At 34.2% G+C, this 72,089-nt stretch overlaps 5 protein-coding genes across 17 annotated transcripts in view; all 5 read left to right on the forward strand.

The window, feature by feature from the left end:
* The window catches only part of LOC128874826 (mucin-4), a 180,014-nt gene extending 177,944 nt beyond the window's left edge, over positions 1-2,070 (forward strand). For both annotated transcript variants that reach the window (XM_054119920.1, XM_054119921.1), the window contains one exon: positions 1-2,070. This exon is cut by the window's left edge and continues 972 nt beyond it. The gene's annotated coding sequence lies outside the window, so the exon portion shown is untranslated.
* A 3,012-nt stretch (positions 2,071-5,082) lies between these two features.
* On the forward strand, positions 5,083-18,428 carry LOC128875277 (aminopeptidase N-like). Its single transcript, XM_054120721.1, has 10 exons — positions 5,083-6,131; positions 6,208-6,366; positions 7,404-8,047; positions 10,241-10,322; positions 10,682-11,354; positions 14,019-14,206; positions 16,263-16,433; positions 16,506-16,652; positions 16,740-16,815; positions 18,163-18,428. The coding sequence occupies exons 1-10, from the start codon at positions 5,617-5,619 to the stop codon at positions 18,298-18,300; spliced, it is 2,793 nt and encodes a 930-aa protein (XP_053976696.1). The 5' UTR covers positions 5,083-5,616; the 3' UTR covers positions 18,301-18,428.
* A 3,723-nt stretch (positions 18,429-22,151) lies between these two features.
* Positions 22,152-35,940, forward strand: LOC128875278 (aminopeptidase N-like). Its single transcript, XM_054120722.1, has 12 exons — positions 22,152-22,310; positions 22,730-23,217; positions 23,318-23,782; positions 24,577-24,760; positions 27,610-27,769; positions 28,951-29,032; positions 30,164-30,540; positions 31,746-32,023; positions 32,761-32,945; positions 34,160-34,474; positions 34,557-34,635; positions 35,416-35,940. Exons 2-12 carry the CDS (start codon positions 22,757-22,759, stop codon positions 35,608-35,610), a joined length of 2,781 nt encoding a protein of 926 aa, XP_053976697.1. The 5' UTR covers positions 22,152-22,310; positions 22,730-22,756; the 3' UTR covers positions 35,611-35,940.
* A 719-nt stretch (positions 35,941-36,659) lies between these two features.
* Positions 36,660-55,368, forward strand: LOC128875280 (thyrotropin-releasing hormone-degrading ectoenzyme-like). Of its 9 annotated transcripts, none has more exons than XM_054120730.1 (12): positions 36,660-36,794; positions 40,976-41,461; positions 42,195-42,650; positions 43,563-43,746; positions 43,810-43,966; positions 45,189-45,270; positions 46,935-47,341; positions 49,223-49,497; positions 51,923-52,113; positions 53,671-53,970; positions 54,983-55,052; positions 55,135-55,368. In XM_054120730.1, exons 2-12 carry the CDS (start codon positions 40,977-40,979, stop codon positions 55,258-55,260), a joined length of 2,733 nt encoding a protein of 910 aa, XP_053976705.1. In that variant the 5' UTR covers positions 36,660-36,794; position 40,976; the 3' UTR covers positions 55,261-55,368. The 9 variants fall into 9 exon arrangements, with proteins under 9 accessions (XP_053976705.1, XP_053976706.1, XP_053976704.1 ...); XM_054120731.1 differs by lacking the exon at positions 36,660-36,794 and adding an exon at positions 38,139-38,236; XM_054120729.1 differs by lacking the exon at positions 36,660-36,794 and adding an exon at positions 38,143-38,283.
* Positions 55,369-62,138: 6,770 nt separating this feature from the next.
* Positions 62,139-72,089, forward strand: part of LOC128875279 (aminopeptidase N-like) — an 11,974-nt gene continuing 2,023 nt past the window's right edge. For 3 of the 4 annotated variants that reach the window (XM_054120726.1, XM_054120723.1, XM_054120725.1), the window contains exons 1-10: positions 62,139-62,329; positions 64,777-65,319; positions 66,698-67,150; positions 67,803-67,986; positions 68,073-68,223; positions 68,287-68,368; positions 68,835-69,211; positions 69,447-69,721; positions 70,178-70,368; positions 71,712-72,026. In XM_054120726.1, the coding sequence (XP_053976701.1) occupies positions 64,823-65,319; positions 66,698-67,150; positions 67,803-67,986; positions 68,073-68,223; positions 68,287-68,368; positions 68,835-69,211; positions 69,447-69,721; positions 70,178-70,368; positions 71,712-72,026 (2,525 nt within the window). In that variant the 5' untranslated portion in view covers positions 62,139-62,329; positions 64,777-64,822. Of the gene's footprint in view, positions 62,330-64,530; positions 64,680-64,776; positions 65,320-66,697; positions 67,151-67,802; positions 67,987-68,072; positions 68,224-68,286; positions 68,369-68,834; positions 69,212-69,446; positions 69,722-70,177; positions 70,369-71,711; positions 72,027-72,089 lie in introns of those variants that run through there. The other variant, XM_054120724.1, reaches the window with a different exon arrangement.

Raw genomic sequence — 72,089 nt, forward strand, 5'->3', positions numbered from 1 at the left:
ATGGCTGAATGGATTTACTGAAATTGTATTGTTTGCAAGGATGTCGAGCATTGTAATATCGCTATCGATGTACTTCCAAGGCATCTGACTAGTTTGGAACCCCAAAAAAATTAATCGACATAGACAATCTTAGTTTAGAATTCTAATGGATGCAACTAATTAGAACTTTAACAAGAATTTTGTTCAATATAAATGACTGATTCTATTGAAATAATTCCTGGTGTGGTTTAAGTTATGATTATTATGGAGCATTGGAATGTCGGTTTTAATTCATCCTAAGGCCTCTGATTAATCTAGAACTTCAAAATCTATCTTATAGAAAAGAATTGAAGCGAGTACTATTCTACGTAAATACAACTATTAATAAAATTTAAAAAAAAGAAAACATAAAAATGTTTGAAAATCGATAGAATTACAACATCCCATACACTAAATGCAATATTTCCAATAAAATTTTGTAGCTTTTTGGGGTTGAAATAGAATCTTTTGCAGATGTCGAGATTATTTTGGCTGGGATAATAAAATGGCATATACTGTATTCGTTTGTCCCATATCAAGCGAATCAGTCATAAAACTTGAAAAATGTCGTTTCGAAGAAAATTTTCGAATTTCGTTACAATTCTTGCAGAAAATTGTTTTTAAGATTTGAATCTTTAAGAAAACCTTCAAACTGGTCAGGCCCGGTGATTATGTTACTAATATTGTTATGGTAATCTTATTTTTATATGAAGTGTCGTTCTTCCGGTTCTTAATACCTCATATTCAACGATGAAAGTAATTTTGCAGCAGGTACATTCGAAGAAAATGATTAAAAAGCGTAAAAATCGTTGAATACGCGTGAATTTAATAATCTGAGTTGTTTTAGTCCAAATTCTATCGCCGAATCAACGACGATTTGACGAATTACAAGAGGACAATAATCTGTTAAATCATGCGATCACATGATAACGAAGAAATTAGTATTACGCAGTATTGGATTACTTTTTCGACGTGAAAGTAATAAAGCAAAGCAAAGTAGGTCGAATAGTTGCGCGGAATCGAGAGTAACAATACAATTGATTTGTGTCGTTGGAATTTATTTAAAATTACCATGTATTGTATAGCTCAAACCGAAGATTTACATTACTTCTTTGAATTAATCGAATAATATATACAATGCAAATTCGCTAAAAGCAATAATGTTTACATTATATAATGCAGGCAATCTCTTTCTGAGTTTAAAGAGAAGTATAAATATATATTTTATGCTTTTGAGATTGAATGCAAAGAAAAACCAAGGGGAAATTGCTAAATTATGACGCAACATATTGTCCAGTGTGAGCATTTGAACCTGAATGAATCAATATTTAGAAAATAATGATATTCATTCATGACATTCATACGCTTTAACATTATAACGTATCGACAAGTGTCGTTGATATGTTTAACGAACGACATGTACCAAGAGTCATATTGTTTTTTCAAGGAAAGTGACGGTAAAGCTTCACAATTACTGGTTCCTCGATGAAATTTATTCTTAAGACGCTCATTTGGCCTCCGTATATTATTAAAAATAAAAAAAAAAAAAACACACACACACACACACACACACACACACACACACACACACATAATCAGACTTCTAAAAGCATATACAGCAGAACTCTGTAAATAGCACACGATGTAATTACGAATGCATTCTGCTTAAAATTCAATCGCTTGCTTGTCTAGTCGGGGTAGATTAATATCCACAGTTTCGAATTTCTTCAAACAAAGTCCATTACTCGGAATTACGCGATAAGCGCGTAATTTGTATTATTACGAGTCAGCGTATAATAAAACTTAAGCTTTACGATTATTGGGTGGTGAATAGTAATATATTCGAAAAAGACTAATGCGTAGAGTAATAACAGAGTTGCCTTAATTAAATTATTTTAAGTTATGCCGCGATGACCGGTCGTGTATTCGTAAATTGACTGCGCACTCGAGTATGCGCAGATGTAACGAGAAACTTACGGATGATAATATTAGAATTTTAAGTGAAAATGTTTTGTACTTTAATCAAAATAAAAAGAAACATATTTCATTGAAGCATGATTTTTTGCATAATTTAACCATTTATCGCGATCCTGCTGTCGAAACAATATCCTAGCTGTTGGAGTACACGGATGTCCTTTGTATGCTTCTAACAACGAGAAATGATTCTGGGATGTTAGTCTAGGAAATCAGATCCTTATCACGAAATGGTAAAACATCAGATTCTTTAGGAACATTATTGCAGGTAGATAACATAACTATGCTTTCTGAAATTTTACACACGATTTTGAGAAAGGTTATTTGAATATTTCACGCCGTGTCCTTCATAGTTAATTACTAATCGAGGTTTACCCTCGGAAACCTCAAGGGATCGTTCTAATTTACTGGCCAAGAAAAACAATGCTTTTTTGGTAATTTTTTTCGAAATTGATATTACAAAACGATTTATTTTAAACTTTATGCGTATATTTATTATGTTTTTATAATTATATTAGAATTTTGTCAAGAAGAAATATGAATATTACATTAAACTATCTTTAATTAAACATTAATCTATTTTAAAAACACTGCTCCCCTGCATATGTGATATTAGACGATTCTGAAATCTGAAACACATAAAATCAACAATTTCTTAATCTGCATAAGTTTTTATCTCGTATGTACTAGGATATTTGTGATCTGTTCATTAGTTTCTTTGTTATTAACAAATAATCAACAATATTTTTGCTGAAAATCGATATTTTCCTTCAAAGGATCGCCATTTTGTCATTTTTTATTTGTTTGGAAATATCCTAGTATATACCAGATAAAAACTTATGCAGATAAGTTTCACTTGACGCGTTTCACTTGTGACGCGAGCGAGTGTGCATCGGTGTGTCTTTTTCGCACATTCAGCTGACAAGGATTTAAACAGCCCGCGCCGGAAGTCCACCTGTACGTTTCAACTGCTTATATCTTAACAACGAAGCCGGGGCAGCCCCGGTCCCCTTTCGTTCGTCGACACTCGGCAACTTAACGTGGTGTAGTATGCATCGTTTTTCAATATTGTTGCGAGCACCCTTTGGATGGATCCAAGGCCTGCTGGTGCTCGCGACCGGAACATGAAGACAGCGAGAAGAAGGCGATCGGATCGATCGCCTGTCAAGCTGTCAGATTCGAGCAAGACGCTATTGAGAGCAGACGTTCCGAAGCTACATTTAATTGCATTCCTATTGTACACATTTCTATTGTAAAGGTGGTTGTTATTTATTAAAGTTCTTGTTAACTCGTTATGCCGAAACTCAACAATATTATGAAAATCTCTGGCATCCAATGTATGAAGCGATCCATTCGACTTGGAGCGTCATTCGTGTATCTTATTAAATTTGTTTTATACAGCAAGAATGGTAAAAGTTATCGAATGCAGTACATTTGATCAAATTTCCCGTTGCTTTGGCACAGATAGATAAGCATGAGCTACTTACGAATTGATAAAAGCAACATAGTAAGAATCCCTACAAGTACATCGATAAATGATGTTATACTGCTAACAGGTAACGGTAATGAGTCATTGTAGATACGTCAAATACAACGAGTAAGTATCGTAAGATACGCATTTTTCTTTCTTTGCGTACAAGATAAATGAATGGAAATTTTTCTCTTGGAATAGTTTCAACGTTATCGCTTCTTATTAAACAGAATATGTAACACCTTCTTGTCGTGCATTACGCGAAAGTACTTTGCATGCATTATTTACGAGCTTTTTGCAATGAATTAGAAAAGTGCTCCTTAAACAGTTATCGTTCGATGTTATCTATAGAATATCGCGTTGACCATGATATCGCAGTCGCTGTACTTCAGTGAAAACCTGAAATAATAACGTTATCGCATAAGTTATCAAAGTTATATATTTGTTACGTTCACGAATGACATTTATTTTTTAATTTACTTATCGGCAGGGCAGAATTTAGGTGTAGACAGAAGGAGGACCAATCTGGGGTGCCAAGATTTAAGAGGGGTTTTTATATTCATTATCAATGCATGGACTCATTATGGATACCATTGCTCACTATCAAAGCATGGACACCTATTGTGGAGAAGGCAGGGCCAGTTATAATATACATATATTTTATATGAATAGATAGCAAATAAAATGTAACTAAATTATGATATAATAAAGGGTTTCATCGATTTCATCGAATTCAGACCGAACATACGTGAAATAGTACAATTTTGCGATGAAAAGTACAATAAAGTGGTAAAAAATGGAAGAAGGTCAAATATATTTTTAAACTTTTAAGAAGCAACGAAGCCCTACCAGATGCAAGAAGATTCAATCCGATTGGTCAAATCGTTTCGGAATAAGAAGCAATACAAAATTTTTCGGTTTTTTGCAAAAAAAAAAACGGGTAAAAATGAGAAATCCTCAAATTTTTTGATAATGGAACCACCTCGGAGACATGCTCTACAAGACGCAACTGGTTTTATTCCGATTGGTCAAGCCGTCTCGACGTAATCGAGTAATATACATAAAAAAAAAGTAAATAAAAAAAAAATATATACATGTCAAATTGAGTAACCTCCTCCTTTTCGAAGTCGGTTAAAAAATGAAACTACTTTTAACTTCTAATCAAATACATACAATCAATAATTATTCATACTCGTAATTCAGAAAGTAAAACGATTGAAAAGTATCTTTCTAACTTAGACAATGGGCTACTTTTTTTAAATCGTTGTAATGATTTATTTGTTTGTACTGCCACACAAGAAACCAAATAAAGATATTAAAATAAACACAATGCCTTAATATTCATTTGCATCAATGACCACCGTACATGCACAAAGTTTGTTTATTATTTTCTAACGTAGAATACTTCAAAATAAATATATATTTACCGCAAAACGAACAATTTAATTCAATATTACATAGATTCTACTTTCACGTTGATTTATCATAAATAACGGGTTAAAATATGATTAGATGTCCGATACGAGCATCTGCCAATCTTGAACGTTAACAACGGTAACGCAAGATAAAAGAATGTATCGAACGATAAAAATAACTGGTGGTCGCTTGCATCTCAGTGATTCCGATTGATAGTTTCGAGGAATAGAACAAGGCCGATCTAGGACCTTCCTCGAGTAACGTTCGCGTTTTCTTCTGGCTTCTTGAAGACTTCTACTTCTTCTTGAAGAATCGTTCTTAACTAAAGTCGGAGTTCTTCGATGTAGAGAGGGCATGCCTGAAAAGAGAGGGGATATAGAGCTGGTACCGATCATCACGCAAGTATGATTCATCTCAGATCCGCCAGAGGAACCATCGTCTACCTGAAGTCAACTACCTGACGGACTCTATCTCAGAAACGGTAAAGACAAGAGGAGTTTAGTTGAAACTTTTATTTTAGAAGTTCATCGAACTATTGTGAAAGAATTTCAAAGAATATCGAGGACATCACGACACCTACTGACGAGTTTTCGAACGATCTAAGACACAACGTACACCAAACCGCATGCATGATTGACACATGTCATCGATCTTGGATCGTTCCAATACAATTTCCAAGAAAGTAACATAGAGAAGTGATCGTTTAATTGGAAATTGTGACATAAAATCGTTACATCATGGGATGGACATTCTATTTCTGGGTGGTATTTTTGATAACTGTATTCGAACCAGTCGCACCATTTACTGTAAGTCCTGAACAAACGTTAAGTGTAAATGAATTGAAAAATGACAGTGACTATTCGTCGTATCGACTACCGAAAGAAATCGTACCAATTTCATATGATCTTTGGATATACACTCGATTGGGCTTGAACGACTTCGCGTATCAAGGTTGTGTGAATATAACTTTGAAAATCCTCGAAGCGACCGACACCATTGTGGTCCACAACGATGGCCTAATAATACACGAAGGGGAAACATCTCTACGCCAACGAAGAGAGGAGACGTTGGATTCGATTAATTTCCCAGTAGGCGATCAAAGTCACGATAGTCAGAGGCAATTCCATATTCTGAACTTTCAAACAAAATTGGAGCCTGGTGTATACGTTTTGGGACTTCACTTCGAGGGTGAAGTGCGAAACGACGTATTTGGCTTTTACAGGAGCTCTTACGTTGAGAATGGAGAAACGAAGTAACTTAGTTGTCATATTACACCTGTTATTGACCTTTCTGAGACGAGGAAAAGTTTGAAAGCGACAAATTTCTAGGTGGATGGGAGTAACTCAGTTTTCACCGACGTATGCACGCCGAGCATTTCCCTGCATGGATGAGCCTCACTTGAAAGCGTTCTTCACTCTCCATGTTGGCCATGTTGGAAATCAAATGGTAACCAGTAACACTGCGATCGAGACTACAACGAAGGACTCGTAAGTTTTTTGCTTTGCAAATGCAAGTGTTAACTCTATATATATTCGTTTTTGTTATCCTCTCTTCCTTTATTTTACTCTATTCAATTAAAAAAAAACAAATAATAATTTAGACTTCTTATGTAACGATTACAGAAATATCAATTTTATTTTTATAAATTTAAAATAGATTCTATATAATAAATGATTTGTAAAAAGAAGTGAGATCCGATAAGAAACTTCAAAAAAGTAAAAAAATTACGCCAAGTACATGAAAAATTGGAGGACTCAAGGAGTTATCATTGAAAAATAGAAGATCCCCATAAAAAAGTACAAGAAAGTAGAAAAATATGTGAAATCGAAACGAGCTGTCAGATGATTTGCCTAGATTTCCGCGGCCTGGAAGTCAAATGCTTGGGGTGGCCAGGCAAGGTCAAAGTGTCGATGAATAAGAATTATTTTAAAAAGCAAAATAATAAAAGTGTACTCATATTGTCAGAGTTTTAAACTGACAAATTATCTGAAAGCGAGAGTAAAGGTATTGGCGTCGATGAATGACCTTAGAAATATTTTAAATCCCGATACAATGAAAGTGTACTCAAAATATTGTCAGAGTTTTAAATTGACAAATTACCTGAAAGTCTGTAAGAGAGAAAGTATGGGTATTGATGATTTAAGAATGTCTTGCTTGGCCACGCCAAGCATTTGACTTCCAAGCCGCAAAAATCTAGGCAAATCATCTGACAGCTCATTTCGATTTCACATATTTTTCTACTTTCTTGTAGGTTTTTATGGGGATCTTCTATTTTTCAATGATAACTCCTTGAGTCCTCCGCTTTTTCATGTTTTCACTGTTACGCCAATACATTCCAATTGTCACTCGATCTCGTCACTCTTATATTTCTCTTCGACTTTCTTCTTCCACAGGAAATCGAACCCCAAAGAAATCAACGAGTCACTGTACCCAGTACATAAAAATAAACTTTCCACTATCTTTACCTAACGAATGTTCACCTATTTGCCTACTGTTTTACTAATTTAAGCGTGTCGAGTTTCAGGCATCAAACGAATTATTACGTCACGACGTTCCTAACTACGCCCAGGATGTCCACGTACCTAGTCGGATGGGCTGTCCACGATTTTGCCGTGGAGACATCTGTTTCCTCGAAGAATTTCAAAATGTGGACAAGGGGATCCATGAATCGACGCGGGTCGATCGCTTTGAATCAAGGTGTCTCGATATATTCGTTTCTGAATGGCTGGTTCGGGATCGATAATCCAATTCCGAAAATGGACCAGATCGCCGTTGCTGATTTTAATTTCCACGCGATGGAGAATTGGGGCATGATCACCTATAGAGAGACGGTGGTGTTATTCGAGGACGGCGTTACACCTACCAAGTACATGTTCGACGGATTCACCACGATGGCTCACGAATATGCCCACACCTGGTTTGGAAATCTCGTGACACCGATGTTCTGGAACGTCGCCTGGCTCAAGGAGGGCTTCGCGTCTTATTTCCAGTACTTTGCTGTATCTTCGGTGCAACCCAGTTGGAAGGTGATGGACAAATTTGCAGTAGACATCCTACAACCGACGCTTGTTTTGGACTCAACGAATCACACTAGAGTCATGAACGGACGGAACGTGGGAAGTCCTAGTAGCATCATGGATGTGCTGGATTTCGTTTCGTACAAAAAAGGTGCGTTTCAATTCGTACTAAAGTGGTTCATCGTTGTCCAACTAACATTGATACATTTTTATGTATCAGATACTTGAGAATTAATTAACAATTAAATAAACTACGTGTAACGTATATAACAGGGGTAGACAATCTTTAGCATATCATGCGCCATTTTTTTTCACAAACGAGTTCAGATGCGCCGCACAATTTAACTCTTTATTTACTTACGAGACTTAATAAATCCCGTCAATTTTCTCGTGGTACTAATATATTAATTAAACGCTTTGAAACCTATTGTGACTTTCAAGTCCACTTTTATGAAGTTTGTTTTTAATTGTTGGGTAGCAGCACAAGCTTTTTTTTGGAAGCTTGTTAAAGAAAACTCTATAAGATGATATAAGATCAAGATGGACGCCTAGGTTTTAAAAACTTTTGAGAAATTCAGTAAATAAAGGGTTAATATTTTAGGTTGATGGTGCTGCTAACCGTCATGAATATTGTCATTGGTTATCAGTAGACTGCGGATCTTTATGCATTTATAGAAAATTTGAATGTGCAAGAAACTACAAAATGCAAACAATATGCAAGAATATAAAAGAGATTGAAAAGTAAAGTTCATATTATAATGTTTGCAGAATAAAAGAAATTTCTATTTAGTTTCAATTTTTGTAGGCACGTTTGCCAAGATTTTATTTTGCATAAAGATCCGCAGTCTAATTATCAGAGACATTATATAATTAAAACGTTTTCGTCAACTTGTAAAAAAAACTAAACTTATTTGATAAAATATTGATATATTAGCACGTGACCTGAAAGTTTCACGAGCCCATAGGGGGTTAAGTTGTATTTTGTCGTATAGTTTGGTGTTCTTGAGGAATTTTATCGTGTTTTCGACGTGGTCCTTTGATGTGACCGTTGCAATTTCTTCTATGCCGTTTCTTCGTCTATGTTGATCAAACTTGGATGGCAGCACAAGCTTCTTTTCTTTTGGAAGCTTGTTAAAGACAACTCAATAGAATGATATAAGGCCAAGATGGATGCCTAGATTTTAAAAACTTCCGAGAAATTCAGTAAATAAATTAAGCTCCTTTTCTACCTTCTTACGTTCATGGATGAAGATCGGAGAATAAGGATAGAAGCAATATCTTCATCGCTTAGGGATAGAAAAGGAATAACTCAATCATGCAACTAAATTAATTAATTTACGCCAGTCCAAAAGATACATGGTTATTGGAGCACCAATCTAAAATAGTCAGAAATTATATCGAATAATATGTTATACGAGAGGGTGATCGTTGTTGTGGACCTCGCAGATTGTGCTGAAATTATAAACTGTTAACAAAAAATACTTCAAAAGAATAAGTAAACCCAAGAATGCAATGGGCCACTTGCAATTATCCAATACGCCATGTTTGGTGCATGCAGCTCGGGTAGGCCACCCTTGGTATACAAGAAGCATGTACCTTATATGCATCTAAATTATGTGTGTAATATATGTATTTATATGCATAGTTTTACATCTTATTACATGTACCGAAGTAGTGTATCTACTATGTCTATATACATACATATATTCGTATATTTTCTATTGATAGTCATTTCCATTTTCAAGCAGCTTCATGATATTGACACTTTGTAAATATTAGTTGATTATTCTTTTATATTTCGTTATATTCATGAACATATCAATTAATAAGTATTGTATACAGTATACAATATTATATTTAATATCCAATTAAACAAATCTAATTTAAAATAAATATATAAAATTGATTAATTTAACATCTTTAATATCCATTATAGTAATTACTCTATTAAGTATCTTAATTTTAAACTCTCATCTGTGGATAGTATTAAACAAAATCGTTATAAAAATACTCCCTTTGAATATGGATTTGATCACGATTGCCTTTATCAATTTAAATTAATTAGTTTTCGTGTTTCATACTGTACTAACTTGTATTACATTAATTCTAGTTTTAACTTTATGTTTATAATTAGAATGATTCTTAAAATTATGTGTATATACTTTTTTGATTAGAGTAAAATTAATAACACTAATTTGCAGTCTTAATTAGAAGATTACCTCGCTGAAAATTGAAATCGTTTATTTTAACACGTATCCAATTGAATGAGAATATATTGCTCGTATTGCTACTGTTCTTGGAAGTAATCATTGTTTCTTGATGCAAATTTTTCGTTTTGCTTTAGGCGCATCAGTGATCCGTATGGTCTCCCACGTGATTGGAGAGCCAGCTTTTAAGAACGGCCTACAAAGTTATCTCAGAAACATGTAAGCATAGAAAACCAGGTATTCAAAGAGTATACAAAAATTTGTTAATCAATTTCTTTAATCTTCAAATATATGTATAAGTACAACTGTACCGAAATGCCTTTGCCGATTAAAACTGATAAATGCGATAATAAACTAGAGAAGTACAAGATATTATCTCAAGCGTATCTACAGGGTGTATCCTAACGTACGAAGCTCGTTTCAGTGGTATGCGAAACATCCATAAAATCCAAAAGTTATGTTGATTTCAAAAATATCTAATATGTTGTTTTTGTTTACAATTTGCATGCGTGTTGAATATCGAAAAATATTTCACACATATTTCTTTATATACACTTTTCTATTTCGTTTGTGCGTAGGTCATACCAAGCAGCCTCGCCATTAGATTTGTACGAATATCTGCAACGTTCCTCGGACAAGTTAGGCCAATTACGGAACGACATAGTTATTAAAGATATGATGGAATCCTGGACAGATCAACCAGGATTCCCTTTAGTGACGGTGACGCGGAATTACAAACAGCAAATACTCAACGTGTCTCAGGAACGATTCTTCCAAAATCGCAGCGAATGTATAAAAGATCACAAAACTCCAAGGTGGTGGATACCATTGAATTTCGTTACAAAATCGTCGCTCGCCGATTTTTCGCACACAGCTACGAAAGAATGGCTGAGACCAGAAGATAAAATTTTGGTTCTCAACATCAGTCTTTCATCCGAAGACTGGGTGATTTTTAACGTTCAGCAAATTGGATATTATCGAGTGAACTACGACGAGAGAAATTGGCGAATGCTTATTGATTACCTGAGATCCGGAGATTTCATAAAGATACACAAAGGAAACAGAGCCGCGCTGTTAGACGACGCGTTCAATCTGGCTAGAGCAGGATACATAGACTATTCGATTCCATTCAATCTTTCTAGCTATCTAGTTCAGGAATTTGACTATGAACCCTGGGTCAGTGCTGTAAATAATTTCAAATTTTTGAACAAAATGCTGAGCAGCGTACCGGACGTACAACGCGATTTTCAAGTAAGTGTTGCATCGTATCTATGAAGTTTTTTTTGGAAAAGATATCATACAAAACATTGTTTGGTTCGAAGGGAAAATGTCCTGATGAACAAACAAGTTCTTTCAAGATCATATTATTCGAAATTTCAAGGTCATTGGCGTACTTTAAAATGGAACTATATATATTCATCGTCACGACATGATAAGCGAAGCCAAGACGAATTCAACGTTTTACAGGGTGTTCCACCTAACTCTTAAATCTTAAACATCTCGCGTGTCTTTTGTGATAGGAAAAAAATGTCAGTGAAGAACATTGTTTGGTTTGGAGGGGGACACAAAAAAGACAAAAAAAAAATGATCTCAAGGTCATATTTTCCCAGATTTCAAGGTGATTGGCCTCTTTTTAAAGGTATGAGCGTTTTCGTTATTGTAATCTTGTAGCTGATAAAAAAACAAATTGAAACATGTATAATATGTCGACTTTCAAATGACCTTGTGAGGAGTTATTCTTATAAAATCAATGAGATTTGTAGCTAAAATGTGTACGTCATTCTAAGGCCGGGACCACACTATGCGTTTTCGCCGCTGCGGCGAAAGCGGACGCGATTTAACCGGAAGGCTACTACATGATACATTGCTGCGATTTTAACGCAGTCTCGTCTGAACTATCAAAACGATAACATGAATACGAATAAATTTTTAAAAATTACGTGTGCTATGGAAGCAGAAGGGTTCTTGCGTGAACCGATACGAGGTGATTATTGGGTTCATCCATTTTTTTCAGAGCGAGAATCTAAAAATAGATTTCAAAATTTTTTTGCTAACATCCGCAACTTTAAGGATAAGTTTTTCAGTTACTACCGAATGTCGATAAATTCATTCGATGAATTACTAGAAATTTTAAGACCACATATTTCGAAACAGAATACAAACACACATCGATAAAAATAGATAAGAACGATGCGGCAAAACCGTGTAGAGTGAACAGGGACCATATGAATACACGTGTTTTGACATGTCTCCGGCGCGATGCAGCGGTCCGGTGCGTTCAGCGTGCCGCAGTCTGCTGTAGGGATGGCATGAATAATCACTAACAATGATTTTTCACGGTGATCACACAATCACGATCGCAGTCGTGATTAAACTTCGATCACGACCGTGATCCGAAAGATGGCTTTTCAGAAGCGGTTTATGTTAATTATTATCGTTAGTGTATCACTGTCTCCCCTTAGCGGAAATTCAAGAAACTACAAATGAGTTAAATTTAAATTGTATTAAAATTATATTAACATTGCTTTTAGACCATATTATAATACATATATAACCTAAGAACAACATAATTCGTGAAAAGTGAAAACAATGTTCTGTACCAATCAGAAGGGATCACGAAGAATCACGAATCACTGTGAAAAATCATCGTGATTGAGAATGAACGTGATTGAATCACGAGTGATTCAAAAGTAGCAGTTCACGCCATCTCTAGTCTGCAGCGGTGGCGTTCGACGGATGCGGCAGCGCCGCACTAGTGTAGCACCTCTCATTTGAATCTACGCAACGTCACAAACCGGATGACCGCATGAAACGCACAGTGTGGCCCCAGCCTAATAATACAAAGATGTGTCTCAAGAGGAAGGCCAATCGCACACGGGCGCAACCGATCAGTTTCAAACCACTCTGAAACTAGTTGCATGCGACCGTGGATCTAGGTAAAACAAAGATAGTGGAGTAGGTAAAACAAAGAGCGCAAACGGTTTGCAACACTAATTTTAAATCGGTTGCGCCGTGTGCGATCGGCCGAAGATGTTTAGTTTGAAAGGGCGAATGTCGCCGTAAGAAAAAAATTTGTTTCAAGAACATATTCGACAAAAATTTCAATTTTTATTATTTGCATTAAATTGCCCAAATTTTATGAATTATCTCGTGCTCAAGGTCACAACGAGGTCATAGCGTTAAAGGTCGTTGAATTTGTCTCGATCTCGGCAATTACCGTATATCGCGGTGATAAAAATACGTAGTCTTATTTGAAAAAACTTCAACAACCTTGAAATTTTGACGAGTATGACCCTGAAACAAATTTTTCTTCCTACCGCGATATTCGCCCTTTCAAGCTAAACATCTTACTCTTGAGACATATCTTTGTACCATTGAAAGTAACATACACATTTTAGCTAAAAATCTCATTGATTTTTTAAGAATAACTCCTCACAAGGTCATTTGAAGGACGACACATTATATCTGTTTGGATTTGTTTTTTTATCAACTACAAAATTACGATAATAAGAAAGCCCACACCATTTAAAGAAAAGGTCAATGACCTTGAAATCTCGGAAAATATGACCTTGAGATCATTATTTTGTCTATCATAGTATGCCCCACTCCAAACCAAACAATGGTTTCCACTGACATTTTTTCCTATCACAAAAAACACACGAGATATTTATGATTTAAGAGTTAGGTGAGACACTGTGTAATATGACCTTCGCGTGACATTGAATGTCAATGACCTTCACATTTAAAAAAATTTAACCTTGACAAAAAGTTTTGGCTCCTATTTGTCTCTCTGAAGAAAAACAATGTTTTCCGGTGACATTTTTTAATAAAAAGTATACGAGCTATTTAAGATGGAAAAGTTGTGTTGGGACACCCTGTATAAATTCCATTGATATATGAATATTGTGATTACAGAGGTATGTGCGTCGTTTGCTGGAACCAATCTACAAAAGATTAAGCTTTAATCAATCTCCGCACGATGACCTTGTGGCTAAATTACATCGAGAGATAATTCTATCGACTTCCTGCTCGATGCGCAACCCCGATTGTCTGAGGAAGTCTGCAACTCTATTTCAGAAATGGATTCTAGCGCCCGACGAACCGTATGAAACATTTTACATTATATCACAGCCGAACAATTACAACCGTTAATCGTGTTCAACACTAGGTTCACATAGCACGGCCATTTTGACCAATTCCAAATTTTACAAGGATATTTACAGAAACCATTTAAATATTTTATCTACCACTTATGCTGATTTTTATCTATATAAAGTGTCAAGCATATATTCAAATTCATTTTCATTTATATTTTCTAATCAATTCCAGTAAATCGATTTCACTCGTAAAAACAATAATTCGACAATAGAGATCTGATAAAAAATCTCCGTAAACCTATTGTTAACGTAAACCCACTCGACGTAAACATTCAATTACTTCTAAACTGTTCTTACTGCGAAGAAATTGCTTAATCACCAGTTGCATCTTATCAAGAATGGAGATACAGTGTATCCTACGAACTCTTATCGCCTGAATATCTTCGTTACTTCAAACAATGTACGAAATGTTTCGAACAGGAGCTGCAAGGTTTTGAACAGGTGCGGAGGCAATGAGAAAATTACATTCGATGTGAACAAAATATACATAGATGCAACTTATAGTTCAATGGGAACAATTATGTGAATTAAGTTATTCCCTAGTTAATATTTAATGTAACCAGTTTCTGGTTTTAGAACTGTCGTGTCATATCTAGGTGTACTAACTAATCTCTGATAACGCTATTTTGTAGTATCGTCTTTAAATTCACCCATTGCGTTTGGACGCAGTTTCGCAATATGTCGTGATTTGTATCGTTCAACTATTTAATAACAATATATTAGGGGAACCAGAAAGTAATGTCGTTTCTGCGAATGTCCATACTTGTTTATCATTTGTCAGCTTATTGTGTATCAATTGGTTTTCATCAATCTGGCACTGAAAATTTGCACACCAGATAGCAAAAGGCTGTTGGTAACGAGGACGATTACATAATTGATTAAAAATAAAAATTTGTTACAAATTTATTTATTTGAATTCAATGTAAAAGAAACGACATTACTTTCTGGTTCCGGTTGACCAATTTATGTCTTACAAACATTCACAGAAAATTTTCTTTCATAGAAAACTATTCAAGTTTGTTTTGAATGAAGCAATCGATATTGTTTATAATCTGGATAGCGATTGTTTCGTTCTACGTTATCATTGAACTTGGCCAAATATTGGAATTCGTACTTCTTTGCAAGATCACAAATTTGTATAGACATAAATGGGTTAATGATTGTTGGTATAGCGTAGATCAATGTTACCTTCTCTGTACGTAATCCACTTTTTTTACGGCTGTTACCATTTGCTTTAAACTAAGATTAATTCTGTGTCATTGAAGTAAAGAAATGATTTTTTTCAAAACGAAATCAAACAACTCTTGTTCGACACTTTTTCTTTTATCGGTAAAAGTAAGCGGAATTATTCAGGTGGCCTGTTTTAAATGCCTCACCCTGTATACAGGGTGTCCCAAAAGTCGGGGAGGAGCCGGAAATGGGGGGTAGCTGAGACGATTCTGAACAACAATTTCCTTTGCAAAAATGTCGGATGCGGCTTCGTTAAGGAGATATTAAGCGAAAACCCCGACCAATCAGAGCGCGCGTAGACCGTTGGAGCGGCCGCGGTAGCGAAGGCTACGCGCGCTCTGATTGGTCGGGGTTTTCGCTTAATATCTCCTTAACGAAGCCCCATCCGACATTTTTGCAAAGGAAATTGTTGTTCAGAATCGTCTCAGCTACCCCCCATTTCCGGCTCCTCCCCGACTTTTGGGACACTCTGTATATTATACGAACACTGTCATGGTCACCAGATTAAAATGTAAGTTATGCAATATACAAATTCATTGCAATGGAGATTAGGTGGAGAACTTAGAATGTTTGTACTTTAACTTATCAAAGTGACGAGTAAATATTTTCATTTAAACTAAATATATAAATGATTGAGCATGAAAACACAGAAGTAATTTCTACGTCAAATATTCATGAAAATTGTTATAAGACTAAAAAGTAATTGTGAGACAATTGAAAATGACATGATCTAACATTTGTTAATCTCTTCACAAATTTTCGCGTTGCATAGGATATTGCAAGATGTGAAAAGTTTCGTTTACTGCGAGGGAATACGTAACGTAGACGAAAAGGACTGGTATAGAACGTTGGGTAGATGGCTACTGTTTACCGATTTACTCACCGAGCAAGAACTACTGCTGCAAGCTCTCGCGTGTACACGAAAAGCAAATTTGATTAATAAGTATGTTTTCCGTTAACGTTCGAGCTATCTTTCGTCGATACGGCATGGATCTTTAAATTTCGTTCACATCAGGTACCTCATGCTATCTATATCGGATGAGGAAAACATACGGAAACAATATAGGATCGCTATCGTTAACTCTGTTTTGGAAGCAAGTGCGACGAACGTCAAATACGTCTTGGAATTCACTCGACACAATTTCCAGAAAATTATTGACTCGTGCGTAAATTTTACGAACACTTCGCGTCTTTCTTATCTACTATCGCGAGCTATTTCGCGATAAGTGTGATTTTCGTTTTTTTGCAGTAGAGGATATGACTTCCTAAGTAAAGTGATTAGCGCAATTGGGAGCGCGGTGACTGAAGAGGAACAAATAGAACAGGTATTACTCAGCATTATTTGTGAGCATATTGTCGTTAAGAGGATATTCTATTATAGATCGTTAATTTTCAGGCATTTTTTCTTTTTATTTTCCTTTCTTCAATCCATAAGGAATTTTTTGATCGTGCATTGCACACATACTTATTCATACTTCAAAAATATGCATCATTTAGTTTTAATGAAAATAATAATAATTAATAGAATACGTAATAGAAGTGATTTTGTACATTCCTTTTTTAGAAAGTCAAATTTCAACCGTTCTGTTTATCGGAAATGAAAATATCAAGAAACATATTCATTATTGTCAGTGGAAATTTAAAAAACTGGAAAAATTAAGAACCTTAAATATGATTTTTTTTTACGTTTTCTCGTCTTTAACGAACTGAAAAAAGGTAAAGGAAAATCTGATTTTGAAAATCGGCGTTCGGATAATAAAGGCACATGTGCTGAAGCTTTACTTCAAACTTCAAATCATTCGGTTAATTAGATCTGGAGATATCGTGGCAACCCTCTGGAAAAATATGGTTACGAAAAAATCGCGTTTTGAAGTTTTTCATGTCAGATACATAGTCGCCAAGAAATTTCAATTTGAAATATAGGAAAAAAAACAAGGTCACAATGATTTTTTTTAATGGAACCATATATTATGTGCTTAATAGTTTTGTAGTCGATATGAAGACGAATTCGACGACCTGATATAATATGACCTTGGTATGACGTTGATTTATAAAATCGTCGTGGATCAGATTCCACGACATTTGAAGTTTAGACTATTTCGAATGTGAATACTCATTTAAGACTTATTAATTTACTGTGTGAAAGTATCCGAGTCATTAGGATTATTTAATTCGATTATTTAATTCAACGCCATATCAACGTCATTTTGTATCAGGTCGTCGAATTCGTTTTGATATCGTGTACAGAACTATCGAGATCAAAATATATAGTTCCGTTTGAAAAATCATGGCGACCTTGTTTATTACTATTTTTCAAATTGCAATTTCTTGGGAATTAAATGATGATTAACTTGAATTTGTTCGAAACATTTTTTTGTTTAGTTATCAAAACTGGCTAGATAATCGTTGGGGTTGATCTATGTTACTGATTAATGTTATATTACTATATACCGTTCTCGTTATACGTCCTAAACTTCCTTAATTTTCCAAATTCGACAAAATCATTTGGCAGACATACATTCAAAGATCAACACTTTGAGAAAATGCCAAAAATATAATAGATTTTCATAATGTTCTAGACTATAATACCCCATTAAGTCTAATAACTCACGAGCTTCCGTTTGCGCGTACTTGAAGATTATTATAAAATATAAGCACTCTTGATGTTGCAGCTGCGTTCATTTGTCGACGAAAAGTTCGAAGATCTTGGTGCAGCGTTGAGCGCTGCAAAGAAGGCAATTATCGTGTCTACGGCAAATATGGAATGGGTTAAGAAGTACTCGTCCAGTATCGCTAGATGTTTTCGTTAATTGTAAATTGGTTGTAATTCAGTAATTTTCTATTATATTTTGATAAGTAACGAGTCTGAACATCTGATGTGTTAATAGATATTGTTAAAAATAAAGATTAAATCTGTTACCAATGATCACAAACATTATTTTAACGTTGTTACCTTTAATATATTATAAGTGATTACAATATATTCTTAAAAGAATGATTAGAGTCCAACAAGGGTAGTGAAGTCATCAATGATTACTTCATACGATACGATATACAGTACAATAAAACAAAGAATTCTATACCTTTTCGAATAATCATGTATATTATGCAAATACATTTTATTATTTATTCATTTATCATTTCAAATCATTAATTACGATTCCCACATCATCGATAATTTGATTACAATTTTCATTTAATATATATTTATTAAATTAGTTTTTTATATTTATATCTTGTATTTATAGTGGTGAAATGCTTGCGCTAAATTTTTTTAGAAAACTATAATATCAAGCTAGCTTAAAATAGAATTAATACAGCATCATTCTTTCTTTCATTTTTCTGCGATAACCGAAGGTAATTCCCAATGTATTAGTTTGATATGAAATTGATAATCGTATCTGTTCGTATCTAATAATGGCATTAATTGAGTATACATGTACATATACATGTATGTATGTATAGCCATTTCAGTAGTGCAAATTATATAGAAAGAAATGTAATATCATTTGTAAGTTGAAATGTAATAAGTTTGTAGAAGAACTTTAATAAAGACAAAATATATGGATATAAAGTTTTGATTTTACTAAAAATGTCTTCGAAGCATTAATAGTGATAAAAAAAAAATGAGATAGATGGTTTCTGGCATGAAAAGAACTGAAAGTTTTTTTTATTATTACTTTATTTTTGTTTTTCCTTTTGAATGTTATATATTTTCATTGCATTTAAACAAAAAACGAATAAATGTACTTACATTATAAACACATTATGAAAAAAGGTGTTCAATTATTGGAAAGTTTACCCAAGTCTATGTATTTACTTTAATACGATACTTTAATTTCTAAACTCAGAAACCAGGTATGGGAATAAAAATAGAGGCAATAGAGTCATAGAAAATATCGTTGGTATTATTAATTTCATTAATGTTCCTGTTGCTGAATAAAATCCTGAACCTTATCGAATAAACTTGTAGGCATGTCTGATATTGCGCAAGTTTTAAATAATTTCGACATGACCGTTTACGAGGTATCTAGATTGAATGAATCATTCTTGGAATTTTTGTCTGGGTTTTTGTGTGTTACGGGTTAATCTACTGTACCGATTTTGATTCAATCGTCGTTATTCTGTTCCGTATACATCAAGGAATGCGTCATTCAATTATTGCACCTCAGAACAAATAGGTCGAGTACCAAGCAATTGTATATCAATTTCAGTGATGTTTCTTTTTTTTTACGACTAGAGGAGTTACAAACACGTTTAAAAGGTATTCGCAAAGTAAAATAACTTAAAATGTAAGCCATTAAATATCGCAAAATTTCAGCTGAAAGGAAGGGGGAGAATTGTTGTGAACGTCAGCGATAAAGTGTACGATATCTCATTTACATCAGATTTTACAGAAAATTCATTTTACCATCAAACTTATTGGAAATTGAATTTAGTGTCCCTCTTGTTGCATAAAACACAGATAAAATTCTAGCCCATCGTACTGTTATTGCACAAGGGTAAATAGGAGCAGAGCCCTGTTTATTTGTGATTCAACCATCGAATCGACGAACACTGTATTGTATAACAAAAATTGTCAACAAATTTTTTGCTTTCGATTAATATTTCTTATGTCGAATAATGCGAGTGATTTGTTACTTCCTCTTCGACAAAAACTTAAAAGAAAGCGAGTAACGACTAGTCAGTAAATACCTTTCTTTTGGAAAAGGCAACAAATCGAACGTTATATTGTTTCTCTGATTGTGTATTTGAAAAAAATTAAATTTATGTGTTGCTTAATGCCATTAATGCTGTATTATATCGAAACGAAACAAATTTTTATTCTTTAATTCGTCATGTCAGAGAGTGTTTGAATCGAATTCTGTAGTATTCTGATACACTGGGCAAGCGTTTTATAAACAATGTTTAATATTCACGGTGGAATCTACGCTCTAATGTTTTCTTTTATGAAATTTGAAAGACATCGTTTGAAATTTTCACTAAAAAACTGCTTTCTAAATTCAATTATTTTTCTTCGATTGACGTTTTTACTTTTTCTATATAATCATTGTAAAATGCATTTAACGCCATCTTCCACCTTTCGTCTTCTTCTGGATCTGAAAAATATATGAATAGGTACAAATTGGTTTTATATATGTATAATTTTTGAATTTCTGAAAAATCCTTTGAGATTCGTTCAAATATTATTGAAGACAGGAATATACTCAAATTTGCACAAAATCTAAGATGCTGCTCCGTTTACTGTCCGATTTCGCGTGGAATACTATTCTTTTTCGCGTAGGTGCAGTAATTACTGCAGTGTTTATGTAAGTATACAGTTTATAGTGTGAACTAGGCCTGTAACAAAATTTGTATTTGTCAGGGACCCCTTTTGTTATTTAGTTTATCATACTAGCTGCGCCCCGCAGTTTCGCTCGCGTGGAATACTATTCTTATTCTACGTGTATATCACGTTCGTGATTGCATTGTTCACTCACGTAGGTACAATGATTATTGTAGTGTTTATGCAAGTATGTAGTTAGGTACTTCGTAACAGCTGAACGCATTTAACAGGGTGTAGGATAGATTTTTAAATGTAAATGTTAATGATGAATTCGGTCGTGTAATGAATGACCTTCAATTCATTTCTCTGTGAATTATTTTCATTTTTCATTGTCTTCTAAAATATGCGACCAAACAACATGCTGCAAAGGGCAAATTTGATCTTCATGATATTTCCCAGATGATAAAATGATTCTTTTTTATAAAGATTAATATATTATACCTAATAAGTACCCTTAAAATCCACTTGATATAAAAGCTAGGTATATCGTGTCGCTGACTTTTTTTCTAAATAATAATAATTTTTTTTATGGATAAGCAATATTTTTGTATTACATTATTTTCACGTATATTTATAATTTTTGAATTTCGAAAACGTATTTTTATCAAAATAAAACACAGCTTATATTACTCAGGGATAGTGTAGCTTTCTATTACTGAAAATAATTTTTTAAATCGGTTCGGTAGTTCCGGATATTATCCCCTACAAACAAACAAACAAACTTTACCTCTTTATAGTATTAGTATATTAGTATACACGTACGTTGTAATGGTCATTAGGTTGAGACTTGGGTTATACAATTTACAAATTCATTGTAATGGAGAACAGGTGTGGAACTTACAAGGTTGGTACTTTAACACTACAAAATGACGAGAAAAATATGTCTACTTAACCATCAGTTATAAATGATTGAATATAAAGGCAGAGAATTAATTTCTACGTCATAAAAAATAAAATAGAAATATGGAAATGAGAAAGGCAGTACTTCTTATAAGTGTTTGTAGTTATATGAATTCGAAAGCAAAGGCGTCGAAAGGCATCTTTTAGTTGAAATTGGTATACGTGAAAGCGCGGTAGAAATAATGTTAAATCAAGTTATGCGATCACTTAACGCGGTACAGTACTATTCAAGCGATACCGGTGATAAAAAAAAAAAGAAACGAACTGTTGTTCATTGGTGGAATCGCGCTATCCTTCGATTATCGTATTATCAATAAATCCGACAATTCAAAAGCAGAGGTGAACGTGTTTCATGGAAATTTCAGGAATAATAGCTCATTTAACGGTCACTATCCGACGATATAATAATTCCGATCGTGACAACAAGACGGTTGATAAGATTAGAGAAGCCACAGGCGTATTTTCGATAATAGTCCTAATGTGAGTGCCTTATAAAGCACGAATATTTGTACGTGTAGTCTTTCGATAGGTGATCGTCGACGTACAATTCAGTTGTCGGCACTTGCAGCCGACCAGCATTCGTTTATTTAAGAGGTATGTTATCGATATTATTACCATAAATCGAACGTAAATTCAATTAACCTTGGTATTAGGCATTATCTAGTGAATAAGTTTTAGTGATTTTCGAGAATTGTTTTAAGGTCGATTAAGAAACGCGATTAGAAAATAGAAATAGAATGATGGGTCTTTGTGGATTCCTTATTGGAAAGAAACAATTGGAAGTCAAGTTTTTTGTTACACCATGAAAACGCATTTCACTTTTACAAACAATTTAAATTGAATATACTTGAAGTACTATGTTGAACTGAAGTAATGGAATATTTGCAACAAGTGAATCGACCTGCGATATAGATCTAGTCTCACGTTTAATAAATTTTTGTATTTAAGAAGACCTTAGTCTACGATAAATCCATTGGCATTGCGTCTAATACATTTTGTGTTTTGTTAAGCAGAAGTAGCCCAGGTGGATTGACCGTTGAATGGGTTTTGGTCAATCCATGATGTCAGGTTTAGTGTTGCTGCCGTTGCTGTTGCTCTCTGCCATTAGCGTTCAGGCGACTACCCACTATTACAGATTGCCGAATTATGCCAATCCTTCGAAATATAGCATTACATTGGAACCAGATTTAGTCCACTATAAATTTAACGGCACAGCTGTGATTACATTTACCGTTAAGGAAAATGATACATCTGAATTGTTTATAAACCAAAAAAATCTTACAATAAACAATGTCACTCTAAATTCAAACAATACTAAGAATTTGTACAAAGTGACGAGTAAAAATATAGATGACGAAAGAGAGTTTGTCACTTTGCATTTCAATCGTAGTCTCGTCACTAATGAAATGTACACGCTTACGATAACTTACGATGGCATATTAAACGACCAAAAGAGAGGATTTTACAGAAGCAGATATCTGAACGGAAAAAATGAAACACAGTAAGAACGCATTTTTAATTAGCCACTATCGGCGACAGTCGTTGATTAATTCAATTATAACGTACAGATCGTTCAATAAAAGACCGCTTCCGTATTACAGATATATCGCGACAACCCATTTCGAGCCAACAGGTGCACGAATGGCATTTCCATGTTGGGATGAACCCGAGTATAAAGCACAGTTTACGATTACGTTGATACATCCATCCAATTATACAACTGTACTCTCTAATATGCCTCAAGTACAAAAAAGTGCATCAACTCTAGACGGTGATAAACAGAAGACTGTTTTTCGAGAAAGTCCGAATATGTCCAGCTACCTCGTAGCGTTTGTGGTCTCAGACTACGCTAGGCAACAAAATGACGACAAAACGTTCGGAGTTTTCACCAAACCAAACGCCGTGAATCAAACAACGTATGCGTTGGAATTTGGTCAAAAAGTGATCCAGGAATTAGACAAATATACTAGTAGTAAGTATTCGAAAATGATGCCGAAGATGGACCAGATTTCCATCAAGGATTTCTCGGCAGGCGCTATGGAGAATTGGGGTCTCGTGACCTACAGGTAATTATCGTTACGTGCAATCACGTCCTGATCACGTTGATTCGAAAGATTAAAGTCCAACCGTGAATGACTCATTAACTCTAAAACTTGTTGAGAACTCTTCGAGTATCCGTTTTATCTCAACCTTTTCAAGTAAGATTTATGCTTTATTCAACTTTTCGAAAACGAGTAAGACGTCGTTTTGTCCTGAAGAGGTATTTTGGTTTAGAGAGTGAAAATTCATACTCCTGCGTACCATTTAAACAAAAATATTAGATCTATTAATTTTAAATTGTGTGCATATATTCGTATAATCATAATCATAATCGTTATGTCGACAATCCTTTTGTCGATACATATTTTTTAGACCTAAGAAATTCGAAAAGTGCTATTAAAGAAAATCGAATTTTTCAATGTACTAGACTTTACATACTTATTTCTTTTATGTGAATCACGAATACAATATCTACTTAAATTTAATTAGAGAACAACTAATATGTAGCAGTGGAACATAATGTATTCCAGTTAAAATTAACGATACAAACATGAATGAAATATCTTAACATCAATTAACATCAATTAATTAATAGTATTTTTAGAATTAGTGCATTTTCTCAAGTTTATATAATTCAATTCTCTCTGAGTCATTAATTGTATGAGAATAACGTGTTCGCGTGATCGAGTAGATAGAACACATTTTGACGAAAGAGATTTTGATACTGTTATGTAGAAAGCATTGATTTGTTACTTTTAAAAGTAAGCTACTCTGAAACATGAATTTTTGTCATTGATCCGTCTTATCATTTTCATTCAAGGGAAACTGCTCTTCTTTACGAAGCCGGTGTTACCACGACTCGTAACAAACAGAGTGTGGCTACGATTATAGCACACGAGTTTGCACATCAATGGTTTGGAGATCTCGTCAGTCCGAAATGGTGGAAATACATTTGGTTGAACGAAGGTTTCGCTAACTACTTCCAATATTACATCACGGATAAAGTAAGTACAAACGATTTCGCGTTTGATTGTATCGTACACAGTTCTGATAAGTACACGGATTATCAAACTTATCGAAACGATCAAATTATCAGAGCTACCTTAGGTAGGAGGAGCAAACATAAGAGCTGTGCTTCACGGTAGCTTCTATAAAATGAATGATACTTTTTAGCACTCCAATCTTATCGCACTTGTTATTGTATTACATCTCTTACACTTCTCATATAACTTTGTATAGTGGAATTGCTTCTTAATAGGCTTCTCGAACCAATTGATTTTTCTAATTCATTAAGTACCTTTACACTTATCTGATATATCGAAATGGTACCTTAACTCTTATCGTCTATGCACGACGTCAATTCGATTTTCTCTATGCGATTAGGTTCGAGAAAGTATCGCAACTGTTCTTTAGACATCCTTCCATTTTGTTAAATAAGGTATCGCTGATATTGTCATCCCTATAATTATATCACAAAGATGTGTAATGGTCCCTGAATTTGTATCTAGTCTTTTCCGGTGATTCTTTGTATCGATTGATCGAAAAATTGAAATCTATGATGATTCGCTGTCTTCGCAAGCCGGTGCACGTAGAAACAGTTTTTAATTTATAGACTAATTAACGTAAGTTGAGTCAAGCGGTACACGTGTACTCAACGAATTTTCAAAAATTAATTCGAGTATTTACATTCGCGTCATTTCTGAATGAGGAGAGATTCGCAAAAGTTTAGTTAAAAAATTGGTATCATTCGTTTGAATGAAAATAAAGATGTGAGATTAAACAGCCCACCCCCCCCCCCATTATTATCATCGAATGATTAAAATATTACTCGGTACTTGTTGATTCTTTCCTGGTTTTAATTGCTGTTATACTATTTAATTACTATTACCTGTAGAATGGCGTGTACGTTGGATTCGTTTTGCTGGCTGGATGTATAAGAACACTCATTTTGTCAATATTTGTAGCGTATCTGGACTAAGTAAACAATTATTTTATCGTTCACAAACTCTTAGGAAATCAAAAGTATACCGCTAGATTTCAGTTACACTATAGATATATTTGTAAAATCAATTGATCGAGTTCTCAAAGTCAGCTTTATAAAATACTTTCTACACGGAGCATTATTATATTTAGCATTATTCTTTAAAGTTGCAAAATCTTGATATTTTTCATCCATGATTATTTTTCACAATTTTTATTCTTAGAATAATAATGAAATGAAACATATTTTTTATTCTCGACTCGAATTTCGATAGTCATTAAACGTATCAAATTATTACGAAATCTAACAGTTTATGATACATCAAATAGCACATTGTAATCATAGAAATTACTGACCATAAATCAAATTATACAATTATATACATAATTGTAGAAAGAGTTGTTTAGACTACATTTGAGTGATATTGAAAGCTTAAACACAGATATTATATTATTAAACATTTTTTCGCAGTTAAGAGGATTATTACGGGGGTGGGGTGGGGGGGGGGGGGGCGATAGCTAGGTTCAGCAGGCAATTATTTTTCAAGGAACTATATCGGATAAACAAAATATTATCGATAGTCTGAATTTAAAAATTCGTGGTTGAGTTTAAGAAAACGGTGTACCCTCCAATCGGTCTGATTTCTCATCATAGGTAGCTCTTGAGCTGACAATTACAATTGTGGTTATCTTGGCCGTCAACTCCCCTCCCAGAGGTCAAAAACTGAAATGACTCAAAAAGTGTTTTTTTTCTTTGCACCGATCTCGGTGAATACATCACATCCAACTGTTTCTTTTTCCGTTGTGGAACATTAGTTTTTGGCAGGGATGGGCATGGATTCACTGCGATGAACTGCGCTGCTCAGACAGTAGATTACGGGCTTGGTGCTATAATGTTCCACCGCGTGAAAAAAAAAATCACTCTTTGAACCATTTCAGTTTTTGATCCCTGGAGGTGGCGGGTTAAGGAACAAATTGACCACCATTATAATCACCAGGTCAAGGGCTACCTATGATAAAAAAAAAGTCAGCTCTTTCTTAAACACAACCGAATTAGTACCCGAGACAGACTTGAAAAGGTTTCAGGAGAATTAAAATACATCTTGTAAAATTAAAATCGTGAATTCTTCAATTCGTCGTGTAACTAACCATATTGCGCATGTTTCTATTTGTCATACCAATACAAATAAATGCTAAAGTGTATTTTAGTACAAGTACGCTACGAATTATAACAGAATGTGGTGGAGGGTTAATGAACGGTACTCTCATTGTTCAAGAACATCGAGCAGGTTCAGGTTTGTGACATTGCCAGTGTCGGAGGCCTGGGTCAATCAAAAATCAGTTAGATAAAAATCGATAAAAAATCAGTTAGGGTCTAGGTGAACGACGCGAGGGGGTCGTTAGGGTTATAGACCCGTGCTTCGGGTGCGGGTGGTATGGTCGCTCGGAAGTTTCGTTTACGACCCTCACGATGGGCAGCTTTCTTCCTCTCCACGTTGGACGTTACATGTCACCCTTGGAATGGGAACGGGGCCGGGCTTCGGGGTTTTTTTTTCTTTTTGACGAGGCAGAAAGAAGTACGTTTCGGCAGGGAAAGCATAGAGAAACGTGATCTGACCGTCGGACACGACTTTGAGCGTGAAGTGAATTATGTAGAAGGGACAGTCCCTTGATAGCCACGTGCCCACAGTATACAGTCCACAATAATAATGTATAATATATCGGGCGTCATCATTCTCTTCCACATTCTGTGAGCATATCTGAACCGCGAGTGTCCGTGCGCGAACACTCATCCTCCTTTGTAATTTTGATAATCATTGAATGTATCAAATTATTACGAAACCTAACGTTCAATTAAAATATATCCTTTTAGTTGGAACAATCATGGCGTTTAATGGAATTGTACGCTGTGGAAGCATTGCAAGGTACAGCCTTCATTACGGACGCAGCAAAGGATACGCGTCCCATAAACCAAGATGTGGACTCTCCCGCTGAAATTTCAAAACTGTTTGACAATATCGCATATCAAAAAGGTAAAATTAGATTAATCGAATAGACGCGTCACCGTTATTATTCTCGTACGTGATTTAATTATTGCATATTGCAGCGTTTCTCAAGAAGACAAATTTCGCGTCATTCTTAATGAAGTAATAGAAGAAAAAGTTTCTGAATTAAATAACTAGTACGCGAAATATTCTACGGAATAAAATTATCTCAATCATTTTTCAAATGTGCAGAACTCCGTCAATTTTTATTATATCTAGACAATCTTTTTTTTTTATTTTGTAGGTAATTATCTGTACTTTAGGAAAAAGTTAATGGTAGCGAATGCCGCATCTCCATGTCCTGATAACGCGCAAGCACTCTGTTTTCCTTACAATTTGATTGTTTAATCGAAAAACACGTTCATTGTGAAAAGTGTGATTGACGATGTTTTAGTATTTATGCTGTATCAGGTTTTATTTCAGACAGAGCAACTTGTATTCATCCTCAACATTTTCCAATTTTGATCGTTTTTTATATTCCATCTTAACAAGAGTTGCAAATCCTAACTTAAACAAATACATGGTAGGGAAATACAGTAAAATGTTTATTGTTCTTTTAGATAACTTTGAATGTTTGATTCTTTGTTCGACCAGGTGAACAACGATAGTTTATTTTCCTTTTTAATTTTGCAACACACTTGGAAAATTTTACGGTACGCTCTTTGAGAGATGATAACATATTGGAAAAATTACGTTCTTTTATTGAAATCGATCAACGGTATTAACGACGAATCCCAATAAGATAATTTAATTTTGGTATCAGATAAAAAACATGAACAAACATGATACGGACTTTTAATCATTTCTATTTATTAGCCGACGATACGATTGTTTCGGTGTAAGTAAACATATATCGATTGTAGCGGCTACAAATATTATCAGTTTAAAGATAACGCGTTAGTCCTCTGATATCGAAGAATTCAAGAATTAAAGAAATAATATGAAATTGTTAAGTGATCAATTCTAAATTTAAAAGTATCGTAAACGGAATTAAAGAAATACAGCTGGATTGTAAAACTACCGGTTCTAAATATAAGAGAACAGCTTTCATTTTTGATAGTACAGATAGTCAATTTAATAGTACCGAGGAAACTAACGGTGACAGTTGTGATGCAATCGAGAATGCGAACCATGATGATAAATAATAATATAATATGTATTTCCTACAGCTGGGTCGGTTATTCGAATGATGTCGTACATTTTGACGGAATCAGTCTTTCAGAGAGGGTTGCAGAATTATCTGGATCAATAGTAAGTATGCTAGGAACTATCAAATATATTATATATCAAGAATTCACCTGCTGATACTGCTAACAAGTGATGATACACATTTTGCTATTTTTTGAACTAACTAAAATTACGAAATGAAACTGACACTTGTCGATACTTTGTTATAAAGGAAATATAAATCATATCGAACCCCCAGTATGACGAACGATTAAGGTTGCAAGAACCATTTCTGTACCTCTGTACTAAGTTCTTCTTTACAAAATTCCCTTATAAATTACAATTTAAATGAAAAATTGTATTATTTTTTGATAGATTTCAATTCTGTCTTTCTTGAGTAATAGAAATTTTAACATTGTTTAATAATAATTACAGTTAATATCTCTGCAAAGTAAATAGGCTAAACTTTTCGTCAAAACATAAGAAGCAACTAAACGAATTTCGTCTTGATTGGACAAAAATAATCAAAGTTATAAGGGAAATAAACTGATTTTGAATTTTATTGATGGGTGGGAACGATAATTATCTAATGGAGATAATTTGTGGATTCTTAAACATATTTTTAGTGAAACTAAAAATTCCTTTGAATCGTGTAGTCTGAGAATTTAGAATGCTATACGAGAAACCTCTATAGTTACTTATTATACAGGTTGTCTAAAAAATGTTGGAGGTCCATGAAAGGGGTGGTATGGGAGATGATTTGAAACAACTCTTTCCTTGGCGAAAATGTTGTCCGAGGCTTCGTTAAGGAGATATTAACACAAAAAAACCGACCAATCAGAACGCGAGTATGTCGATGGAGCGTCCGCGTTCTGATTGGTCCGGGTTTTCTGTTAATATCTCCTTAACGAAGCCTCGGACAACATTTTTGCTAAGGAAAAAGTTGTTTCAAATCACCCTCCGAAACGCCCCTTTCAAGGACCTTCAACATTGTTGGGATACCCTGTATAATACACTCTTATTTGCATAAATCTTAGTAAATTAGATAATTCTAATTGAATTGGCTATTAATGGCGACTCGTGACCTAAATACATTGAATTCATTTCACGTCTACTTGTCTCGATCAGAGTTAATCATAGAGATTTAGAGGAACTATCTTAGAACATTCAGTTTATCCGTTCCAAACGTATTTCATATATCAATGTTTGTTACAGTGCATACAAAGTTGTTGAATCGGACGATCTCATTAATACCCTCCAAAAAGCGGCGCCGTCGAACAAAACCTGGGCAGGCCAAAACTTAGCAACAATAATGAAAGAGTGGTTAGACAAGCCAGGATATCCTGTAGTTACGGTCAACACGACAAAGGAAGGAAACCTTGTGTTAAGTCAAGAAAGATTCTTATTGGACGGCGTTACGGACGATTCAAAGTGGTGGATACCGATCAGTTACGTCACGAACAGCACGGAAAAGATTGACTTTAATAATATAACGGAGCCGAGTTACTGGATGAATAACAATGGCTCGGTACTAACTATTAAAGCCGAGGTTGCCAACGAAACCTGGGTCATTGTCAACCCAAAACAAATAGGTGAGTAATCTACGCACTTCGTAAAATATTAATCTTGATTACTTTCCGAATAGAATAAATTGAACGTAATATTGTTGTAAGTTAATTCTTCCCTCTTTATTGATATCCAGATGATAAACGGATATCTTCATTAATTGATGAATTATTCGTTCATACGACGTTCTGATCTATTTCATTTGGGCCCCCTACGGGACTCAACATAATATTTTACAAGATCTCAAGTAGAGAGTATATGTACAGTACATAGAATACTGTACGTAATATATATTTAATATTTTCACTGTTGGCTAACGAGAATTTAAGTATAATTGCTAGGGAAAGATTGAACTTGTAATCTGTCAAGCAATAGTTACATTTCAAATTGTTATTAGGATGAAAATATTTAAATCAACGTTTCGTCCGGTCATCATTCCGGTCTCTCTTTATGAGTTTTTGTAAAGTTAGAATCCGATCGCACTAATGAATTTATACCTCGAGCAGGATAGAGCAACTGTGCTCATTGAATTTCATCTTATTCTAATGAAAATTAATATTTTTTATTTTTCACTATGTCGTTACAGTAGTATCGCGAGGAGCAGGATTCTTTCGATGAAAATAAATCCAAACAAAAACTTTTTAAAACTAGTTTTAATTCTTGATAAATCGACTCACTTCTGAATTTAGAAAAAAAGTGGAGCAAAGGCATGTAATTAAAATGAGGTACACGCGGTGACGTTTGGATTCATTTATCATCGAGGAAACATCGTTAATCCATTGGCTCCATAGACATATGAAAATATAGACCGAGCCTTTGTATTTACGAGGGGCAACTGAAATGACATTTTAAACAGGTCACCTAAATAACTCGCTTGTTTTTGAAGATAGGAGAAAATGCATCAGACCAAACTTACTTGGTGACGAGGGGCTAATAATTTGGTGTTACCAATTTTTTGTAGGTGAAGGCGTCAAGGAGATATGAAGATCAATTTTTTTTTTTTTTTTTAATAGAATGGTATGGTTTCTTACTTAGAGTTTGGTAGAGTGTTTCAAGACCAATACAATGATCTATTATGAAGGTCATTCGAGGAAACCCAAAATCAACTGCAATAAAAAATAAATTATAACAGAATGTTTGTTAAAAATTTACAAGAAACTCATTATAAACTACATTTATTTCCTAGTTATTTTGTGAACTTGAAAATTTGAAAGGAATGTCTTCTTTCTAGGTTATTATCGCGTAAACTATAACAAGGAAAACTGGAAACTTCTATCGGATTACTTGCAGACAGAGAACTACGACAAAATCGACCCCGTGAATCGTGCTCAGCTGATCGACGATGCTCTGGCATTGGCACGGGAGAGACGTTTAAATTACACAATTGCATTGACAGTCACCAAATTCCTCGCAAAAGAAAAAGACTATATCCCGTGGACCACAGCTTTCAGACATTTGAACTTCTTCGAAAGTGTGCTGTACTCATCCGACAAGTACTCCAAGTTCGAGGTACATATACGTGAATTGCATAGATAAACGGTTTCGCCTCCTCTTCTTTTCGCGAATTTAATTCTATTCATTTCGCAGTAAATATGCAATTAAAGTTACAATATAATAATTCGAACTGTTTCTTAGTGAACAACTATTATATTAGTCTATAGTGCCCTTTTGAGAATTTAATTCATCGTTAGTTTGATGGTAATCCTCGGTAACAGAAAAATATTCAGCTCTATAATAGAATTGTTGAGAAATACAACCATGACAAAACATGAGGAAACATATAGGGATACTTCCACCAAACGGAATGAGTCTTTGTTTTTCCTGTAATTATTAGTCCCTACTTTTGTATAGATGTTGGATCCTCAAAAAATTGCAAAAACGAAACATAGACTGTGTATGTTTTATATTTACCTATAAAATAAAAGTTGGTAACATGAAGACATTTACTTAGTTGATTAGCTTTACTGTAGGAGAATTCATTCGTACCGTAACAATTATTCCGATTGAATCAAATTTAATTCTCATTTTCGATAAGGGCATATAGAATGGATAGAAACAAATGGTGTCAAAAAATACCCTTTTTAGCAATAAGTAAGTTGAAAATCTGGCTCCACTGAAGGTGAACACATTGAAAAGGTATTTCAGATTATAACGTTTAGACATTCCTTGTCCGCCCAATTCGAAATCAACTATTTTAAATCAATCAATTTTAAATCACTCATAGTGCATTGCTCAAATCTTTTCAGACTTACGTTCGAAATATAATGGAGGTTGTGACGAATAGCCTAAACTATACCACTTTGGCAAGCGACTCTCATGTCACGAAACTTCATAGAACAAACGTAATGAAATGGGCATGCAAAGTTAAGAAGCCAGAGTGCCTAACCGCCGCGCAGAAGGAATTCGATAGTTGGATAAACAATGATACAAAGTAAGTCCTTACTGTTTTTGTTGTCGACACCTCTCGTAAATCATAACATATAATACAAATACAAATATTCTATAACGGTTCATTTCACACATTTCACGCAGTTATTACGCAGATTAGCTTTTGTTCATTCAATACAAAATTTAATTTCAGTTTGTAATTTGGATTATGACTTTCATGAAACGAAAAATAAGTTATAAACTGTACACCTTTCATTCGTTTTACGAAATTTGTATTCAGTTCACAATTTCGTCTATTCCTGTTTAAACAAATCATCAGACTTGAGCGGTGCAATGTAGGTACTCTAATTTTTCATTTTCTTGGCACTGTATCAATTTATTTAAATAAATTTTCAATTGACGCTCGTCACTTGAAAAACAAAAGGAATCAAGGCGTGTATTATTGTTTAAAATATAATTTCATACCATCAATTCAAATCTTATTTATAAATTATTATGCGATGGATAAATTCTTCGTGGAATTATCGTAAAACTTCAATGACGTTGTAATTTTATCGATTTTCACCATGTTTGTTTCAGTACAATGTTTTTAAGACTTGGAACATTAATGAAAACGTGAAACGAAAGAAATTAATTCTGTTTTATCCTCAACTTAGTCAAGCGGCATCAATATTGAATTTAAAATAAAGAGGTTTCGCTATCATCATGTTCAAACTCTGTGTTTCGATCAAAATTTCACAGAATTCAATCGCAAAGCAATACAATTACAGGGTAATTCAATTCGGTAATTTAATTACATTGTATTTCAATCACGTTGTAATTGAATTACTTAATTCAAACTTTTCAATTAATTCAATTGATAATTGTTGTATTTAGGAATCTGATTAAATTTCTACGTAATTAAATTAAGTAATTAAACACTATAATTCAATTTTAAACGCACATACAATTTAATAAACTATTTTCCTTTAATGTGTATAAATATTAATGATAGTATACTTGAGAATGATATTATTTATTTACCGAGGGACATATTAATTTACGAATTCTTTTTTAGTCAAGAATTGACTTCCGGTTACACTTTTCTCATTTGACTAATATCATTGCATGCATACGATATATATCAATTGCCATAACAATTCGTTAAAAATCCCTTACATATATTTTACTGCTAAATATTGATAATAGCCATAAAAATATTGTGTTTCATTCGTTATTTTCTTTCTATTCAATGAAATGATTGTCAATTTTTTACAGATTAGACCCTGACTTGAAGAGCAACATTCTCTGCTATGGATTGAAAACCGCCAAAAATGACATATGGACCAAAACTATGGATAAACTGTTGGCAACCTCAACCGATCAGGATGAATTGAACGTTGAGCTTGCTGTTTTGGGTTGTTCCAACGATACAAAAATTCTAGAACAATTCCTCAAAAATTCCCTTACTCAAAAACCTAATATCGACTTTGACGTGGCTGTCCAAGCTATACTAACTAATAATCAACTGTCGGGATTCAAGATTGTTTTGGACGTACTTGAAGAGAACATTAAGGAACTCAAAAAAAAATAGTAATTAATGATAACATCAAAGATAAGCACATTTAATGAAATGATTTGATAATTCTAAATAACACTATTTTTCACGTTTCAGTAATGATTTCGAGGATAGGATAAAATCATGCATAAACAGCCTTGCAAACGTTGTTCTTAATCAAGATCAATATACGCGGGTACGTTGACATCTCATTAACTATAGTGATCTATTTAAGAATCATTGACACGCAATCTATATGTTATGTTCAAAAAATTCAATTCAATTTTATTTTCATACTCTCACTTACTGCGAGTTAACGTTTTGCAGTAGAATGCAACAGCTCGATCGATCGTATCAATTTCCTTAATAATATTATGCTAATCGCAATTTTTTAAACAATGACATTCAAATGATTCAACGATACCTACTTCGTTAAATTAAAATTGCGTTTGTAACGCTATCAGTAAACCGATTGTTAATTTGGTAATCAGCAATCTTAGTAACCAATCGCATTGATTATTCGTGTTCTTCCAGGAGTGGTTTGTCCATTTGCTTTGAAATTAGGCTTTAATTAAAATGAAAATCAATACGTTTACTGGATTGTCGAGAGCATTGATTTACAGTCTTGCATACGTTCATTTTTAAAAATCAAAATTTTTAGAAATAATATGTTTTTTAAATATCAGTGTTTTGGCCGATAATCTTCGATTTTTGTGATCATCCGCTCGTATGAAGTGAAAGTACTGCATCATAAATTATTATAATAATAATAAGGAGATCATACTCAGATCATACATATATATATCAAAGTTTGCTACATGGAAGCAATTCCTGAATAGGAAAAGTGTGAGAAACTGAGGTTAATGTTTAAAAATGACTGAATATGAGATTAAAAATGATTCGATGATCAACGGAAGAGTTTCTTATCTGGAAGGAAATTTGTCTTCAATGACTCAAAATGATTTATTTGTTTCAGCTGCACAAATTCAGTTATACAGTGGGCTTGAAAGATGTCATTGAGAGTACAGTACAGAAGTCAATGAGGAAAATTAGTTGGATCGACTTGAACGGAAAAGTTGTTGCAAACTGGTTCGAGTTGAATTCCGCTGGTACTGCGACTCTTACATCGTTTGTCATCATCCTTTCATTCCTCGTTACGCGATTTTATTAAGTGAATTGCCATTTTCCACATACCAATGATGGGGCACTGAAACATACGCATACATAAGAAACTACATGGAATAAGGTACAACTGTGTCCTTACATTAAAGTAAACGTGGAATGCTCATTTCTAAAATATACATTAGGCAAATTACACGACTCTACATTACTTCAGGAGGTTTAATAATGAAATTATTAAACATATCATAGAATATGTTTGCGTCGAAAAATGAGAACTGTGTAATATGAATGTAAATTATTTGAATGTATTTGTAAATATACCTAAACGATTTAAATGTATTCTAATATATTTTGGAGAATGTACAATAAAGAAAAAGAATACACTAAGTGTTGTTTAGAACGGTTTTTAAAGCAGGAAAAATATGATAAATAATTAGTGTCAAGTAGCTTAGGTTTAAAATTCAAATAATTCACGAGTACATATTATCATTATATTTAACCCATATTTGTTTAGTGCATATTTCGACGAATATGTCATCAAATCGTATAATGACGCGAATACAAACATTTCGGAAAGTTTCAACGAAAGATAAATCATTGTTTCGATAAGTTTTTTCCGTGTGCTAAGGAAGATTATGATATTTTGTTTATATTTTAAAGTTACTGTAAGGTGATATGCATGATACTATTATTGGACTTGTTGTAGGTAGCGAGACGATAGCTCAACGTCTATCAATTGGTATCATTCATTAATTCCTAATTATGATTTTAGCGATAAAACTGCAAAATACTAAAATAGATGTATAGTTTATATGAAACACTTATTCATTAATTACATCCCATCGTATCGCCGTATGCAGAGCGATGGTATAAATAAGATATTGTCTTCTATTGTTCTACTCTTTAGCTGGAAATCTGCAGAACTACTGTTCTGGCTGCATATTGCCTAACAATAAAGGACATAGGTTAACTGCATAGATTATTCATGCTACAGTGTAAGGCATAATATTCACATTCGTCATTTGGTCTGTCTAAGATGATGATAGCATCGTTGCTAGATGTGTATTTTGAAAGTAATAGTGTTCGTGAATATTACTGGTGATAATTGTTCCTTATTGAGCCGCTTCAACAGCACCGATCGCCATATTGCTGCTCGCTTAATTACTTTTCGCGGTAGTTCCCTGGAAGAGGATATCTACACAAAATTCATTAAGCAAATGCATATTAATAAGCGTAAGTATGATGTTGATGATCAATATTAACGTTTATTGTCCTTGAATTGAAACGATGGATTCGATAGAATAACAAAATGTGACTGAAAAAAGGAAAAATTAATTGCAATTATTGAATTTTAAACTCATAAATAAGTTTATTTTTACGAGTGAAAGCTTTATTGCATTCAAACTCGTTATATCCATGTATTCAACAAATGTATGTCTTTATTGTAATACAACAGACAAGAATTAGCGATTTCAATGAGTGCAATTGCTAATTTTATATAAATAAAGTTGCAAGTTCCAATGCAAATAGAAAACTAAACATTTCTGTAAAAGTTGTATATTTTGACAACGAACGAAGATATTCCAGAATTATTTGTCCAGCAAATAGGTAACTGAAATCAATAACAAAAAATAGCGCTACCTCCTCAAGTAAAACAGACACTAATATCGTTTAATAGTAAATATAGCTAATGTTTCTGCAAGAGAAATAGTTTAAATTTTCCGTCAAATCATAAGAAGCAACAAAATGGAATCCTGAGTTGTCAGTGAGGTTTTTCAGAGCAGGATCTCAACCATGTATTGTGACAATGCCGAATCCTTAATTGAAATAGGAATAACATGATTCGTAACCTTTGTAAAATTGAACTTTATCTACCTCAAACAATAAATGTATTCCTCAGCAAACCAATGACTCAACCTTTACTAATTATATTTAAGTTTCTAAAATCTCATGGTTCATCGTCGTAAGTCACATATTGTTTCTAATCTAGTATCAGATACTACTGTACATACTTATCTATTAATTGTATCTAAGATTAAGTCTTGTGTGACACTGTAATGTGTACTGTTTCATTTAATTGTAATTTAATTGCTAATATGCTCAGTAAGGAGCATGTGGCTAATAACCCCGTAGCAAGTTTAATAGCCTAATAATAAAAAAAAAACTAAACTAAACGACATCTTACCTACATTGGAGAAAACTAATCAAAGTTAGAAGAAAATCTCAAACAGAGAGATTTTCAATTTTAACTATATACCTGTGTTAGGGTTCTTGTAGAATTTTTGAGTGGTAGATCCTAAACTATTCCAATACCTGAGAATTCCCGTTACCTCGAAACAATCGCATTGCTATAGCAGATAGAATTTCCCTCTTCAAACCAAGAAACTTATGAACCAACCCACGTAGACCATTCCAGCAGCACGCTTGTTTTCAAATATTCTAGATGGAACTCGCTACCCTTGATCGTCTACACAGACAGGCTTAGTCTCAACTGCAAAAAATCAGCTACATTCGAAGCGTCAACAACCACAGTTATACCTAAACTGCCAGCAAGTCAGCTGCTCCTGCGACTTTGAATAGATACATATTTCAATTGTACAACTGCTCGCATGTGCTGGATTCGATTAAAATAACATAATTGTTTGTGACAATTTCCGAGCTGATTCGAAATAAATGTTTGTGGTTTGTGCGATAGCGATGATAGTACTTGTTTAATTTCGAGGTTCGTCAAGTTACAAAATTCGTGAATTCTTAGTCAGAAAGTTTGAAGTGCAAAGAATTATGTGCAAAGTTCAAGTGTATAAAGTTCATTGTTAGCTACTGAGAATTTAGGTACAATTGCTAGGGAGAAATTGAACTTATATTCTTTGAAGCAATAGTTACATTTCTAATGAATTTATTTATAAGCAATTGTGTTCATTGAATTTCATCCTATTATAATGAAAATTAATATTTGTTATTTTTCAATATGTCGTTACAGTAGTATCACCAATCGATGAGCAAGATTCTTTCGATGAACATAAATCCAAACATACACTTATTAAAACTGTTTTTAATTCTCCATAAATCGACTCATAAATCGGCTAAATAAACGTTTGTGATTTGTGCGATAGTAACGATAGCACTTGTTTAATTTCGAAGTTCGTCAAGTTACAAAATTCGTGAATTGTTAGTTAGAAAGTTTGAAGTACAAAGTATTATGTGTAAAGTTCAAGTGTGTATGTCAGAAATAAAAATGCCCCTAGACTACATCAAGGGTAAAACGCGTCCAAAGTACAAAAATAATCTTATGCTGTTCCCAAATTTTGAATTTCTCTCAAAGACGATTTTAAACGGCGGTTCCTGTATTTATGTGAGAGTTAATAAAAATAAGTGGGGATGGATTATCGAAAAGAAAAAGGACATGACAGCTCAGCTTATTTAACTTGTGAATTTTGCCATACTCAAGTACTTACAGAATGGACTAAATAAAGATGACAGGTCATAACTCCGTTATCAGTGTCTTTAGGGAAAAATGTCAAAGTGACAAAAGGGATGGTTAAAAATTGGTTGCATTATATTTTTAAATAGAAATTCATATTTTTTGCATAGATTAAATCCTTTCGCGATATTTTAAATAATTGTCTTTAATGAAGAAGATGCCTAAACGATTCGTGGCAAAATTGTAAATACTTCGAACACCACTTCGGCATTAACGTTTGTTATCATAACAAAAATACCTTAATCTGAAGAAGAATACCTTAATCAGTAGAACGTTATGAAGAAGCGTTCGAGCATTTTCTTTAATAAAGACAATTATTGAATATCTCGTAAAGTAATCATTTTGTTACCACTTTATTAACACTTTTCTTATGTAGAATGACGAAAGGATTCAATCTAGGGAAAAAAATAACGCAACTACCGAATGCATACGCACCATTACACTTATAACAAAAAGAAATACATATATATATACGTGTCGAATTGAGTAACCTCCTCCTGTTCGAAGTCGGTTAGAAATATGGTTTTACGAATACAGGACTTTTTTAAACCAATTCATCTTCTCCCTTCGACATTTTTCTCCAGAGGCACTAATAACGGAGGTATGATTTGTCACACCCAGTATAAAAACGAGTTCAGGGATGAATTTATAACAGAGGTACCACAGATTAACCATTGCGCGCAGTTTGAAATGTGGTTTCATGCTATTCTTTAATAAAAAGAAAGCAATTATTGAACAATCAGTTAGAACGTCGAATGTAATTGGTCACTTCTTAGGTTTGAAATCAAATGAATTCATGAGGTATTTCGGAAGAAAACAAAAAACAAGTTTACCTATAATTTTCTTAACGAGATCGATTTAATTCAAATTCGAATTTCTACAATATTAAAGAAATGACTTTCACGAATGAAAAATTACGTAAATGTGCTACGTATAGACTCTAGATGATGATTTATTCGAAGTTAATCGAACAATTCACATTTGTAATAGTACGCTAGGCGCATCGTTATTTTCATGAAATATCGACGCTTAACGTTTGAATTGTGTCGATAGTAGCGGAGATGTCAACAAGAACATCTTAACAACACAAATGACAATTTATTTGAACATGTTTGATACGACACGCGGTATTTAGATATGGACACTTATCAATTGGACCAATCCGATTGTTTACTAATGAGTGAACAGAACGTAATTTCTCAAGTGTTAGTTAGAAAACTGCTGTTACGAACAGTCTTATATTAAGATACTACGTTAAGCTATATTTTATTGTTAATAAGTTCATTGCTTAAATTTTAATGTTGTTTAGTGTTCATGTGATCGAATCATTTATACTCTACCAGATTATAAACAAATAGGGAATAAAGTGACGAAAATATAATACAATAATTTTTTAGGTGATCCTAATAATGTAATATACAAATAATATTTGTGTTCTCCATTGTTCTACATTGTAGTTACGAAGAGTATCACTTTCCTAATTTCAAACAATTTACATAGTTAATACAATATCTACTGTGTGTTTATCTTTGAAGGATTTTTCTTTGAAGTTGACAAACAACTCCATGTTTAACGCGACTTTTCAATGAAATGATTAAACAGTCGCGATTAAATAATTTAAATTATATTATTAAACAATTTTTGTTCGAAATTTAATAATATCTGACAAATCAGACTGTTATTAATTTAAAGAGAGAAATAATATTCACTGTACTTAGTTGGGGGCCAAGGAGGGCAAGTGAGGGTAACGGAAGAAACTTATTTCCTGCTAGCGTACAATGTCAATAATTGTTTCTACCGAGGATTTCTATGAAGGAGAAATAGTTATAGTTATTGACATTTCCTAAGTATCCAGACTTCGGGAACACTCTGCATATAAAGCACGGTTATGTATCCGCTAACAACTGTGATTTTATGTTTCCTTGTTTTATAGAATGGCGTACGCGAAGAGTCTAGTGGTTATCTTGTTCATATGCACCCTTCCGAATACTCTTTCTATTCAAAATGACGTCTTAGAAAGGAACACAAATGGACCAAGTGATATGAAATATCGTCTACCAAATAACACAGTACCGATGCATTACATCATTAAACTAATACCCGACATCGCCGGGACTTTCTCATTCGATGGTGAAATTAGTGCTGAGTTTAAAGTTCTCGAACCAACCGCGAGCGTGGCATTGCATTTAGAGGATTTAGAATTGAATGGAAGCGCGACACAATTAAAGCTCGAAAATGGTAATATACTTAAACCAGAGAATCATAGTTATGACAATAAAACGAACATTATGGTGATCCACTTTGGCAGTACACTGGAGATTGGCACGTACATCCTGAGGATGATATTCAGAGGAATTTTAAGGGATGACATGTATGGGTTTTACAGATGTTCGTATAAAGATCGTCAAGGGAATAAAGTGTGAGTGTTATTTATTTAATCGTCGTATATTCTGATCAAATTAATATACAGGGTATTTCGCATGCAGTGGAATGGTTAAATATGTCTCGGTTAAATATATTAACGAAACCTCGGAGAACATTTTCGCATAAGGAAAATAAGGAACATAAGGAAAAAGTTGCTTCAAATCACCCCCAAACCACTCCTTTCAAGGACTTCCAACATTTTTGCGACACCCTGTATAATATATAAACCCTAATTTAATTTGATGCTCGACGTTGTATTGGGTTGTCCAGAAAGTTCGTGCCAATTTTTAAGAAACATTCAAAGACACGTTTGAATTTTTGTATATATTTATTGAATTATATATGTACCATTTCGTTCCATAATTTGTCCACCTTTTAAGGGGATGTCCACATGTTATTTGTTTTCAACCATTTCGATGTATCGAGACCTGTACCGCCTACTAAAAATCGGCATGGACTTTCCAGACAACCCAATAATTAATTACTGTGCTAGGAAATGATTTCAATTTAATTTGAAATAAATGAAAATATTCCTCTACCATTACCGTATCAGTACCAATGAACTAATAGAGTATTTTACGTTATGATAGAGTTATTTAAAATTCAATTCAGTTCATATGAAATCGCTTTTACACATAACAAGCACTAAATTAATTAAAATTTGTTGCGTAAAACGTTAACTTACATTACGCTTTACCGAAATGTAATAAGATAGTGTGAACTTCCAGGTGGATGGTTGCGACACAATTTGAGCCTATATCTGCGCGAAAAGCATTTCCATGTTGGGACGAACCTGCTTTGAAAGCTAGTTTCGACATCTCGATAAAACATTACACGAATTATACTGCTCTGTCTAACATGCCCAGACGTGAACAATCACAGGTTGACGATGCCGATGGAAAGGTGTGGTCGCACTTTGCAACGACTCCTATTATGTCCACTTACCTGGTAGCATTCGTGGTCGCTGCTTACGAGAACATATCCAATGACGATGGCACCATTAACGCCTGGAGCAGAAAGGATTTGATCCCTTTTTTGAAATTCGCTCACGAAATTACTCAAAAAGCATCGGCTGAATTGGAACGGTACACCAACAGTACTGTTCGTGTGCCAAAAATGGACCATGTAGCTGTTCCTAAGCATAGTATGTCGGCTATGGAAAATTGGGGACTGATAATATATCCGTACGTACTCTGAATTGCAGCACTACTAATTATTATAAAAGAAATGAAAGTAATGATTTAACCAATCCAGTGGTTATTTTTTGAATTTCAATGTTTATTTGAATAGTTAATAAAATAGAAAGTTGACGATGAATTGGTTTCTCTTAGAATTTTTTCTGAGCCCCAAATCCAGCAATTTTAGTTATTGATGAAACCATCCAATTTAAAATGTACTTCATCACTGAATATAATTTTCATCGCAAAATTATTATATTTGTCTCGGTTCTCCAGAACCCAATTGACGAATCATCAGCATTTAGCATAGTCTGTTGACTTAAGTTGTAACGTCAACTGAATTTTATAATCATGATAATTTAAGATTTTCGATCAAATTCGCTGCAGAGATACTTTCATTCGCCGTAGTAATGTTTTCTATTGGTCAAACGGACAACGACATACACAACTCATTTGATCCACGACCGATCCAGTTTTCTCAAATTTCTGAATTAATTTTAAAATTGTTGTCCGATTTGTTGTACTTACTCGATCAAAAATTTAATGCCGAGAAGCTTACAGAAAGAAATGGCGCGCAATTTAAAATGTGCGCTCCTGTTGAGACACTGCTTATATTGCTAATTGTATAACGCTATTATCATAACTTCTATCAATGTTACATGCTAAATTTAAACTAGACACAGCTTTCTATGTTATTTTTTCTAAAGACTTAATGTCTTCTTTGATCTAACTCACAGATATAATACTTCCCATATTAATGGATTGAGATTGAAGAGAAAATTACATCAATGTAGAAAAATTAAATAAAAACGTTAAAAATAAAAAAAGAAAGCAAATAATTGAAGAACCCAAAATAAGGTATCATTCTTGCTATTATTCGAGAAAGCATTTTAACGTGATCATTTGTATTGTTTTCAGAGAGAAAAATATTAAATACAACGAGAACACCGCGACGTACAGAAGGAAATGCGAGGTAGCAACGATAGTGATACATGAATTAACTCATCAATGGTTTGGAAACGTCGTAAGCCCAACCTGGTGGTCTCACGTTTGGCTGAACGAAGGTTTCTCTTCGTACTTCGAGTACTACATAATCGATAAGGTTATTTTTATTTATACCTTCCGTTCACTGAAAACAATTCTACAATAAAAGTGTTATATTTAGATTTTTCAAAATACAAGAGCGATGGATCTTCTCGCGGTGGATGTTGTTCACAAGTCTCTTTTTATGGACGATAAGTGGGACATCATGGCGATCGAATCCGATGTAAGAACAACAATGGATATCGAGTTGGCATTCTCCAGATCTGTTTACACTAAAGGTACAGTCATTAATGTGGTATGCACAGTAAATCGTTATAGATTTGCACAATGAACTTCTTTATCTCTGATATACAGGGTGTTCCAGAATTAGTGTGCGAACCGGAAATGGGAGGTAGCTGAAACGATTCTGAATCACAATTTTCTTTGCAAATATGTCGGATGGTGCTTCGTTTTTAAATTATGAACGAAAAACCACCGACCAATCACAGCGTCCGAGAAGCGCGCGCTCAGCCGCGAAAGGCTGGCCTGATGGCTGGATCGAGCGTTCTGACGCGATTGGTCGGTGATTTTTTGTTAATAATTCAAAAAACGAAGCACCATCCGACATTTTTGCAAACGTAATTGTGGTTCAGAATCGTCTCAGCTGCTCCCCATTTCCGGTTCTTACACTAATTCTGGGACACCCTGTATAATACTCCATTCATAAGGACAAGTTAAATAAAACATAAACTATTCATTTTATCATGAATTTCTATTTGATCAACAACACAGTAATTACCATTGCTTACAATGTATTATGCCAACGAATTGTCCATGCTTCAAAATATTCCAGAAAGTCAGTTTTTAACTCGTTCAGCAAATTATATTTTATACTTTTATAAACTACCTTACGTATAGTAAGGTTTAATTATTATCGATTGAGGTTGTTTAGGACCGACTTCAAAAAGTAATTCATTAGAATGGTTACATTAATACTGTAATTGAAATATAATATCGGATATACAGTTATTATTTCCAACACAATTATGCTATGATTTAATTACAATCCAATTACATTGTATTTCAATTACGTTGCAGTTGAATTACATATATCAAACTTTTAAAATATTTAATTGTAATTTAATTAAAAAAGCTTATTTCTGTTTAAATATTATAGATTTACGAATATTTTCATATTCATCCCTGATAATTACTTCTTTCTGTTCGATATTTCCGCGTTGTTTTTTTTATCCTTTATAACCTCTTAATTTGATTATCTCATTATTCGTAATTCTGATTCAATTACATTCTAATTTAATTAAATGAGACCTCAAGATTACAAATTACAATGTAATTGAATCACTGTATGATTAAATTACTTTGTAATGATAGTTCATGGAGTAATTTCATTGTATTCTGCACAACTCTAATTTGCATTGAATTCTTCTCTTTTGAATTGCAGTGTCTACTTCTCTAGTTTATCATTATAGCAGTACAAAATATTACTATTTTTCAATGTAGCTCCTGCCATCGTAAACATGCTAGCAAATATCATTTCTCCAGAGGTCTTCCGGGCTGGTCTGGTCAAGTACTTGAACGAACAGTCAGTATCACTTTCAACTTGTAATTCATTTCTATTTTAATTTATATCAACTACGATTTGTATTCTTCAATGTTAAGACCTTATCACAACTAATTAGTAGCAAAGATACTGCACGACATTTTAATTTTTCTTTTAATACACTCATTGAATTGGGTAAACAAAATTGTATCGAGACACGTCAAATGAGCCGCTTGTTGTGAAAATAGTGTAAGTCTGATGCCTGAATAGTGACGCGGCTCTGTCGTTAACGTTACACCAATGGTTACTATTGTTCTCTCGCTCTATTTTGTTCACGGCCTTCGTCACGCGGTAGCTTTGTAGATGTGACTAACTCTGCTAATACAGAAAATGCGTGTGAGTAGGGGTGTCGCCGTCATGAGACAGCCAATTGCGTTGGCTCGGCAACTCCTGAGCAGCGGACAATATATTGGGTTGTCCGGAAAGTCCATGCCGATTTTTGATAGGTGTTGCAGGTCTGAATATGTCGAAATGGCTGAAAACAAATAACATATATATGTACATCTCTTAAAAGGTAGAAAGGTTGTGGAACAAAATGGTACCCATGTAATTCAATAAATATACATATAAATAAATGTATATTACAATTCAAATGTGCCTTTGAAGTTTTCTTAAAAATTGGCTCGAACTTTCTGGACAACCTAATACATCCCTAAAAAGGAGGAAAGGTTGTGGAACAAAATGTAACCTATGTACCTATGTAATTCAATAAATACAGGGTGTCCCAAAAATGTTGGAGTTCCTTGAAAGGGTGAAAGGTTCCTTGAGAGGTGATTTGAAACAATTTTCTCCTTAGGGAAAATGTTGTCCGAGGCTTCGTTAAAGAGATATTAACAGAAAATCTAGACCAATCAGAGCACGGCCGTCTATCGCATAGACTACGCTACCGCGAGCTCCATCGACATAGTCGCGCTGTGATTGGTTGGGGTTTTCTGTTAATATCTCCTTAACGAAACCTCTGACAACATTTTCACTAAGGAAAAAGTTGTTTCAAATCCCTCGAACGACCCCTTTCAATGAACTCCAACATTTTTGGGACACCCTGTATGTATCAAAATTCAAATGTGCGTTTGAATTTTTCTTAAAACTTGACACGAACTTTCTGGACAACCCAATAGTTGTTTTTAAAGTTCTAACGACCTATAGAAATTAATTTCTTTAAGGAAATTATTCCGAATGATCATTAATTTCATTTATGTTTTAATATTAAAAACACTTTTGTTTCTAACGTATAGATACATAGAACATTACAGTTTAACCATTCTTTACATTAACTTATTTGTAAAATGTAGTTGTGGATTCTTTCTTATTAATAGATCATCAAGCGCAAAAGATTAAATTCGAAGAAGAACATTAATTGCGACGTGGTATGAACATTAGTGATCTAATACTTTAACAATAGCAACTCTTATGAAGAATGGGCATACTTTTGTTTACACTATCTGTGCGACAACTTGAAATCTACCATGATAATATCAGAAACATTGATTACACATCATCGATTGAAACCTAGAATCTATAATACCACTAAAATGGACTAAACCATTTTCACAATGAACGGCTCGATTACAAGAAATTCATTTTACTGTTTAACTTTGAAGCAACCTATACCGCGATAGACTAACATTATGTATTCTGTTATCAAGTGAATATGGCTCTGCCACTCCGGACTCGTTGTGGGCGGCGTTGCAAAGTACTCTAAACGAATCGGATGCCCCTCGCAGTGTGTTCAATGTGAAAGAGGTCATGGATACCTGGATCAAACAAAAGAGATACCCTCTGATAACGGTAGAGTGCAATTATTCTACCGGTGAAATAAAACTGACTCAAAAAGACATTGGATTGATAGGTTCTCAAGAGAACGTTAAGGACATAGAACAGTTTAACAAAGGGGAACGGAGAAATGAATGGTGGGTACCCATCAATTATGCGACAGAGATTAATCTGGATTTTTCAAACACCAGGCCCACTCACTGGATCAAACCGCAAGAGAATTTAACTATCACTGAAGTTAATCTGGATGACTGGATCATTGTAAACAAACAACAAAGTGGTAATTATAGATACGACAATTAGACGACATCAGTTAGGGGCAGTGTACAATTAAATACCGAGCGTTTCGAACGAATGAACTAATTTTATTTTAAGTTCTATTAAAATCAATATCCATCGGGAAGCTTCCGTCTAATTTGGTATCTGTGAAAAATTCGACGGTAAGTACATAGCAAATGGTGCTCAACAGCGATTTCGATGATTGTGAAATATGTTATCAAATTCAATATTCTGAACAACTTTCTCCTATACATGTTATCCACGGCGACGCTGAGATATTCATAAGAAACTTTCGATAGAATAATATAGGTAATTCAGAAATAATTATTTGGTAAACCTCTCCCTCACCTATTTTTGGATCATACCCAAGGAAGGAAAATGGGAAGAATCCCAATATTCTGGGCCTAGAATCCCAAGCGAGACCCTCTGTATCGATTTCAAGAACCGCATGGTGCTTACTGCATCAATGGGACCGCCCGGGGTCGAATCGAGTATTTTCCTTAAAAATTAACAAACTTTGAAGCGTTATAGCTTGAAAACTAATAAAAATCAGGTAAATACATTAAAGCTTAATGAATTCGTCTTGAAAAGTACTATCACATGGTATAAAAAAAAATATATAGTTCCATTTGAAAAACGAAACTTGACCATCATATCTCGTTAAATAACAAAGTTAACAAAAATTCCTTCTCGCTGAAACATGCGCTCCATTTTACCATGCAATTTCCATATGTGAAATTTTGCATTCGGCTGATAGTTTCGGAGTTAAAGCTCTGTATCACTTAGGCTGGGACACCCTGTATATTTTGATAAAAATGGGGGTCCGGAGGCTTGTCTGTAGTCAGGGGTTTGGGGGCGAGCCCCCAATTACGCGCGTTGCAGCGCACCACGCAATTATGTAAGTTTTTTCTCTGGAATTGGAGAGGCACTTAATTGGATGGCGCGTATACGACGACACGTTTACTCACACGCATTTTCATTATTGGCTGAATTTGTCACATCTATAAAGCTACCGCGTGACGAGGGCCGCGAACGAGACGTATTGAGATAAATTAAGAGAGCAATAATAACCATACTGGTATAGATGTATGTTGGAAAAATTAAAGCGTTCGAGACGTACATATAAGATACACATTGTATTCAGCGGACAATATAGTGAGACTACGATTATACATTCTATACAGTGTGACTGCACTAAGAAAGGCAGCTTCTCGGGAGACAAAGGCGGATCGAACGGCGAAATCCGCTTGCCTTTGTCTGCTTCAGTTTGCTGGTGCCTCGCTAACCTCCCAATTTTTATCAAAATGGACATTGATCAGTGGATATTTGATAGTCAAAAGATAGGATAATAGAAAAACAACAGTCTTATACACGACCATAGACGCGCCTAAATAGGCAGAATTCAATATTGAATCACATATGTAATATTATCAAAAGCTTGTTATGAATATCTGGAAAATTAAGCGTCTCCGGCGGTAGCATGTGTAGGAAACAGTTGTTCTGAATAATGAATCTGATAAGATATTTCAAAATCTCCGAACGCGGTGATGAGTAGAGTACCCTTTTCTGTATAATTACCGATTCGAAAATTAATGAAGAGGAGGTGACAAATTCGAATGCTTTTTAACATTCATTCATATATCGATGTATGGGAGTATTAAAAATACAAGTGTTGCTGTTGCAATGTCTTTATTTGTAACAGTAATTCAAATACAAAGTTAAGCAGCCTTTTCGTTGCGAAATGAACCTTTTTATATAATTTTGTTTAATAAATCCTGCAAGTTAAATAATTCTCATCGAATCAGAATGATTTAAATATGAAATACAAGGTGACCTAAGTAGGCCACAGTGAAATAACGGTAGGCGCATCGATTGTTCTTAGGTTACTATCGAGTGAATTATGACGAAACCAATTGGAGGAGGATCGGTAATTACCTTAGATCGGAGAACTTTACGAAGATCCACGTGCTAAATCGTGCACAAATCATTAATGACGCTATGTGGTTAATGCACATCGAACGCCTCAGTCCTGAGATATTCTTGGAAATCGTCGGTTATTTATCTCAAGAAACGGATTACATACCATGGCGACCTGCGTTTCAGTTTTTAAGGGATATGAGTCTACTTCTAGATTCTCCATTCGCTGGGCCAATTAAGGTAAGTCCCTTAAGGTAGTTTTTCCATGAATTTATTTAATGGAGGAGATTAATAAAACCTCACTTGATTGTTCTTTGATCCAATGGGAATCTATGATCCTATTTCGATTTAAATTGACCATCCTAGTTTCATGAAAAACGATGTCAAAATTTTGTAATTTTAACGCAGACCCTTCTGGAACATGCAGACTTCAACGTGAATATTTTCAATCTTAATCAAAATGCAATTTAGGAGCTTGCTGAGAATTTGACATGTTATAAAAACTGATATTACAAAACATTGGAAAAAAAAACAATTATTGACCGCGCCGTTACTGAGATATAATTCATTAAAATCTGAAACAGAACGTAGAAGAATTGGGTGACAACAGTCAGCATTATTACCACAATCATTTCTCGAGTATTGCGAATATATACAGGGTGTCCCAAAAATGTTGGAGGTCCTTGAAAGGGGTGGTTCGGGGGTGATTTGAAACAAGTTTTTCCTTACCGAAAATGTTGTCCGAGGCTTCGTTAAGGAGATATTAACAAAAAACTCCGACCAATCCAACTACCCCTTTCAAGGACCTCCAACATTTTTGGGACACTCTATATGTAGATATACGTATTGATTTATAATGGACGTGTGCGAAAGCAGTAAGACTCTACTTTTACAAAAATGTCTACTTATACTTTTGAACGTGACTATTTCGAAACAACTACCCTAAAGAGTACTCTTTTATAGTGGGTCAAAGATAGATTTTTTTTATATTCTTATTGCTTAGGGTCTTCAAAACGTGTCTGTTGAATTATATTAAAGAAATTTCAAAATTGCCAAAGTTATAATCATTTATTTCACGTGTCTGTTAGGCAGAGGAAACATTAAGGAGATAATCTTTTATTTTTAGCCAAAAGATAGATTTCTTTTTGCTTAAGGCCTTAAAAACATTCATACTTAATTATACTAAACAAAGTTTAAAACTGCCAATGTTATAACCGTTTATACCACAGACCGTCTCGCTAGACTGATCGACCTCGAAACCCTGTTTTTGAAACATGTTAACGCGATACCTCAAAAACTGTATACGGATCGAGTTCAAATTATGCATACGTATAAAACACAAATCTGACTATGGCGTAAACTAAAGTAATTTCGATATCATAAAGGTTATTATATTTTCGAGTCGCTAAAGTCACAAATTCTGCGCAAAAATTCAAGATTTTAAGTTTAAAGCGCCACCATTTTGTGAATTTTCTTTTAATACATTTTTCTCGAAGTTCATGCTATAACCACGTTAACAACGAATAATAGAAAATAATTTTTCATTATTTCGGACCACTAGGACGGACGAAATTTTACGTAACATCGAAACAAATTGAGCAGGACAATTGTAAATTTAACAAAATTTTGTACATACATATATAAATAAACATACGATATTTCAAAAGTCTATGTCAAATACACTACCGGACAAGCAAACCGGAACGATTTTTCAAATGCTCATAACTATGAGAGCTTTCAACCTATTTCGGTGAAACTTCGTGAGGAATAGTCTTCGAGTGTCTTCTGGGTGTGTGCAAAGTTGCATTGGCGAGGGTTGATGTGAAGGGGTTAATTCACCCCCCTAAAGGGGAGGGTGTAAAAAAATGCCTCTTTGAAACAGGCCAAGGATGACGGAAGGGGTTCAAAAATTCAAAAAAACCTTTGGGGCGACTCTCCTTGATGCCCTCGACAAAATGCACCCCTTGAAATCCCTCTCGGACAAACCCACCCCCCACAACCTTCCACCCAATAAGTGGGCCGGACGAAGTCGGCCTGCAGAAGCGCCTGGCGGGTAGGCAATCTGCGATTCTCCCGCTTTTGCTGCTTAGGCTTTTCTCACACGATCGTACCGCGCTTCTACTGCCCAAGCGGTAGAAACGCCTAAGCAGGGAAAGCGGGAGAATTGCAGATTGCCTACCCGCCAGGCGCTTCTGCAGGTCGACTTCGTCCGGCCCACTTACTGGGTGGAAGGTTGTGGGGGGTGGGTTTGTCCGAGAGGGATTTCAAGGGGTGCATTTTGTCGAGGGCATCAAGGAGAGTCGCCCCAAAGGTTTTTTTGAATTTTTGAACCCCTTCCGTCATCCTTGGCCTGTTTCAAAGAGGCATTTTTTTACACCCTCCCCTTTAGGGGGGTGAATTAACCCCTTCACATCAACCCTCGCCAATGCAACTTTGCACACACCCAAAAGACACTCGAAGACTATTCCTCACGAAGTTTCACCGAAATCGGTTGAAAACTCTCATAATTATGAGCATTTGAAAAATCGTTCCGGTTTGGTTGCCCGGTAGTGTATTTTAGCTGCAAAAAATTTATGAAGATTGCCTCGAAACTGGTCAGAAAAAGAACGCCCTTAAATATTTTGCGAGCTCTGTACGCGAGTAAATTATCTTGATTTATTTTCAGACTTATGTGTTGAATATTATGAACAAGTTAATCGAAAAGGTAGGTTTCGAAGAACACGAGGATGACGAACCACTCACAATATTAATCAGAATTGATATTCTTAAATGGGCCTGTACGTTTGGTCACGTTGAATGCAAAGAAGCTGCTACTACCAAATTTATGGAATTTTTCAATAGCTCGTTTGAAGCTAGGTAATATTTATAATTTCTAACATTCGATGGACAAATTTACGAGCGTATTGTGTTATAGTACTGTTAAAGAGTTGTCCAAAAGGGGCTGTAGAATTTTGTTTTATAATCAAACATAAACGATATGGAATATTTTCGGTTATTCTATATTAAATAAAAGTATACGTGATTAGAATTGAAATTGTCCACAACGATAGAAATATTTTGTCAGTAAAAAGCAAAACTCTGAGCCCTCCCTTATGCACGTCCATCCATACATTTTTGAACGTCTGTATCGAGAATCTCAAACGGTTGTGAATTGATGGTATTAAACTATGTGGTCTGCATATTAAATATGATATTTATTGTTTCTATACGTTGGTTACTATGTAAAAAGCATGCTGAATGTTAAGAATCATCTAAAAGAGTAAAAAGCTCAACTTTCGATTTGACAGAAATATTTCTCTCTATTTTCTGAGTATATGTAGAGATAATATTTATTATACATAAATAAAATAGAAAAATATTTTTGAGTTTGTTTTGGTATTTCCTTCTGCATTGTGACTTTGTTAAAGTATTTATAAGGAGCTTTAATGCATATTAATGATTAATGGTCCAAGTGTTTGAACTTTAAAAGACGCTAACCTTAGCATTTTTATACATTACTCCCTTTATTCTTATTATATCACCAAACAAATTGACTCAAGATCTCAAAGTTGATTACAGGAACTATCCAATTATAAGCAGAACATATTTCTATAAATATTCATCTGCTAATAAATTATTGCTTAATTTTCTTTTCCCATTACCCATTGATTCTATTTTCCATTTATTCGATGGCTTAACATCACTTTTTAAGATAGATCTTCCGAATATTGTTGAAAAATAATACATCTGCCTATTTTCACTTTAAATTCACCAGAAATTAATCATTTTAAATTGGCGACGTTGCTGCCGCAATTCCTTTTCCCAAAATTAGACATTCCATATTCTGTTAAACCTAACTGTATATATGTTTCTAAGTACGAGTATTATCGTTATGTAATAAATCAAATCGTTCGATATTTAATAAAATCTAGATTTTCATGTAGTCACGCATGTTACAGGACACTTATGAATAGGAACGTACATACATTTTTTTAAATTATTTTATTTAAGCTCACATCAACTACGAGGTTATTAGTGACCACGTCAATGATCACAATTTAATTATAATTTATTTAACATGTTATATTTCATTAATGTCTCGACTAATTTGAGAAATTCCTTTCTGTTGTTACGGATTCTCTGCATAGTATTTGAAACTTTAAACTCTATTTGATCGCGTTGTATTCCCTGACGGAAATGTACATTTTTCCTTTTTTTTCCTGGCATATTTAACGCCGCATCAACATTTGCTTATTAGCAACTGTCTTTTATGTGGTTATCCTTATCGTTGGTCCAAATATGTGCATCTTTAAGTAGCTGGATTATTTTGTACAAGTTTTCTTCTATGCTTCATGCTTCCTTTAAACTTGATACAGTTTAGAATATAATGGCTCAATTTAAAACTATTTAATCTACTTCAATTGTTTGATTCAGAATTTCACCAAACTTGAAGTCATGGGTGTTCTCCAACGGCATGAAATTGGTAAATGAATCCATCTGGAACAAAATGTTTGAGATGTATCTAAACAATCAGACAGTAGCCGCATTGCGTTTTCTAAGTGGCTCGGAAAATCCAGTTCTTATGAGAAAATACTTAAACGCGTCGATATCGAATGACCTGGGAATACCAAAGAAACACCAGGTGGCGATGATCAGATACGCATTGGATAATCTTAATCATCTGGACCTGGTGCTTGACTTCGTTACCGAACATTGGAGTGAAATAACTGAACGGTGATATACTATCGTCCTTATTTAATGGATCCATATTAAATGGAACGGGATTTCATAATTGTTTCAGCGCACGGAGAGCACGCAAACTAGTGGTTTAGTTGAAAAGTTAATTGTAGTTCACTTTCTTGCATTCCTTCAGTATGAAATGGAAATTAATGGAGACGTCTCATTAATTAAGATGAACTAAATAATCTGTTGGCATATTGATAAAGATATAATTACAAATATAAAAATTGGTATCTGTTATATGTATTTCATGGAATTTTATGTAACCATTCGTTTCCATCTACTAGTAGAATTATGAGATGCATATAATTTGTTGAAAGTCTATTGTTGTTGAATTCCTTCCGTCTCCTCAACGATATTAAGAAAACACTAAAATAATCGTTGTGCATTGTAAACAAAAGAACTCCAAAGCATTAATAGTATTGTCTAGTGTGCTATAAAAGAAACTAATTTTTAACATTTTTCTTGACAAATCCAGTTTTAACAATGCCTTCCAATTTAAACTAACTTTTATCATGTCGTGTTAACTAGCACAGAAAAAAATTATATTGTTGATTTCCATGAAAAATTGTATAACGATTACTAATACAAATAAAGCTTGTAGTTATTTCATAAATAATCTACGCACTTCCTGATAGTATTGTATTCAGTAATACTTATTTTAGTATTGCTCGTGTTTTAATTTATCGCTAATGTAAAAATTGAGTGATTTTTTAAATATTTATTTATTCTGCTTTTGAGTTTCTGACTTTTGTACCGTAGATACTATAAATATTAAAAGCGAAGGGTCAGAAAAAATGATATTACAATATAGAAACAAGATTTTTGCAATAAATTCGTATTTATATGTTAATTAAATGACGTCTTAGATCGGTGCCTGTTTGCCATTTGTCCAGAAGCTGTAATCATAATGATTGGAATTTGCTTCTAAAATTTGACTAGCTATTTCAATAACATCCTGTCTAATATAATATTAATATTAATTTGCATTTCTTATATCTTTTAGATCGAAAAATATTCTTGAAGAGATCTACCCCATTTTTTATGTATCTAATACAGAAGAGCAGGTTGAAAAGGTAAACAATCTTTATATTTTCGTCCTACTGCAAACACTGTGTACTGCTACAGTTTCACATGATGCTTCTTCTTATTTATTAGGTAAAAGAGTTATGTAAAGCTGTCGATGGTGAAATAAAATGCAGTTCCATGAGAATTTGGGAGCAAAAACTAAGAACCATCAGAGCACAGGATTCTATAATACAGAAATGGTCAAAGCTTTTATGAACAGTGAAATTTTTTAATATTTGCAGTACCATATTATTATACATATGTGATGTGTACATATTACTAAGTACATGATAAACGATATATTTAATATAATTTTCATCAAAATGCGTATCATAATATTTGATCGCACCATGTGTGCAAAATGTAGTGACATAAAAATACTCTAATTTCTAATTTGTCTATCTTTCCTTCTGAACGTCTTATTAAGACAATGGACGAGAAATTCCTTGTACTTACAATTAGTAATGTGCGATATAAAAGACTATTTTGAGAGTGATATACTGTAAACGTTGTTTATAATGGTTTCGTCGTAATTTAGATTTAAAAAATGCAAGCAATTCTTATTTAAATTGGAACGATAAAGACAAATAAGCCAGCTTGCAATCGCAATCGGAAGACAAACCAAAACAAGAACAAAGAAGAATGTAACATACATCGAATAAAAAAGCAAACAAATTGATGCCGCATTAGTATCTTTTTGTGTATACGTTTCCTTTTATTTTTCAGACTTGTTTGTAGATTTTGATTAGGATAATCGAAGGCCATACGTTTGATATCGAGGTAATTATAGAGAACAGGTACATCCTCACCGATTTCGATGATTTTTAAATATGTTGTAGAAATCAACATTTTGAACAACTTTTTCCTATACATATAACCGTCGCTCGGCCTTAGTTTGTCTGTGACAGCGTGTGTGTAAGCGTTCAGTCGTCGATTGTTTAGGCTCGGAATACACATACGCGACTGTGAGTCTGTATGCGTTAGCTATCATTCGCTGGTCGGCTCGTGTTTCAATCTGTTCCGAATTCATTTATACATATAAAGTAGCGCATGATCTGTATTCGTACAGTAAAAAAATGGGGTTCTGGGGGCTCGCTCCCGGTCGGGGGTTTGGTGGCGAAGCCCCCAACAACGAGTACTGCAGCGCACCACTCAGGTGTGTACACGGTTAGCCTGAGGGGTGTTTATGCTTTTCATATATGCTTTTCAATTTTTGTAAAAGGATTTTGCGCGAAAATTATACGCATCGAAATTACGGGAACTCACAGACGCGTACGTGTATTCCGAGCCTAAACAATCGACGACTGAACGCTTACACACACGCTGCCACAGACGCGTAGCTATACGCAATATTCATTGCAGTAGTAGCAATGATATTTTGCAAATATCTCGGAAACCAAGGCCGAGCGACGGTTATATGTATAGGAAAAAGTTATTCACAATGTTGATTTCTACAACATATTGAAAAATCATCGAAATCGGAGAGGATGTACCTGTTCTTTATAATTACCAAAACTTTATTCGACAATATACATACTTATAGTATAGAATTCAACAGTCTCCTTAAATGCAAAGATCAAACTTTTTTTATTATTACCGTTTTTGTTGTAACACTGTTACCATCATATTCCTGACATTTTTCTGATTAAAATGAGACCAAACACGACGTAATTCGCAACATATTTACTACATATTGCCTCACCGAAATAATCCCGGTGTTGGTCGCCATTTTCGCATGTCGCTCCGTCCTCTTCTTCATTCGCTGTCCTTCTCTACACTCGAAGTTTGTTGGCAAAACATTAGAAGATACAGTATCGACTGAAGGAGGCATGCAAAATCGGAGACCCAAAACATTGCACTCGAGGTTTTTTATTTGTTAACACTTGACACGTGCCGAGCGTCGAACGTAGAAAAGGACAGATAGTGAAAGAGAAAGAGGTCCGAGAAAAAAAAAACACTCGACAGAAGCGTTATCAATCGGCGAGGATCATATTAAACCGGCGGTCGGGGCTACTCGGGCGAAACTACGGGCAACAGAAATAAGAATGGGCTGGCAGCGAGGGGGACGGGTGTCTGAGAGACACAACGTGTCCCAGCCTAAGTAATACAGAGCTCTAACTCCGAAACTATCGGCCGAATACAAAATTTCAAATATGGAAATTGCATGGTAAAATGGGCCGCATGTTTCAGCGAGAAGGAATTTTTGTTAACTTTGTTATTTAACGAGATATGATGGTCAAGTTTCGTTTTTCAAATGGAACTATATCTTTTTTTTATAGACCATGCGATAGTACTTTTCAAGACGAATTCATTGAGCTTTAATGTATTTACCCGATTTTTATTAGTTTTCAAGATAGAACGCTTCAAAGTTTGCTAATTTTCAAGGAAAAAACTCGATTCGGCCCCGAGCGGTCCCACTGATGCAGTAAGCACCATGCGTACCATGGTATAAAAAAAAAATATATAGTTCCATTTGAAAAACGAAACTTGATCATCATATCACGTTAAATAACAAAGTTAAGAAGAATTCCTTCGCGCTGAAACATGAGCCCCATTTTACCATGCAATTTTTATATTTGAAATTATGCATTCGGCCGTTAGTTTTGGAGTTAGAGCTCTGTATCACTTATGTGTTTTAAATATGGTTATAAATTATAATCAGAATGTTGATAAATGTATAGCAAGTTATATTCGGGATTTACGTATATTTATAAGGTAACGAAAACACATTATGGTTTCAAAACCATGAGAATTCGTTTCGCTCTTTTGGAAAAGGTGTTCCAAGTTCAAAGTCAGATTGGAGTCCCCGTTTAATCTTCTCCCAATTAGGGTATTGCTCCTGTTACGAGCCGGAGGGGGCGGCTGCGTAGCCGGGGCTTTTTTATTGGAATATGGTTTTGTTAATGGCTTGACCAGTGTTGTTAGGTAACACTGGGTGCCTTGAGGATGTAGACGCGGAGACGAACCTACGTATGGCTAACGTAGGGAGCTCTAGGAGGTTGGTTATCGAGGACGAACCCACGTATGGCTAACGTGGGGAGCCTCAGGAAGGTAGAGACGCGAGGACGAACCTACGTATGGCTAACGTAGAGAGCCTCAGGAAGGTGATATGCGGACGAACCCACGTATGGCTAACGTGGGGAGCCGCAGGAAATGTTAGTATTAGGCCTCGTAACAGTTTTTGATGTACCTCGAGCGGAAAAGGTACACCTTAGTGGGTACTGGACTGGGTATAATAATTGATAAACACTAATTAAAAATGATTATATATATTCTGATATGCACCGGGACTTACAATTGTTATGAGAGTAATTGTCGCGGTGTACCAATGGTAATAAGCTAAGTTGTTACAAATATGAACTGAGTTTAAAGTGTAGTTTCGATTCCGCGAAGCTAGAATCTAATCCTTCTCGGTTTTCACGGACGCGAGCAAACGGGTTGACTTGAACCCGTTCTCACTAAGTTTTCTCGTGTAGACAATTCGTAAGAGCACGCACAGACGGTGTACAGAACCCTTTCTAGACTTTCACTAGACCCGATATGCTTTCGTCGTCACCTTTTTTATACCCAAAAATCATAGGCCAAGGGGTGGCGGGGAAATACATTGCATCGAATTCCTATGCCTACGCGAAGAACACCGGGTGCGCACATCCGACTCCAAATAAGGAAATATAGAACGGGAACGTAACACTCCAATCTATTTCCTCCTCCATCTTCTTTATCACTGTGTCTACTTGTCTTCTCGTTCTTTGTCCTAATGTTCCTTTCTTTAAAAGAAACCAGTAGTCTATTATCAGACAAAAGACATTTTCTTATGTATCATTAAAGTTTATTTGAAGTTCAGAACTCGTGTATGCTTATTTTGATGATAATACGTCGTATTGCTTTGTAGACACCGACTTCGAAAAAGTATTAAAACTGCACTAAAAAGTATGAAATAATTTCTCGTTGTAACGGGTTTTTCAAAATGTAACAGGTTTTTCATCGTTTTTATCGATTTCAGGCCAAACATACGTAAAATAGTGCGTTTCTTACGATAAAAACTGACATAAAGTGGTAAAAAATGAAATATGACCAAATGTTTTTTATGGGGCCAAGTGGCTGTGATGCTCTACAAGATGCAAGAGGTTTCATTCCGATTGGTCAAGCCATCTCGGCGTAATCGGTGAAAATACCTAATGACAATTACGGTTTTATGCACACACAAAAAACGGATAAACAATGAGAAATCACAAAATGTTTTGTTTACGAGATCAACTGCAAGAAATATTCTACAAGATGTAAGAGGTTTCACTCGGATTGGCCAAGCCATCTCGACGTAATCGGCAAACATACCTCAACATTACGGTTTTTTGCACACACAAAAATGGGTAAAAAAATGACAAATTGCAAAGTGCCATGATACCGGGACCACCGAGGAGACATGCTCTAGAAGATGCAACAGGTTTCATTCCGATTGGCCAGGCCATTTTCGAAGTCGGTTAAAAATCCAAAGTTGTGCATTTCACTCAATTTGATGCTATCTTCAGCGCGAATACGCTCTAAAACAGAGGATAGTATCTAAAGTAAATTCCATAAACAAAGTCATATTTAGATTAGATTCACTCACGTTTCTCTTCGTCAATTCTATTATTGTCCCACGTTGTCTACACATTATTAGCATACGCGCATAGTACATATTTTCCCACGTTTTATAAGTACAATGTGTCGCGTAGCACAGTACATAGGTCAATGCCAGATTAGTAAATCTAGAGACACATGCCAAAACAATGATGTTTTTCCATCGATCGCGGTGAAATTGACGGGAAGCAACATTATAAAGAAATTCTAAATCGATTTATGAATATCGTATCAAGTCTATGTTAATGTAGAATCTGATAAAAGTATTGATACTTGAAGATTCACTTGAATTATCAATGATGCTACTGTCACACGATTGTGAAGAAAAATTGATGGGTTAAGCTAACAATAATGATACTAAAATTCCTGAGCAGACGGGTAAAGAGGGGAGGGTGAAAGGCGGGATTAGGTGTTCTCGAAACGAAACAGCGGAAATGTTTTCTTAATTCTAGTATGTTGTGGAAGGCAAACTGTTGCGTATCCTATTAATACTGTTATGTAGAAGGCAAAATTTGAAAGCGGAAGTATCACACTTCTGACACCACTTATAGTCTCTTCTGTGTTTAACCCTTTAATCATTGGATGCGTGGAACAAATACAGATTCACTCCAAAATCTCCACGCGCGACATCACACGTAACACTACCCACTGCTGGTTGGGTTTAAGAAAATGGGGTATTCTCCGATTGAACTGATTTTTTTTATCATAGATAGCCCTTGACCTGGCGATTACAATGGTGGTCATCTTGACCCTTAACTCCCACCCTCCCTCTCCACAGGGGTCAAAAACTAAAATGGTTCAAAGTGTTTTTTTCACCGATCTCGGTGAGTACGCCTTTTCCAATTTTTTTTTTACGTGGAGAAACATTATAGTACCAGGCCTGAAATCTACTATCTGAGTAGGTTTGAGGTAGATTTGGATGTGGGCGGCAATATCGAATAACTTTAATGTACATACTGTCTACATGCTTTCCTGACAGCAGTGCAGTTCATCGCAGTGAATCCATGCCATGCTGTTTTAACAAACCCCTGGTTTGTGTCAAAAACTGATGTTCCTCAACGGAAAAAGAAATAGTTGGAAGTGATGTATTTACCGGGATCGGTGCAAAAAAGAAACACTTTTTGGATCATTTCAGTTTTTGACCCTTGAGGGGAAGTTGAGGAGGAGTTGAGGTTCAAGATGAGCACCATTGTAATCGCCAGGTTAAGGGCTACCTATGATTAAAAAAATCAGTCTGATCGAAGGGTACCCCATTTTCTTAAACTCAACCAATGTTACAATTGTAAACTGTGATTATCATGTAGAATCATTGTGATAATTACAAATTACCAATGAATCAGAGATGGGTATAATTTTATTCGAATGATAAGTAACGAATTAACATATAATGAGTGCACGATATATAGCTGACAAGTTCTGCGAGAGCGGTAGACTTATTTTCTAATAAATACAAAAAGTTAATAGGAAACTTCGAAAAATGTACCGATACTTGAAGTTCGGTTCAATGACATGTATAAGGAAACTTGCCATGCTTTAAATGATCTGAAATTATTATCAGTAGATAAGAAAACAAGCATGAGGTGTTATCTATGATTACAGAACAAGTGATTAGAACGCACACAGAATTAATCGGAAATACATAGGTTACAGTCAAGCAATGCGACTGATATCTTCTTGAATTCGACGAAATACCTTTAAAGTACTAATATAAAACAAAAATTTTAATTATGCACTTGCAAATCTATAGCCGCATAACATTCGCCGAAATATTGTTGAGCTTACATAATTTTTGGAACACACTGTTTAGTATCCGAACTAAATGTAAAATTAACCGTAGCTACTGCGACAAAACCAGCCCATAAATAATAATGCAAGCAATGTCTGCAATTTTATGGTTTTATTAATATGTATTTGTTAGACGAAGAAACCTTTAAAATATTTTTAATTAACCTTAAAGATAATAAATTGTATATAAAAAAAATTAAATAAACTTCTTCCTTATATTCGTTGGTGAAGAAAAATTAAAAAATTAACATCTTTTGTTTCTTTGATACTTCTTATTATGCCTCCTTCCTTTCAATTTTGTTTAATTATTTTCATTCTCATTTAATATATAATTAGCAATAACCTTCTTTCTCTGTATTAAGTGTGTGTTATATAATGCTTGTTGTTTTCCAATTTGTCTACGTAAATGTTTCTAGCGAAGTAAATTTTCGTAAACAAAGTTTGTAGAAATTTGTTTCAAATGCAATGTTTCCGTTCCTTGTGGCGCAGAAAGAAACAAAGATTAGGTTTGCGTAGAGATTTGTACACAAACTTTTAAGAAGGAGTAATTTACGAGTTTATGAAATTTTTGTGTACATTAATATGCATCACTGCATAATACAGGGCATTGGTTAATCGTATAAATTATACATTACATTTCTACTTTCATTAGTAGGCATCGGTACGTAACTAAGAAGATCGTACTCTATCGAACTCCTTCATTTATACGTTTAATTCATTGACCGCTATCTCGTCTCAAATCCATCGTACGACAATAGTAATTAACAAAAAAAGTTTCTAGTATGCGACACTAGAAGACGTTTGTGCTGTATTCGGTGTATTCCAGACAACATAGTGATGTGTATAGTGTGAATTGTGGAATTAATATTGATTGTAGCAGGTACGATTAAAACTTAGAATTTTGTAATTTTACATGCTTTATATAAGGATAAAAACAAGCATAATTAAACCATGATTGACGTCAAATGTACATTTCGTGTACGAGTTACGAATTGCTGAAAATATGCAAATGAATTAATTAAATTTCATTTCACTTTTTCTTTATTAATGGAGATAATAACAACATGTATTTTGTAAAAAACTGTATGTATTCGTATAAGTATAGGGTGTTTCGTATAAAGCGGGATGGTTGAATATCTCACGAGGAGATAAAGTTATCAAAAAAATGTTTTGTAAATTAATAATTTTTTGTAAAAAAAAAGTAGTGGATGAGGGCGGGGGGAATTTAGTAAAAAATTAATTTTTTTTTAATGGAACCTTATATATTTTTATCCATAATAAGATAGCAATTGTTTAGACAAAGTCATCGACTTACCATATGTGGTCATTTATTGTTGTATGAAGCCTGAGATTGGACTTTTTAGTCAGTAGATTTAACACAGACCATCCGAAAAAAATATGCTCCATTCTACGTAATTCGATCTATCAAAAACAATTCTAAACTTCACGTATTAAGTGACGTGATAAATAGTAATATTATTTCAAGTAAAATGGTATTTGATTATACTATCTGATGCTTCATGAGAATTACCGTAATCACTCGTGTCGTCAATTCTTGGTAAAGTTTCAAATCATTGTTAATTAAGGACTGAATCGATTATCTGCGATATTATATAGATTCAGTAGTCGATAGGATTTATTTGTTAAAACAAAGAAATACGATTAATCAACCTTATATACGACAATGCCTAAAACTGTAAGTTAAATGTGTTATATATTAATCCCCATGTAAATTTAAATGCACCTACAAATGTGGTCGCTAATTCCCTAAGGGGTCATGCCACTTCAAATAATATAATTAAAAAAGAAAAGAAATATATGCGAGGTAACAAATATTCCATATTCTAAAAAATTCGACAAATTTCGATTTTAGCATGTTTTTAGTAGTTTGTAATATGTTCGATACTGTACATCTGCTAATAATATATTATTAGAATTCATTGGCTAACTTTCTTGTACGCCGTAAAAAATTAAGCACCAAAAGTTTGAACTAATCCTTACATCTGTGATTAATGTCTCTTACAAGAATTGTTTTCAAACGATGAGACATATCGAGTCACGCAATTACTGTAACAACACGTCATTACATTACGTTTGACACCATTCCAATTTCATTCGTAAATTATCTGAACGATAAAGGCAGTGCCGATAGTATCAATTCACAATTAGTCTAATCGTCGATTATATTCAGTATTTTTCTAGATTAAAATCTAAGGAATTATCTGAGATTTCATCGTTTCGAATTTCTCAGTAGACGATCGCTAAAGGCAGTTTAACCTTGAGACCTTTTGGTGGCATTTCTTAATTTCGTTATTCGTAATATGACATTAGACTTAATTTCTTATTTTATTTTATTTTTCTTTCTCTTACATTTTTATATATTATATTTTCGTTTTACATATTTACAATATATCGCGGCCCAAAGTTTGGGTATCACTGTACTACAATAATCATTTTATCTACGTGAATGAACAATGCAATCACGAACGTGATATTAGCACAAATGTTGTTCGAGGGTTCGTTTAGAAGATATTAACAAAAAACTCCGACACACGGCATTTTTTTATTTATTTGTTGCCTTAAACCAAATATGGTTTATATACCATACGTTACATAACATATCTTAATGCGCCTTTTTTACATACGTTAACTTAAAACTAGTTTGTGTAGCGTTTGTGTGCTTACATTAATTTAATGAAGTAGAGTTATAATAATAATAATTATTTAATTTAAATTAAATTTAAGTAAAATTAAATTCTTATTCTCTTAATAAATTCAAATATAATCATCAGACCTTTTAATATCTGGATCGCATAGGAAACACCTCATACAAGTAGAGAGATAGTATTTGTAACGGTGAACCGCTGTTATGAGGGTAGCACGTTCATTTTCATATTCTGGACATTGCCAAATGACATGATCTAAATCCTGATTTTCAGCACCACATTCGCAAGCACTGTCTAAAAGAAATCTCACTCCGGCTAACGAATTGTTTAGGTTATAATGATTAGAGCGAGCTCTATTGACAAAAGTGACAAAATTCCTGGGCAGCCCACGCTCATGGAAGACATACGGCATAGTCGAGCTCTGATTGGTCGGGGTTTTCTGTTAATATCTGCTTAACGAGACCTCGGACAACATTTTCGTTAAGAAAAAAAGTTGTTTCAAATCACCCCCCGAACCACAACTTTTAAGGAACTCCAACATTCTTGGGACACCCTGTAGAATAAGTATAGTATTCCAAGCGGGTGAAATTGCGGGGGGCAGCAAGTACATTATCATCTAAATAACAAAAGTGGTTCATGACAAATACAAATTTTGTTACAGGTCTAATTTAAACGAAAATTGAACAAAAGGAATACCGCTCTTAATAATGAAGTTAATAGTCAGCCTGAAAGATGTGACTGCAGTCTTTGTCATAATTTGCCTACATGCGGCAACTTTTGTTAGTTCCCTGCAAGTGGGGACTACGAATCAAAATGTTATGATGTATGATAATAAAGTAATGAACAAGTATCGTTTGCCTAATGACACGGTGCCGATACACTATAATATTAAATTGGATCTAAACAATATCACGTTTATGGGCGAAACAGAAATTTATTTGAAAGTGCTGAGACCAACGCTAAATATCGTTTTACATTCTAATGTTACGATAGACGAATCGGAGACGAGTGTAAGAGACGAGGACAATATTTTCAAACCAAACGAACATGTTTACGATTTTGACACGGATATGTTGCACCTACGTTTCAATAATAGCTTAAATTCAGGAGTTTACGTTTTGTATCTTAAGTTTGTCGGAGTGTTGGCCGGCGATCTCTGTGGAGCTTTCAGATCTTACTATCCAGATGTGGATTATAATTACGCGTAAGTCAACATAACGTATTACGTGTAGCGATTTCTATAGAATATTACTTGGGCGAATAATGAATTTAATAACTTTCAATTTAAATGGCTTGTAATTAACTTTTCACTGCTCGCAAGGGATACTCAAATAAAGAGGGTTTTTTGAGAAATAATTTGTTACTTTTTTTTCACTTCTTGAAGATATTTAAAAAGTATTTCTTTAAGGGTTTTCTTTTTATGTGACGACCGAAAAATGATACATACTTTAGGAATTTTGTTCGAAGTCAATGTTTTCGTCTATTAATAATACTATTCAGAGAGAGTAGACAAACTAAAATTTATTTATCGATAGTTTATTAAATTATATGAATGTGGTTTTCCTATGAGGCAGAACATCTAAGTGAAGAACTAAAGAAAATGGCGCTCGTTGAAACTCAAGTACCCAAATATTCACTGTCAGTCGATTTTTTATCTTGACAATCAGTTGAAAAAATGATGAATTTTGGCGTCGAAACATACATTTTGTGGCTAACAAATTTTATAAATTGCCACTCATTCTGTTTCGTCAATATTTAGAAATGCTGAATATTAATTTCTTAACTATACCAACAAAAAATTTATTGATATTACTAATCGCTTCCGAGAAAACAATTTGCAATGCGGTTCACCCTTGTATATCTAGAAATTTCAGACATTTCTTCTCAAAATTCAACACATTGTGCTTTAAATGTGCGAATAGCCCCCAAAAAATTGATCGTCTTTCGTTATTTTACAGTGTTATGCGATCTTAAAATGTGCGAGCAGAAATCCCATTACATTAAATAGCCTAACTTCGGAATCGTGTCTTTTTTTGGTATTGTTCGACTTGATAATAAATTCTTATAGCTTTCTTGAAGCGTTAACACCACTGCAAACATAAAGGATCTTTCAAAAGAGGCTTTAGAATTTTGTGTTTTAATATATTCAACAAATTTTATGATGTATTACATATATTGAATATATTCAATAGGTATACTTCGAATGAAGTATACATGATTGTAACTAAACATAAGTGAAAATGTTCACTACGCCACGTTGAGGGGCATATTATATTATTGAAAACAAAACCCTGAAGCCATTTTAGGAAACCCTTTACTTCATACTCTTTCTATGTAACGCCTGCTCATATATTTTTCTCTAAATTTCTGTATATACACGATATTTTGGTTTGCTTCCTCGTGCTATTTCAATAAGAAAACTTGAAGGAAACATGCGTTTTCAAAAAATTTTCTCTAGCATAAATTTATTCTACATAACCACTAAAAAAATTTGCTAGACTTACGACGTCCCCTCATAAAGGACATCCAAGTGCAGAGGGTTAAATAAGAGACGCTAGAATTAATCAAACACAATTTTACAGGCTAATTTTTGGAACGCATTTTCAAAAAACGTCCGCACGTCGCGCTTTTCCTTGCTGGGACGAACCAGCACTTAAAGCTACGTTCAACGTTTCTTTGAAACATGATACGAATTATACGGCATTGTCGAATATGCCGGCATATATGATGGAACACGATGAAAGCGACAAGAAAGTCTGGACCCATTTCGAGACCACGCCAGTTATGTCGACCAACATTCTGGCTTTTTTCGTTGTCAATTATCCTAACATTACCAATTCGGACGGGACAGTCAGAGTATGGGCTAGAAGACAAAAAATCAACGCCGCAACGTATTTCTTGGACATAGTGCAAAAAGCAACAGATGAGTTGTCACGATTCCTCAACAGTACGGTTCGCGTCCCAAAAATGGATCACGTTATTATACCACATTATTCTGCAAGCGCTACCGAGAATTGGGGCGTTGTCGTTTACGCGTAAGTAGAAAACGAACATACGAAGGTCATTCAAATATAAACCGGAATTTTTTATACAGCTTTGTTGAGGATAGATAAAAATACAAATGGATTGCCTTATTTTTCTACGTTGGTACCTTCAACAGAAATACATTTTCTCCATCAGATAGGGAGCTTTCTGATTCCATCGTAGAAAATAGAACTTAGCTGCACCAGTAGTCAATTATATAGTCATCATTATTTTCTGATCAATTATATTAAATAATAACAAGGTAAAATGCCCTGAAACTTATTCGCATAGACTCACTGGGTGGGTGTGATTGTTCTTTGGGGGTTTGAGAGGCATGGCTCTCAATCATGGACAACGCGATGAGATGTTATAAAATTATGTTGCAAATAGTAAGAGACTTGTGGATGTTGTAACGATGTTTTACAGAATGTAAACAAGCTTCTCTGTCAAGAACCAAAAGTCCCAAAGAAAGTTCATCGTTCTTCTGTCAAATAAATGTGATATTATCAAAGATTAAATAAATATAACTTCTAAACTAAACATGACAGAGAATCGCACAAACTACGTAACACAAGTTTATTTTCTTTCGCTGCACTTTGCGGCAATATTTTGCTATAGTTTAACAACACTAATTTAATTAAGCAATACTGTTTAAATATTAAGGGAAGGTACGGTCCCATACATAAGTGATATGAGGAGCATTGAATCCAGAATGCTTCAAGTGATGACTGTCACTCATGAAATGGTACACCAATGGTTTGGAAATTTAGTTAGTCCAGCTTGGTGGAAATATTTTTGGTTAAGCGAGGGTACAGCTACGTATTTAAAGTATTACATCACTGACAAGGTAACGAACATTCTGTAGAGTATAGAAAGCAATCCCACGCTCGCATCGAAATAACTTCAATTATTTACTCTTCATATTAATTTCAGTTCTTCAAAAGCTGGAGAGTAATGGACAACATAATATTTCATCAAATGAAATCCTTTGATTCGGACGACAGCACTTATGTCGATCACATAAATAGAGATTACATCAGCCCTCGGATCACCAGAGGCGACTACGCTCTCAGCTATATAAAACGTACAAAAATAATCGTATAACCATGAATGAAAATAAAAAATGAATTTTAATATTTCCTTTCAGCTGCGATGATTTTTTGGATGCTCACTCATATACTCGGCGAGAATGTTTATCGAGCTGGTTTATTGAACTACATCAGTGCACAGTTAGTAATCACTGTAATCAGAGATATTTTGTAGTTTCAGTTTCAACTAATTTTTTTCGGTTTTACCAGTTTTACATCACGACAACAAAAATATTTCCTTACAATCCGAATAATGACGACGATCTTGACATTTCTAAACAAATGATTTTGAAAAGAAGATTCGTTAATCATATTAATCGTTCTTTCGAGAAAATTAAATTTGTCTCTACTCATCTTTTTATATTTTTGAAAGAAACGAATTTCTTTCAAGCAAAAGTAATATTTTATTATACATTTATCTAGCGAGTTTTGATTGCGCGATTGCGAGAGATCTGTCATTAGGTATTCTATCATCAGGCTTTATAAGTGATTCTCAGGATCATGGCTTCTATCCAAGAAGTTGTCTAACCCTCGAACTTTATGGCTCTCTATACTACATGGCTTTCATTTCTTCTATTGTATCTTTCGATTATCCTGTCATTTTCAGCGAGTACAGCAGTGTTACATCGGATGATCTGTGGGAAGCAATGCAGATTGCGTTGAACACATCGAACTCCGTCCATAAAGATTTTCAAGTGAAAGAGGTAATGGACACTTGGATAGAACATCCTGGATATCCTATGGTGATCGTCACTAGAAACTACACTACTGGTAGCGTAACTATACGCCAACAGCCGTCATTATTCAGTAAAGATAAAACTAGAATTCACCAGAAATGGTGGATTCCTATCAATTACGCGACCAGATCTGCGCCGGAATTTTCAGCAACCAAACCTGTGTTCTGGTTGCGACCAAGCGATAAAGACATAGTAATCGAAGGGATCGATGTTGGCGACTGGATAATTGTTAATCTACAACACACTGGTAAGTGATAACTTAATTGCTTGTTGAAGTTATATTGGACATTATTTGATATTATAAATTTAGTATTATGGAATAACAAAATATAAATGCAAAACATTATTTATCAGGCGAACAAGATTTCAACTATTGGAGAATACGATTTTGTTTAAGCAAACTGTTATCTATACATCCAATTAGAAAAAAAAAAAATGAATGATTATCTTTCAATTATATCGTGCATTTCATACATTAACAGGTTATTATCGTGTAAATTATGACTCGACGAATTGGAGAAAAATCGTTAAATATTTAAATACGAACGATTACGCGAAAATACACGCGGGAAATCGTGTTCATCTTATGGACACTGCTTATAACCTGATGAAAACCAAACAACTTAACGTCACCACTTTTATTCATCTCACCAATTATTTGCATCGTGAAACGGATCCTGTTGTATGGAAGTATGTGCTGAGTAATTCACATCTGAGATACGCGTACTTCAGGCATTCCAAGGGAGAAGTTTTAAAAGTAAGTTTCACCTAAATTATTTCATTTACAAGGTTGTTCCAGTAATCTCAGTACCAGGCAGGGAGTCATACTTTCTCCATCTGTAAGTTTACTTTGAACTGACCTAACTTTCTATTTATAAATCGAAATAGGAATTAATTGACAATTAGCATAAAGTATCACAGTACCAAAGTAATTTACGTTTTTACTAGTTTGACGTTGATTACATGCATCTATTTTGAACGCATTTTCGATTAAATCAATTCAATAAACGACTAAACATCATATTTAATTTCTAATCATTGCATGAAATCATTTATGTTGATTTCACATTCCACTTTTACTGTCTCGTGATAATAATGTATATGGTACTTAAAGAATATTGAGTTTGTGGAGACGACAATGAGTTTTCATAATCATTTACAAGCGGGCAATTACGTTAATTGTTGTCTTATGAATTCTGGGAATGCTTTACAGTCACATATTCTCGGTTTAATGAACGCCTTTATCGACACCATTGATTATGAGACACTTTTCGCTGAGGACGATTTCTCCATGTCTGTAAAACTAGAAGCTTTAAATTGGGCTTGCAGATTTGATCATCGTGAATGCAAGGAACAAGCAACACGACGATTAATTGCATATTTGAACGATCCAGTAGCAAATACGTGAGTACTAGCCAGTAGGTACATCCCTACTAAAAGCAGTAATTTATTATTGAAAGCGTTGTTTCTATGACTATACAATAATAAAAATTAATTCTGTGCCTCTACATTCGTACATTTGTAACTCTAGTTTAAGTACATCTATTTAGTCGCCATTTTGTTACGTTAAAGTGCAAATGAACGTAGTAATAAAACACACGGATTGCTTTGACATTTTGTATTACAACTATACAGGGTGTTAAAAAAAAAGCATTAAATATTGATATGGTGTATAGGGCACACTGTACCGAGTAAAAAAGCTTTAGTAAACATAGGTCTAAAGATCAACCGTTTCTGAGATATAAACATTTTTGTTTGCTAGTAACATGATTGACTTACTACTGGGTTTTCGATATTTATAAAAGATTTTCCACGTGTTCACAGCTCATTTCTTTACACGAAATTGAAAAAATGAAATAGACGAAATTGTCGGCACTTGAATAGGAACATTCGGAACGCAATTTATAAACTCTGACATAAACACCGCATGCGATGGAAGCAAGTAAGTCAATCATGATACTAGCAAACAAAAATGTTTATATCTCAGGAACGGTTGACCTTTGGACCTATGTTTACTAAAGCTTTTTTACTCAGTACAGTGTGCTCTATACACCATATAAATATTGAATGCTTTTTTTTGAACACCCTGTATATGTGCTCTCTTGAAATAAATGACTGAGAAAACATTAAAATTTGCATGGTTTTTTTTTTTTAATACGTAAATGGTAAAACGTTAGAAAGTCACAGAATTGATTTTCACCCCCAATTCTTTCTACGAGTGTGATATTACATTTTTTAAGAGATCATACCAATTTTTCAATGTTTTCTTAAAATTTTGGTATCGAAATTCTATCACGATATTCGAAGATTAAAAAACATTACAACAAAAAGTACAACGGGAAAGATTAACATTCCTTTACATCACTACTTGGTGGTACATTTAATTTCTGCCATTTTTTCGTCGTCAAATTTCTTTCTTTCGAAGGGAAAGTATTACGGAACCGTAATCAAATTAATTTTCTCCATTTTTTAGAGGAAAATGACAAATATCAGATCTCAAATTAGTTTTTCTTTTATAACTTTCTTAATGCGTATTAACGATAAAATTAAATTGTTAGTGGCAAAGATTTTTTCATCAATTATTTATCTAAATGTCTGCCTTGACAGAATATCTCCCATAATTTTTGTAATCTCCTCGATTTGAGAATTCCGATCCTACTTCGTATTTATTGTTAAACGTTCTTTTATTATATTAATCGAATTTTGTGAAACAATAAGAAAAGTGAATATCAATTAATTCGATCTAGAATACCATATGATGCGAAGTATTGGGTTTTCTGCATGGGATTAGCCCGCGCAAATCGATCAATTTGGGACATGGTATATCAAGAACTGTCAAGAATGCAGGAACGCACTTTCTTCGATACATTAGGATACCTGAGTTGCACAGAGGATCCGAGTATCATCAAGCATTATTTGAATTTGTCCTTGGCCGAAAACACAACAATATCAAAATTCACATATCCGATCAGCATCCTAAACAATATTGACGTGGACTTACCAGAGAATATAGATGCAGTCATAGAATTTATTATGGAAAATTTGACACGAATCACTGATGCGTAACTATATTTATTACGTAACATGTTCAATTTTTGAGTTGACAGAAGCTACTCGAAGAATTG

Source organism: Hylaeus volcanicus, chromosome 4 (genome assembly GCF_026283585.1).
Source record: "Hylaeus volcanicus isolate JK05 chromosome 4, UHH_iyHylVolc1.0_haploid, whole genome shotgun sequence".
Classification (NCBI taxonomy): Eukaryota; Metazoa; Arthropoda; class Insecta; order Hymenoptera; family Colletidae; genus Hylaeus; species Hylaeus volcanicus.

Excerpts from the sequence above, each read along its gene's own strand:
- LOC128875277 (XM_054120721.1), top strand. The coding sequence starts at position 5,617 with ATGGGATGGACATTCTATTTCTGGGTGGTATTTTTGATAACTGTATTC. Across the intron at positions 16,434-16,505 it reads AAAGCAAATTTGATTAATAA|GTACCTCATGCTATCTATAT; the intron begins GTATGTTTTCCG and ends CGTTCACATCAG. Across the intron at positions 16,653-16,739 it reads TTCCAGAAAATTATTGACTC|TAGAGGATATGACTTCCTAA; the intron begins GTGCGTAAATTT and ends GTTTTTTTGCAG.
- LOC128875278 (XM_054120722.1), top strand. The coding sequence starts at position 22,757 with ATGGGTTTTGGTCAATCCATGATGTCAGGTTTAGTGTTGCTGCCGTTG. Across the intron at positions 24,761-27,609 it reads AATATTACATCACGGATAAA|TTGGAACAATCATGGCGTTT; the intron begins GTAAGTACAAAC and ends ATATCCTTTTAG. Across the intron at positions 32,946-34,159 it reads TGGATAAACAATGATACAAA|ATTAGACCCTGACTTGAAGA; the intron begins GTAAGTCCTTAC and ends AATTTTTTACAG.
- LOC128875280 (XM_054120730.1), top strand. The coding sequence starts at position 40,977 with ATGGCGTACGCGAAGAGTCTAGTGGTTATCTTGTTCATATGCACCCTT. Across the intron at positions 43,967-45,188 it reads CAGATCTGTTTACACTAAAG|CTCCTGCCATCGTAAACATG; the intron begins GTACAGTCATTA and ends TTTTCAATGTAG. Across the intron at positions 45,271-46,934 it reads GTCAAGTACTTGAACGAACA|TGAATATGGCTCTGCCACTC; the intron begins GTCAGTATCACT and ends TCTGTTATCAAG.